The 62,249-nt window shown below is 36.6% G+C and overlaps 5 protein-coding genes across 6 annotated transcripts; 4 read left to right on the top strand and 1 right to left on the bottom strand.

Moving 5' to 3' along the window:
• The first annotated feature begins 12,094 nt into the window (after positions 1-12,094).
• On the top strand, positions 12,095-15,211 carry LOC133290660 (kinetochore-associated protein KNL-2 homolog). Of its 2 annotated transcripts, none has more exons than XM_061488779.1 (7): positions 12,095-12,214; positions 12,320-12,405; positions 12,585-12,729; positions 12,867-13,014; positions 13,102-14,442; positions 14,651-14,709; positions 14,930-15,211. In XM_061488779.1, the coding sequence occupies exons 1-7, from the start codon at positions 12,137-12,139 to the stop codon at positions 14,987-14,989; spliced, it is 1,917 nt and encodes a 638-aa protein (XP_061344763.1). In that variant the 5' UTR covers positions 12,095-12,136; the 3' UTR covers positions 14,990-15,211. The 2 variants fall into 2 exon arrangements, with proteins under 2 accessions (XP_061344763.1, XP_061344762.1); XM_061488778.1 differs by having other exon boundaries at positions 13,096-14,442.
• A 4,644-nt stretch (positions 15,212-19,855) lies between these two features.
• Positions 19,856-22,028, top strand: LOC133290664 (uncharacterized). The gene is made up of 4 exons (XM_061488784.1): positions 19,856-20,057; positions 20,441-20,583; positions 21,017-21,356; positions 21,439-22,028. Exons 1-4 carry the CDS (start codon positions 19,856-19,858, stop codon positions 22,026-22,028), a joined length of 1,275 nt encoding a protein of 424 aa, XP_061344768.1.
• A 3,578-nt stretch (positions 22,029-25,606) lies between these two features.
• LOC133290663 (serine/threonine-protein phosphatase 7 long form homolog) lies at positions 25,607-27,189 on the bottom strand. The gene is made up of 4 exons (XM_061488783.1): positions 26,642-27,189; positions 26,440-26,536; positions 25,976-26,368; positions 25,607-25,897 (listed from the first exon to the last, which is right to left on the bottom strand). The coding sequence occupies exons 1-4, from the start codon at positions 27,187-27,189 to the stop codon at positions 25,607-25,609; spliced, it is 1,329 nt and encodes a 442-aa protein (XP_061344767.1).
• Positions 27,190-35,001: 7,812 nt separating this feature from the next.
• On the top strand, positions 35,002-35,313 carry LOC133290659 (histone H4). The gene has a single exon (XM_061488777.1). The coding sequence runs from the start codon at positions 35,002-35,004 to the stop codon at positions 35,311-35,313; it is 312 nt and encodes a 103-aa protein (XP_061344761.1).
• Positions 35,314-52,684: 17,371 nt separating this feature from the next.
• Positions 52,685-56,865, top strand: LOC133290661 (cation/H(+) antiporter 20-like). The gene is made up of 3 exons (XM_061488780.1): positions 52,685-52,864; positions 53,643-54,659; positions 56,567-56,865. Exons 1-3 carry the CDS (start codon positions 52,685-52,687, stop codon positions 56,723-56,725), a joined length of 1,356 nt encoding a protein of 451 aa, XP_061344764.1. The 3' UTR covers positions 56,726-56,865.
• Positions 56,866-62,249: the final 5,384 nt, after the last annotated feature.

Below are 62,249 nucleotides of genomic sequence, written 5' to 3'. Positions count from 1 at the left end.
TTGCCATTAGTATCACAAATGTTGGCAAAGCTTTGTGTGATCTTGCGGCAAGTATAAATTTGATGCCCTTGTCCGTGTATAAATATTTGGGGATATCTGAGCTCAAACCTACTATGGTTTCCTTGCAACTTGCTGACAAATATTTAAGGAAACCCAGTGGTATAATTGAAAATGTACTTGTGAAAGTGGACAAGTTCATCTTCCCAGCAGATTTTGTGGTATTGGACATGGACTGGCCTCTTTTGGGCCTTTATTGGCTACTGCCCGGGCTATGATTGATGTTGAAAACGGGAAGCTTAAGTTAAGGATGAATGATGAGACCATTACCATCAACGTCTTTGACTCTATGAAACAATCTTCTGACAAAGGCGATTGTTTTAGTCTTGATGTTTTGAAGGAAGTGGGGAAAGCAGAAAAATCTTCTAGTCAAGAGCTTGGTGAAGAACTTGAGGCGCGTGATATTATTCCTTTTAAGGAAGAAAAGAATGTAGCATTTGAGGTTCTTGAAAAGAAGGATGATGACAAAGAAGATGGTGCCCCAAAAGTGGAGTTGAAGGAGCTTCCTGAAACTCTTAAATACATCTTCTTGGGTGATGAGGAGACTTACCCTGTTATCATTAATAAGGGGTTGTCTTCTCAGCAGGAAAAGAAGTTGACAGAAGTGCTTAAAGAACATTAGACTTCCATAGCGTGGTCAATTTCTGATTTAAAAGACATAAATCCTTCTTTCTATACCCACAAAATTCCCATGGAGGACGATGTCAAACATATGAGGAAGCCTCAAGGGAGGCGTAATCCTACAAAGAAGAAGGCAATGAGAAAGGAAGTGATGAAACTCTTTGATACTAGTTGGAAGATGTATGAGGATTACCAGAAGATGAAGGACGCCAAAAGGAGAATCTGTGAGAAGAGACACCAAGACTCTATCTTTCAGAGAAAACAATACTTGAAAGAGTTCCTTACATGGCTGCACGGTTGGAATCAAATCTGGGAATGATAGTCTCATACACTGATGCATCCAGTACCACCAGATCCTCCATTTGCTGAGTCGTCTCATGCTGCTGAGGGGGATGACATGGAAGATTGATTAAATCTCTTTGCTGTCGGAGATTTATTATATATTAGTTTATTTTTCTTTTAGTACTTTTGCTATTTTTTATGACCATAGGTTGATGTTAGGGTCATTTATCTGTTTTGAGTTGGTATATTTTCCAAACACTTTGATGCCTTATTGTGCGCATTATAGTTTATCCTATATGCTGCTGTTTGTTCCATGATGCAGATTTTTCATCCATCTTTTGATTTGTTCCATGATGCAGTTTAAGAAAGCATCTTGGAACTGCAATTCTTTTATCAGGGGAGATATTCTAAACTCTTTTATTTTCTTTATTTTATTTTAGTTAGTATTTTGTGTTTCTCTTTATCTTTAATTCTAAATAAAAAATAAAAATAAAAATAATAATATTGATATGTTTTTAAGCAATTCTCAGGTTTAAATGTGCTTATCTAGTTAATGTGCTTGACTGAATTCTTGGAAGTATATTGTATGACATTCTGGCATAACATTGCATAGGTATAATTGGATTACATGATTGCTCGTTTGTCTGAACTTATGTTGTGAAATTCTGATAATGTCTGAGGTCAATTTTCTTGAGTCTATATTGATACCATAGCTGTGAGGTTTGAGCTTAAACACTGTATTTTCTTGTTGAGAGACCTCACTGTTGTAACACTCTAGAACTTGATCTGTTTCTCTCTAATGCATGCATTGGTTGAAATGATAAAGGCATTTTGTTCTTGTTAGCTTATGGCCAAAATAGTCCACCTGTATAAATTTTTCCATTGCTAGCCCCTTGAGCCTGAAATGATTTTGTTGATAAATGACCTGTGCCTGATTGATGGCTTAGCCTATATCCATGTGACTTACATTGATTGAGATTGAATTACTGATGTGTTAAAAAAAACAAAGAAATTGAGGTAAGCTCCACAAAGGTCAAGTAATTAGGGGATGTAAATTTCATCTGTGCCCTTAAAAAAAAGCAAGAAAAATGAAAAGAATGAATGTGTATAAAAGGTGGCTGAAAGGAATTAATTTCCGAAATTCTGTGGGAATGTAGTGGAGCAAAACCATTAAGTTGAATGTGCTAAAGTGAAATAATATCAGTTTTTCAATCTCATGGTTGTTTGAGTTACTATCCATATATTCCTACCCCTTAACCCGGCCAAGTTATAACCTGTGAAGTCTTTTTGATCAACTGGTGCACGTGTTTGATTCTTCATTTTTAAGAATTTTTGAGAATATGATCAAGTCTATGGTAGTGTTATAGCTGTGATTGATTGAGTGATCATGACACCCTTAAAGTAGAAGTGTGAGTGACATTATTTATCTGTGTGAGGGGTAATCAATATAGACTTGCATCTTTAAGAAGTTGATGACATTGTTGGGAGTTTATGATATTGGGTCAGTCATGCATGGCATATTGTATCTGAAAGTGTCTATGTAATGTTATGTTATGCTGGATTAAATGATTGTTTTCTGGATTGAGTCTTGTACATTGCTGGGGACAACAACGTTTAAATCTGGGAATGATTTGATGTGCCTCTGGCAGATGTAGTTTTCTAAGTTGAAATTGATAAGAATTGAGTCATAAAAGAGCTATTTATATACATATTTGCTTACTATATTGATTCTTTCCATGTCAATGATATTTCTCACCTATTGGTTGTGTTTATATAGGTAGAAGAAGTGAAAACTACAAAATTGTAAAAAAGCTACTTGATGCGACTCCACACGGGTGCTCCTCGGTACAATTTCCAACAAGTTGGCGCGGACTGGTGCCACTACGGCGCAGACCCGCGCCGGTGTGCGAATGTCACAAGACCACGTTGGTACAAATGGCAGAGAGTTAGCGCAAGTTGGCGCCATACTGGCCCCAACCCGCGCCGATTTGTGAACTTTTCAGGACATGTTTTTTTTAAGTGACAGAACTATGGCGCAAGTTGGCGCCACACCGGCGCCAACCTGCACCGGTTTGCGAGAAAAAAATCACCGTGTCTTTTAAGGGCAATTTTGGAAGATGATAGGGGAGATATATAAAAAGGAGGTTTATGACAAAAAAGAGGCACTTTTCGACGTCAGAGAGGAAGGAAACAAGGATTGCAGAAGGAGGAGAGGAACAAAGGATTGTTCTTAGTCTTCTTTTTGTAATTACTCTCTTCATCTTTATCTTTTATAATTTTATGTCAGCCATGACAATGGTTGGCTAGTTCTTTTTATTGTAGTTAGGGTCACAAACCCAATGTGAACCCTTGTTACGACGGATTGGTTTACATTTACTCGTTTATATATTTATCTTTATTTCTACTCTGGCGTAATTTCTATCTTCTTTATTAGAACTGATCAATCTGATAGTTGATAATAGTTTGAGGGTTAGAACCCTAGATATGAATATTGAGGTTTTGATCTTGAAAGGGAGTAGGGTAACAATTGGTATGTGTGCTAGGATTAGACGTATATTTGATTGCAGATGCTTAATTTATCGTGTTCATTGCTTAAATCCATGAGGAACATTGCAAGGAATTGAGGTTCTAATTGGGGTTAAAGGGTTAATCTTGCAAGGAATTGAGGGTTAACTAATAATATTTTTAGATGATAATTTATCTGAATATTTATGTAAATGAGTATTGTAAATCAATCCAGAGTAGGAAGCCGGGATCATTTGGTGAGTGTACGCTAACTACGATGCCTTCTCATATTTTTACAAAACCACTCTCATAAACAAAAAGCCAAAAATAAGTCTTTACTTTTAGTTCTTATTTTTACTCAAATCAACAACAATTTTCACACACCTATTTGAACTTCTCCCATCTTAAAAGGACAATTATTTGATATTTGATCTCAATCCCTGTGGAGACGATACTTTTCTTATCATTGTATTACTTGTGCGATCGGTATACTTGTCGGTGAGCATCAAGTATCTATATGAGTACCAAGAAACCCTAGACCTAAGCTCTTTTGACTCTAGGCTTCTTGAACTCTTCTCATACTCTTAGCCCAATTTGGCTTAAGTAAAAAAACATAAACCCAACAATTCACACACACACACATCCCTTATTAGTTTACCCATCGGACTTTGGCTAGAAGTACTAGTCTCATCATTGCCGATTAACTTTTCCACTTACTCCGTAGATACAATTATTACCTTCCATGCTAGACATTGGTGTTCACCCTTAAATAGTTTCTTTTTTTAAGAGATTACCAAATAACTTTTGTTGTTATTCACAAAAATAACTATAGGTTGAAGTGGGAATGATACGAAAAATGGAATCTAATTTTTTTTTACGAAAGCGATGAAAATCAAAGTGATTATATTGCATATGGAAATTTTTTTCTTATAGTGATTTTTTTTTAAAAAAAAAGTCATTTTAAATATTTTTGTATTTGGATAGTAACTTTTGGAAAAAGCAAAATTAAAAAAAAAGTTAAAATAATATTTTCTTATAAGTTAGGTTCATTGCTTATAAAAAAAATTCAATTTTATTTCAATCTCACTCCAACCACTCCATTCCACTAACATAACATATCCAGTAATTTTATATATAAAAAATATTTATTAATTCTAACATTCAAATAATATTTTTATTTAAAAGTATTTTTTATGTGGTTCATCCAAACGTAAAACAACTTTAATTTTTAAAAGTATTCATTATGAAAAAAAACAAGCCATATATATTTTTTTTAAAAGTCCATCCAAATGAGTTTTGTGTCCTGTCTTTTGGTGTTGGCTCGTTATTCGGGGTATGCTCTAGCTCTTATTTATACTAGGGTTTAGGGTTTGAGCTCTTATTTATACTAGGGTTTTGTTATCATCAATTATTCCAATCAATAAACCTTCCACGACGCTCGTGAGATGTAGTTTTCTTGTTCATTTGCAATTGTGTTTTAGTCACTTTTCGAAAATTCTCTATGGTTCTTGATTTTCCCAATAAGATAACTAACTTGTGCAAGTTTTAAAATTTTTTCTAGTAACTTAATAGGACCAGAGTGGCCTCAAATTCTTAATTTGGGTGAGCATGACCTTAAACTTGAAACTCACCCTATTTCATTACCTGTTAAGTCTTATCTAAAAAAACTATAAAGATATATTTTCCATTTAAGACGCAACATGGTTGCATTATTATATGATAACATTTCATGTCGTATTGTAGTCTAACTAAGACATGAATACGGATACTCTTAATTTGAATACCACACACATAATTATTTGTGCCAAAACTTTAAACTTTAACAATTTTTTTTATATTAAGCATATGTTATAATATAACACAAATAATCCGGTAAATTAAAATCACATGAAAATGTGTAAAATTACTAGAATAACAATTCGGGTTGACAAGTCGTGTTCATGTCATCTTGAAATCTCTTACAAGAACATAAACACAAATACCCTCAAATTAAATACAACACAAATAATTATTTGTGTCAAAACTTTAACACTAACACAACTTGTGTTTTATGCATGTGATCTGATATGATACAAATAACCCATTAAATTTAAATCACATGAAAATGTGTAAAATTACAAGAATAACAATTTGAGTTGACAAGTCATGCTCATGTCATTTTAAACTCTAATACCCTCAATTCAAATACAACACAAATAATTATTTGTGTCAAAAGTACTTTAAATACTAACACAACTTGTCTTTTATGCACGTGACCTACTATGACACAAAATAACTCGTTAAATTAAAATCACATGAAAATGTGTAATATTACACGAATAACATCAAATTAATAAATAAAAGTGGGGATAAATATATAATCGTTTAATCCTAAAATTTCAAGTCATTTTTAAAATATATTTTAATTCTTTTAATTTTTTATTTTATTTATTATTATTTGTCCTTAGTAAGTTCACATTATTATAATAAATTAACATTATCAAATTTTTAATTTTTTATTAAATTGTTACCATAATTTATTAGATAATAAATATTATCGTCCTACTTATTTATTTCTTTTTTCCTTGATATATTTATATATATACGCTCTATTATTGTTTATTATTTTCATCACTAATTTTTATTTGAATATTACACTTAAACCTTACATTTATATTTTATATAAAAAAATAACTCTGACATTTTACTGTTTTAACTTCAATAAAAAATAAATGATAAAAACGAAAATATAAAAAATTATACTTAAAATAATTAAGGGTATGTTGATTATGTTTTATTTTTTTCTTAAAATTATTTTGTAGAATAGTCACTAAAATAAGTATTTTATGTGTTTTTTTATTTTGAAAGTTAAAACTAAAAGCATAAAATAAAAATAACTGAAATATTCTATTATCAAGATTCTACCATGGATGCGATGAGAGAGAAGAGAGGTGAGGGATAGAGAGAGATCAGAGAGATGAACATTGTGATTAATACTGAGAAGAAGTGAATGAGTTGATTGATTATACAGTACACACAGCTCTCTCTATATATAGAGAGAGTTGAGGTTAATACATTGTTGACTAAGCATCTAACAAACTAACACAGTAACAAACTAATCAGATACAGTAACAAACTAATCAGATACAGTTAATCAGTATCACCAATACAATTGTGTAATACAACTGTGCTAATATTCCCCCTCAAGGTCAGCAGGGTTGATGAGGCAGAGCTGAGTTCAAGACTCTGAGCTTGCTCTTGAAATCACAGAAGGAAACCAAAGGTAATGGTTTGGTGAAGGAATCGGCTATCTGATCCACAACAGGGATATGATGAACAAGTATGTCTTTGGCCACAACCTTTTCACGGAGGAAGTGTAGATCTAGTTCCAGGTGCTTTGTTTTTGCATGCAAGATGGGGTTATGTGCTATAGCAACAACACTCATGTTATCACAAAGTATATGTGGGACAGAAAGGGACAAATGTAGTTCATGAAAGAGGGATTTAATCCACAAGATTTCTGCACAAACAAGAGCCATGCTTCTGTATTCGGCTTCTGCAGAGGATCGAGCTACAATGGATTGCTTCTTGGACCACCTAGAAATCAGATTAGGACCAAGAAAGATGCAAGCACCGAAGGTGGATCTCCTATCATCAGGATCACCACCCCAATCAGCATCACAAAACGCTGTAAGTCCAAAGGAACCAGAGGCTGATTTGACCTTTTGAAAATGAAGGCCATGAGTGAGTGTTCCCTGTAGGTATCTCAAGATACGTTTAACCACTTTCCAATTCTCCAAACACGGTTGGCTCATAAATTGCAAACTTTATTCACAGCAAAGGATATTTCTGGCCTTGTTATTGTAGCATACTGTAAGGCTCCCACAACTAATCTGTATAGATGAGGATCTTCAAATAGGGTGCTGCCAATTTTGGATAATTTGCAGCTATAGGGCATAGGAGTTGAGATGGGCTTAGCTTCACACATATTGACCCGAGAAAGCAGATCCCTGATATACTTAGATTGATTGAGAGAAAGAGAACCAACAGAGTCCCTCTTAACTTCAATGCCAATGAAGTAGTCTAGTTCTCCTAGATCCTTTAGAGCAAAAGTGGAATTGTGCTGAGTTATGAGATGCTGAATAAAGGCAGAATTGTTCCCTGTGATAATTATATCATCCACATAGACAAGCATGTAAATTCGCATTGAACCAGTCTTGTAAATAAATAAAGAAGGATCACATTTACTTGCATGAAATCCAAGAGACACAACAGAGCCTTTGAGCTTATCAAACCAAGCTCTAGGGGCTTGTTTAAGACCATACAAGGACTTGTGAAGCCTACACACTAGTGACTTGTCTTCGGATTCAAACCCTGGAGGTTGAATCATATATACTTCTTCTGCAAGATCACCATTCAAAAACACATTGTTAACATCCAATTGTCTTAGAGACCAACCATATGTGAGAGCAATAGAGAGACCAACTCGAACTGTAACAGGTTTGATAACTGGGGAGAAGGTCTCATTGTAGTCAAAACCTGGTCTTTGATGGAACCCCTTTGCCACAAGTCTAGCCTTGTATTTGTTCACACTGCCATCAGGATTTTCTTTAATCTTGAACACCCATTTACACCCAATAGCCTTTCTACCAGGAGGTAAAGTAACCAGAGACCAAGTGTGATTATTTTGTAATGCAGAATACTCCAATTTCATTGCTTGGTGCCAGCATGAGCTAGCTAGGGCCTACTTAACAGACGTGGGTTCAAGGTAGGTAAGCAAAGCAATATTTCTTGCCAAAGTTTTTGATCTAGTGGTGATAGAGTGACCAGATGAAGAAGAGCTATGTGAACCAGATGGCACATATTCAGAATGAGATGAATAAGGAGTAGAAGAGAAGCTGGACTCAGCAACACTACTTTGAGACTGACTCGGAGAAGAAAAAATTGGACCGACAGGGATTGGACAATCAGTAAGGGAAGTCTCATTTGTAGGCAGAATAAGTGAATGAGATTCATGTGTAGGCAGAATAGGTGAAGAAGAAGGACGTGAGGTTGGTGTAACAGTGGGACACTTAGTAGGCAAATAGACCTGTGCTAAACTTGGACGGACAGATGCTGAATTGGCAGAAGTAGATGTTTTAGTGGGGTAAGTAGGATGAGAAGGGTAGGTATGAGGTGATGTGGGATGAGTAGGTTGAGGTAGGATGTGTAATGGAAAAGATGCAGGAGTAGGTAGTTGTTGACTGAGGGAAGGTTTGCTAGTGCTTTCCCATTCCTTATAAGGAAAACGAAATTCATGGAACAATACATCTTTGGAAATAAAAATTCTCTCTTCTGGACTTAAACAGACATATCCCTTGTGACTTGATGAATAACCAAGAAAGATGCACTCTTTTGATCTAAATACCAACTTGTGTTTGTTGTAGGGACGGAGGAAGGGAAAACATGCACACCCAAATTTTTTAAAAAACTTGTAATCAGGTTGTTGGTTTAATAATCTGGTGTATGGGATCTCAAAGTTGATGGCAGATGAGGGAAGTCTATTTATTAGGTAACTGGTTGTGGTGAAAGCATAGTCCCAATATTTCATTGGAAGGGAGGAGTGAGCTAGAAGGGCTAACCCAATTTCCACAATGTGACGATGTTTTCTCTCAACTATACCATTTTGATGAGAGGTGTGAGGGTAAGTAACTCTATGGGCTATTCCACTCATTTGAAGATATTGAGTAAATGCTCTAAACTCACCACCCCAGTCAGTTTGTAAGGCTTTTATAGGTAGTTGGAATTGGTTAGTTATCATGGCATGAAATTGTTTGAAGACTGTGATGGCATCTGATTTTTGCTTTAAAAGATAAAGCCGTGTGTATCTGGGATAGGCATCTACAAATGAGATGTAATAGTTATTACCAAGAGTTGATTTTAGGGGTGAGGGTCCCCATAGGTCACTATGTACAAGAGCAAATGGTTGCTTATATTCAGTAGTGGAAGGTGTGGAATGCAATCTATGAGCCTTGGCACAACAGCAAGAAGCACAAAATTCTGCCATTTTATTATTGAGATGTATATTACAAGACTTAAGTACACTCTTGAGAGAATCTAAGTGTGGATGCCCAAGACGGCAGTGCCACAAGGTGTACATAGAATTGTTTACAAAATCAGAAGATGTATGGCTACTATCAATTACATCAACAACAGATTTAGAATATTGAACACTTGTATTAACAGGTATACTAGCAAGGCTGACAGACTTTGAGCAAGGTTTATTTGCAACTGAAGTAGTGTCCTTAGCAAACTTGAGATCTGGAAAACGGTACAAACCATCTTCACCAACAGTACCTTGAAGTAGAATTTTATGGGAATCCTGACATTCACAAGACAAATATCAGAATGGAATTCAAAGAAAACTGAGTTATCTTTAGCAAATTTACTAACACTGATGAGATTTTCAGTGATTGATGGAACTAAAAGTAGGTGTTTAAGATGTAGACAGGTGCTATTATCGACAGGAGATAAGAAGGAAGAAGATCCAATTGCTGTTATAGGCAAACCTTGGCCATTGCCAATCAAAATGTGGTCAGTACCACTAAGCTGGTGTCCTTGTGTAACATTCTGAGGAACCCCGGTCACATGGTCCGAAGCACCTGAATCAGGCAGCCACTCAAGAAGTGGTGCTAAGTTAGAAGATGATGGTGCAGCCAAGTAAGCTTGTGCTTGTGTTTGAGTCTGTGGTCTATTGTACTGGAAGGACCTGACATTCTGAGGTTGTTGATGAGCAAAGAATTGTGGATAAGAGGTGTTTTGTGGTGAAGGCATGTTTGGAATGAAATTCTCTTCAAACTTGTGCCAGCAATCACGTACGTCATGACCAAATCTGTAACACAGTTGGCAATGAACGTTTGTTCTATTTCCACGTCCTCTTCCACGACCAAATTTCCCTCCAGATCTTGCTCTTCCCTTGTTTTCACCATTGGAAGTGTGATAGCGTTTAGCAATGAACGTTTGGTGATCTGTTCGATCCTGTTTTCTGTTCTCAGAGACATAGTCTTCTTCTTCTTCTGGTTCAGCATTCGGAGGAGCCTTACTGCGTTGTGTGAGATTCACAGATGCTTCCTCAGCTAGCAGTTGCTCATTCTGCTTAAGTAGGAGCTGTTCATGAGCCATGAGTTATACTCCAAGATCTGCTACTGAATAAGCTCTGTCTCGATCGTGTATCATCATTACAAAAGGATTATATTCAGAGGACAAACCTTCAAGTATAGTTCCAGTATGTTCCTCAACAGATACTGGACTTCCAATCGATTTGAGAGTGTCACAAATTGTTTTCATTCGAGTGAGATACTCTTTGGCTGTTTTCGTTCCTTTCTTCATTATTTTGAGTTCAGATCTGAGTTGTCTGGCTCGTGATTTCATAACTCCATGAAACACTTTGTGTATGTTCTCCCAAGCTTCGAATGAGTGCTTGACTGGAAGAATGTCATTGACTATTTGTTCAGAAATTGTTGATAATAACCAGGTCAGAAGCATTTGATCTTAAGTTAACCACTCTGTATATTCTGAAGTGGAGATGTTGTCTTCACGATCCTGTTTTGAATTGAACTTCAAGGGAATAGGGTTCACCAAAAAACACTGCAACTGGTGTGATGTTATAATCGGTTCGTTGATCTGGTTCCAGAAGAGATAGTTATCTTCTGTGAGTTTCACTGAGATCGTGAAATTGAAGAGTGTGGAAGGATCCTTAGTTTCCATTGTAGATCTGGAAGTTGATTTCTCTGGTTGAGTTGCGCTGTTGTCGTTGAGGTTGGTAGCGGAAGTCATGATTGAAGCTTGTTGAACGGATCAGGCCCTAGGTGAGGGCTCTGATACCATATCAAGATTCTACCATGGATGCGATGAGAGAAAAGAGAGGTGAGGGATAGAGAGATCAGAGAGATGAACATTGTGATTAATACTGAGAAGAAGTGAATGAGTTGATTGATTATACAGTACACACAACTCTCTCTATATATATATATAGAGTTGAGGTTAATACATTGCTGACTAAGCATCTAACAAACTAACACAGTAACAAACTAATCAGATACAGTAACAAACTAATCAGATAGAGTTAATCAGTATCACCAATACAACTGTGTAATACAACTGTGCTAATATCTATAAATGTGATTTTAAAAATTTAAAAATAATTATAATTTTTAAAATTATATTTATAAAAAAGATATTGTCAAACATTTTTTTCTTCTAAAAATTAAAAATTATTTTTGAAAACAGAATTTAAATATGAGTTTCTCTTTAATCATGTCATATGAGGTAGTATCTCTCATGCCATAGAATAATAAATGGTGGGACCCATCACTTGAAAAAAAAAGGAATAATACAAATTTCGATACCTCGTGATAAAGTAATCTCATGTTGAGAAAAATGATTTTCCTCAAACATACCCTAAATCATTTTGTTTTTGGTAGAGTGACCACATAAAAATAGTTGAGAAGACAAAAAAATAATTGAAGTACCGATTGTAAAAGACTAAAAGGAGTAAAAGCTACAACTAGATGTTTAACAAAAAAAGAAAAAAAGAGAAGAAGCTACAACCAGATAATACCAAAAAAAAAAAAAAACGAAAAATAGCTACAACTAGAGTTGTGAGCGGGAACCACAGAGAAGATATAGGACTGTGTTTTCCCGTTTCGCGTTAATGGCTGAGTCCACTCCAATTTCAACTCCTACTAACGACACCAACGCCGTCGCAGAGTCATCTTATTTCCGACGAACGGTTACTTTTTCTTCCTTAATTCTCACTACTTCTTTCGTTCTTCCCTTCTCTTATTTTATTTTATTTATTTTTTGGTTCTGATGCTTTGTTTTCTCGTTCGCGAAGGTTTGCTTGTACGATTGGTGGTTGGTTAGAGCCCAAAACGACTTCCAAGGAAAGCGTTTAGCCGTCGCAGGCGTGTCATCAAGAAAGTAAGACCCCTCCCCCTTTCATGTTAGGGTTTTGAGACCCTTGACGTTTCAACTTTTAAGTAGCGAATTTTTTTGGTGTAATGTTTATGTGGAATTTGAATTGCTTTGAACAGGGTCGCATTGGATTGGAATGATGAATGATAAAAATTGTGTGATTATTGTAACAATTTGTGTTTCAGGGAAGAAGCAATTCGGGTGTTTGTTTCTGCTCCTGTTATCAAAAGATATGATGTGTTTAACCTTGAGACTGCGGATGGGATATACGTTATCATCAATGGTTTCATTAACGAGCAACGCACACTCGAAAATGGTTTCTCCCCTGAGGTTTGTTCATAAGTTTCAATGTATATGCTGGGTCTTGGAAGATGTTGTTTATAATGTGGGAATTGTCCCAAGTTTGATGATATAAAATTTGTATGTTATACTGATTTGATTTTTGGGTTTGTTTTATTAATGGATAGGTTTTCAACCGTTTTATATTTGGCTTTCCTTCAAACTGGGAAAGCTATGTCATAGATTGTTTCAGAGAGGAATCAACCACAGACATTGATTTGGGTGGTGCTGTTTCTGATAATGTAATAGCAATTCGTCCTGAAATCTTATCAGATGGTAAGTAGTTGTTTGATGTTTTATCATTTCCTTTATATCTCTCTCTGGTCTATTATCTAGATATTTTAATTGTTGTTGTAGATGTAGAAAAATCTATTCCAACTCCTGTAGCTTCACCTGAAGAGGCCACGGTTGATCACGAGAAACCGTTTCCTGAAGGTGAATGCAATGCTTCGAAGGAGATGGGTGGGGTTAATGTTGCTTATGGTAGTTGCAGGAGTAAACGTAGTGCCAGGTTGCATAATATTGATGTCTGCCAGCAGAAGAAGCAGCCTGCTTCTGGAGGTCTTCCAAAGTATCCAGATGAAGAGAAGAGCTCTACCTCAGCGGCCTTGGAGAATTGTGATGGAGAACAACTCAAAAGTCCGGTGACACCCATTCAGTCACGATCACATGAGAAGCCATTCTCTGACAATGAATGCAATGCTTCGAAGGAGAAGGTTGGGGTTAATGTTGCCTGTGGTAGTAGCGGGAGTAGACATAGTGCCAGGTTGCGCAATATTACAGTCTGCCAGCAGAGGAAGCAGCCTGCTTCTGGAGGTCTTCCAAAGTATCCAGATGAAGAGAAGAGCTCTACCTCAGCGGCCTTGGAGAATTGTGATGGAGAACAACTCAAAAGTCCGGTGACACCCATTCTGTCACGATCACATGAGAAGCCATTCTCTGACAATGAATGCAATGCTTCGAAGGAGAAGGTTGGGGTTAATGTTGCCTATGGTAGTAGCGGGAGTAGACATAGTGCCAGCTTGCGCAATATTACAGTCTGCCAGCAGAGGAAGCAGCCTGCTTCTGGAGGTCTTCCAAAGTATCCAGATGAAGAGAAGAGCTCTACCTCAGCGGCCTTGGAGAATTGTGATGGAGAACGACTGAAAAGTCCCGTGACACCCATTCAGTCACAATCACATGAGAAACCATTCTCTGACGATGAATGCAATGCTTCAAAGGAGATGGGTGGGGTGAATGTTGCCTGTGGTGGTAGCAAGAGTAGACGTAGTGCCAGGTTGCGTAATATTAAAGTCTGCCAGCAGAATAATCAGCCTGCTTCTGGAGGTCCTCCAAAGTATCCAGATAAAGAGAAGCGCTCTAACTCAGTGGCCTTGGAGAATCATGATGGAGAGGGACTGAAAATTCCAGTGACACCCAGTGAGTCACAATCACAGGGACAAGTAAACACATCATCCCAGCAGCTAGCTAAAAAATCTGTATCCAGAATTTCTGGAACTTTGTCAGCAAAAACTGAAGGCTGTTATAAGAAAAAACCAGTGACAGTTAAAACAAAAGGGATCAGTCCTAAGAGAAAAATGACTAAATCTGCATCCGCTGTGAAATATCCTCGTGTAAAGGATGTAAGCCCCTTGATAAAGGGAGGCAAACGGAAAATATCCTCAGTTTCTCCAGAGTCATTGAGTTTCAGAAAATCCAGATCTGGTAAAATTTTCTATTGATGTCTATATGTAAAAATATTACATATTATTAGGCTTGCAGATAATACTTGTACTTTATGTGCTTTTCATGCACTCTTATGTTATCTAACACTCCTCACCCAACGCTATTGTTTTTTTATATTCTAATTTAAAAAGCATGATCCACTGCCATTTACTTCAGACAGATTTTTTATGCTTGGGTTATGTTGCAGGTAGGTTGCTTCTTCCTCCTTTAGAGTTTTGGCGCAATCAAATACCAGTTTATAATGCGGTATGTGATATCTTTGGGTAATTGAGCATCTTTTTCTCGGCTACTAATGGTACACATCCTGCACACCACATTATATCTCATGTACACTGAACATCCTCCCCCCCCCCAAAACAACAACAAAAAAGTTTCCTGTCCTTTTTTATGAAGTGGGATAAGATAAAGATCGAAGATTTACTACCTACTATCTTTTAACTGTTTCTTTTTTAATGTTATCGTCCAGGACCATGAGATTACAGAAATTCAGGAAGGTGCATCTGTGGTTTGGGAAAGAAAGGAGTAACTCGGGAAAGAAACAGTCGAGATATATCACAGTGCTCACCTTTTTTAATCCTTCATTTGTATTTTACTCATGCTTTTTGTTTCGGTTGCCATGTATCTATTAGTTGTAACTAATTGCCCATATTAGTAGCTGAAGCATCTTCCTTATTTTACCCCCCACATGTAAATGGACCTTGTCCTCAACGTTAAATGTAACTTATCGGACCAACAGAATTTATAAATCACTTCCTCCTTGGGTTGATTGTGGTTCATAGAAATAGCAACTTCAGATGATAGAAAGATAACTATTTTCCATTTTAATTTCTACATAAATTTCTACTGCACTTATTGCTGCTATTGTCTTATTTGAATTATGAAGGCTCTTGCCATTAAGCTTCCTGATAAGGACCAACCAATTAACAAGCTAAAACAGAATTACTCAAGAAACCAAGATCTGAATATTCATCATTCATGTATTTCACAATGACCATTACAAACAGAAACACCTTATACTAGGGAAAATTGCAGAACGTAAAAGAAATTACAAGGCTCCAAAATGAGAATAACAAAGCAATAAAGGTAATGATAATGTGGAACACATATGAGAGGTTCCACTCTCTCCCAATCTCCAAAGGTCCCAAGTTACTTCAGACTTTTCCAGATGTCCCCCTTTCCTTGCGTCCTCCCCTATATATAACCAACTCCATGACACTCATGCTCTATTCTGTTGGAGGGCATTCCAGTCAATATCTCCACTTGTTAACAGCATTACCAATTTGGGTCAATTATTGCATCTGAGGCCCAAACCAAAGTGGGTTCCTATCAATACTACCCCCCTAACAATCACCTTGTCCTCAAGGTGATGTTAATTTTTCCGGGATCCCATTGCTTGAATTGTTGGGACCCATATATGCTTGAAGCATGATAACTCCCACCAGGATCCCATTTTGTTACTGCCCTTGAACCCTTAACTACAAATTTGCAACTGAGTGTCTCTGCCTTTGTTTTCATACAGCAAGTAACACGAGCTCTGATTATAAGATTTTCATTAGTAGCCACAACAGCCTTATCATGTTGATCAAAAACATTAATGACAATGGAAAAATGCTCTTTTCCAAATATACCTTTCCATTGGTTTACATAGCTAGGCACAGGTTGTTCTTGTGTTCCATCCAGTCCCAAAAAATCAACAATTTCATCCCATAAAATTCCCTGTTTATCTTCATTAACTATGTGAAACCTATTAACTACTTTGGTTACCTTAGAGTTTCCCAAATCTCGCCACGCTTCAAGACAGCCCCAAGGTCTCCACGTTCCGTTTATATTATTTCTGACTATCATCCATGATCCCAGACGGTATAAAGCAAGCTAGTGGATTCCTTGATCCTGATACCCACCATCGCAGAGTGACAGGAGGAGATACAGTCAGAAACATTGGCAAAACTGACTTGGTTATTGACAAACTCCTCCAGCGAAGGATTTGGGCCAATTTCTGATACGCCAACGATTGGTGCCACTGCTGCTCCGTCTTCTTTCCTATCACCCTCTTCCTCGTCTTCGTCTGCCAGTTGCAGATGGAGCTGACGGGCTTCACCTATGTGGCTTGGGTTCCAACGCTTGTCGCGTATGAAGTCGCAATGTTGTTGCTCGCGGAGTTCAGCCTGAGACAGCAGCCGTCGCTCTTGTCTCACGAAGCTCCTCGTCGTTTGGTTTCCAGTGACGGAAACCGACCTTTTTGCCGCTGACCCTTCTCCTTCGTCGTTCCCTTCTCTCTCTTCCTCGTCGTCCATGTCCACCACCAAAGGATGCAGTTGACGGACCTGGTGGTTGGGACTCCAGCACTCATAGCCCTTAGAACAGAGGTCGTGTTGTTGACGTTCGTGTAGCTCCGCTTGTGACAGTCGTCGTCCATGGCTGACGTTATCTCCCTGCATACGGTTACTGGTGGCCGATGACGAACCCCTCATCGCTGGTCCACCCCTCTTGTCGTTCGTCTGAGCATTGTGGGCATTAGGGTTATACATGTTAGAGCTTCTGGAATGTGCTGAAAACGGGTTAGTATTATCTGGGTTATTAGCATTGTTTGGGCCCAAATACATTGCAGCACCCTTCTTTGTTTCGTTTGGGCCAATTTCTGTACGCTGGCCCAAAACCATACCAACTGAATCCAGAGCCCCATTTTTACCAACCTGTCCAGAACCTTCCTCCCTCTCAGCAACGTTTCTCTTCTCGATTTTCAAGGAAAACTTCATCATCTCCGATAAGCTAAGCGTCGGAAACCTCAGCAACTCTTCCCGGATAATGTCCCACACGCCGGTCCGCCATGCTTCCATGAGTAAGTCTTCGTCTTCTAACTGCAAGGCACCCACCCTCTTGTTAAATTCCGTGCGAAACTCTGCTATGCTCCCACTCTGTTTCAGTGTGCACAATGCCCTGTAAGGGTTGTCAAACACCTTCGGCCGGAATCGTCTGGTCACCGGAGCATCCAAGTTAAACCTCATGTCTATCCTTCCTCCATTAATGCCTGAAACTCGATCGTCAGAGTCATCTTTCTCATCGCGAGAACGTCTCCTCCTCCTTCCAGCCATCTCATCCAACCTCTTGATGATTTCCGTCATCGCCACTTCATTCGCTTCCATCCTTCGAATCACCTCATCATGTATTGCATCGTTCTTACGCAGCTCCTCCTCCACAACATCCATTCGTTTCTCCAGGTTTTGTGTAGTGCCCATACCACAGAGCTCCTAGATCGGAGCTCTGATACCAATTGATAAGGACCAACCAATTAACAAGCTAAAACAGAATTACTCAAGAAACCAAGATCTGAATATTCATCATTCATGTATTTCACAATGACCATTACAAACAGAAACACCTTATACTAGGGAAAATTGCAGAACGTAAAAGAAATTACAAGGCTCCAAAATGAGAATAACAAAGCAATAAAGGTAATGATAATGTGGACACATATGAGAGGTTCCACTCTCTCCCAATCCCCAAAGGGCCCAAGTTACTTCAGACTTTTCCAGATGTCCCTCTTTCCTTGCGTCCTCCCCTATATATAACCAACTCCATGACACTCATGCTCTATTCTGTTGAAGGGCATTCCAGTCAATATCTCCACTTGTTAACAGCATTACCAATTTGGGTCAATTATTGCATTTGAGGTCCAAACCAAAGTGGGTTCCTATCACTTCCCTTTCTCATTCATAACAGAAAATGCCAATTATCAGTGATATTTGTTAGTCAAACCTATGTTGTACCGATATGAAAACGGGACACACGACATCTTAATTCTAAAAAATGTTGAATTTTGATATATTAAGACATATTTTGATATTAAATAATATTTTTAATTTATATAGTGTATATTATATTTAATATTTAATAATTTAACAAAAAATGAAACTAAATTCATTATATCCATCAATTTTGCAAAGAAACATAAGATGTACATATTTACTATTATATTTTCAAATTAAAATTCTCTCATACACTTCAGTGAGATTTATTCGTTATTCATTTTTAATTTTTATTATATTAATTTGATAAAACATTGATATTTTTTCATGATATGTATTGAAATTTCAAATATTATAGATGTTTGAGCATATCAGAGTGTCGGAGTGTGTCAGATACAATATTTCAGATTTTTTAAAGTGTTGGTGCAACGTAGAGTCGAACTCTCATCAAAAGAAATTACCTTTAGGCTTTGGATATTCGTTAGCAGTCAACTGATACTTTTCATCAAATGCTTCAGCTTTGTACAAGGCATGTCTTCTTGTTGACAGCTTTAACCACCTTAGGTTTTCTCTCCAAACATGTCCTCCAAGTAAGCCTCATGAAATTGCTTATTTTTCTGTATAATTCCTGTGGTCATTGTTGTGCTAATATCACTACAAATACAATCTCAAGACCTTGTTGTATAGAGGGCTTTTTTTTCTCATCTGGAAAGATACACCACTCCTTTCCAGTCATTCTATCGACTTCTTCCTCTGTTAGCTTCACAAGATAGCCATTGAAACTCTGTTTTCTGTCTGAAACTTCTTATAGTATATGCTTGATTGCTTATGTCATGAAGCAATGTGGTGCCGGTCGAGGTTTTATACATAACTGAAGTTGGCAAAAAAAATTAAAATAATGCTTTTTAATTAAATAATTACGCATTTATTGCAGTTTTGGAAATATTCACGGATGTATTGCACAATGTGACGCCCCATTGAGGCGTCTCACCCTAAGGGGAGACGCCCTAATGGGGCGTCACATGTGACGCCCAAAAGGGGCATCACATGTGTGCCCTATATATACCTCTACCCCTTCATTCACTCTTCACACCTCTTCTCTCACTTTTCATATCTCTCTTCTCTACCAAAATTTCTATAATCCTTTATCTTTAATTTAGTATTTGAATTTTATTTCTTATTCTTTTTAAGAATGAGTTCACATCCTGATTCTGTTCGTGTTGTGTTATATTACAATGATAGGAAGGTAGAAGGTCGACGAGGTGTCATGTTTGAAGGTGAAAAAAGGCCGACACGTATCCAACGCAATGCAACCATTCGAACTGCATCAGAGAATTCGACAGAAGTTAAGTCTTCAAGGCAACCAATGTATCACTCAGATCACGACAAGGTTATGGCAATGTGATAAATACATTAGTTTGCAAGTGGTTGACGATGAAGACGTGAAGATGACAATGGAAGAATTTTTCAACTAGTTAAGGACAGATTTTCTGGAGTTGTATGTCGACATCGCCGCAACGGATGAAGTTCCATTACTGGTGAGGTCAGTTGATTTAAATTCTCGTCGTCTTCCATCTTCGTCTGTCGGTCATGCGTCTCCAGTTGGTAACTTTTCTGAGGGAGATGAAAATGATCCGACTTGGGAAATGCACGACGAAGCCGACGACAACGATGATGAAAATATCGAATTGGAAGAACGTCTTTTGGCGGAGGATGCTAGTGCTTCAAAAGGAGATGAAGGTGGTGAGATGGGTGCGTCTCAAATCCCAATATTCCATAAACCAGTGGTTGCGCAAATGCCGCAATTGCATGACGTTGCGTCAGCCCCATTAGGTAATCATCATGAAGGTAATTGATATAATTTGTATATACCTGGATAGATACCTAATTTAATACATGATGTAGGAAGTTTGTATTAAAAAAGTTATAATCCGCAGTTGCAGGTGACGAGGCTGTTATTCCTTTTTGGCATGGAATTCCGCATTATTCGTACATTGATTGGAGTTATCGGAGCGAACAAGAATCATGCACTGATGGTACGGTTTCAGGATCGGGTTCAATACAAGGTCCGTGGCAACTGGGTGACAAGTTATTTGTGAATCAAGAATTTGCAACAAAAAAAGATGTCCAAATGGCACTTAAGCACAACCTGATTAGGGAGCATCAAGAAGCAATTGTAATTGAGAGCACGCCTGCAAAGTTATCCATGAAATGTTGTGCGTATGATAAAGGTTGCCTGTGGCGTGTCAGGGCGATCAAACCAGTGTTTGGTGAAAATTGGAAGATTACGAGATTGGGTGAAGATCACAATTGTTTGAATGAGCATATTTCCCAGGGACATAGACAGCTCGATGCAGATGTTATTGCAGATCTCGTTCTAGGTCCATATTTATTTTTGATAAATTGTCAACGTTTACATACTGCTGTTTAATTAAATTCGTTCTATTTTATCGAGTGTGTGACCTATTCGATGCAGGGATGATAAGGGAAGAACCATCTGTCTCAATTTCTTTGGTTCACGAAAGGATAACCTCTAAATATGGCTTTAAAGTTTCCTACAGAAAGGCATGGTATGCGAAGCAGAAAGCGATGGCTATTATGTACAGTGATTGAGAGGAATCTTATGCTTTTTTGCCAAGGTGGTGCGAATACATGCTTCGCTTTTCTCCAGTTCATTTTATCATATCCAAACAAATGATTTTTATGCGGAGCATGGGTTAGTTACTGGAAAAAAGGTCTTTCGTCGCATTTTTTGGACGTTTAGACAGTGTTGTGAGGCGTTCAAATTTGCCAAACCCGTCATACAGATTGATGGAACGCATTTATATGGGAAGTACAAAGGGAAATTGTTGGTGGCCACAGCCCAAGATGGTAATGATGAATGTTTACCGATCGCTTTTGCCATCGTTGAAGGTGAAACCTTGGAAGCATGGGACTATTTTCTTGTTAATATCCGTGCTCATGTTACAGACATGTCAAACATATGTCTGATCTCAGATCGTCATCGTAGCATAATATCTTCTGTGGAGAATAACCCTACTTGGCTGCCACCAAAAGCGTATCACGTCTTTTGTATTCGTCATATTGCAAGCAACTTCAATCAAAAGTTTCGGAATGAGGGTTTGAAGCGGATGTTAAAGAATTTAGGTAAACTCATTCACAAATCCTTATTTATTTATTTCCACAATGTTTCACAATTTATGTTTACGGTGATGTCCAATTTGTGCAGGCTATACTCCGACCATGGTTGATTTTGAAAGGAATCTTGCGAGCTTTCGTGAAAGTAGTCCTCAAATTACTGAGTGGATTGATGCCATCCCTAAGGAAAAGTGGTCGCGTGCCTATGATATTGAAGGACAAAGGTACGGGCATATGACAACAAATTTGGCAGAATTTGTGAACAGGGTTTTGAAGGGGGCCAGAAATATGCCGATAATTGCATTGGTTAAGCACACATATAGCAAATTGGTTCATTATTTTGTTGAGAGGGGTACATCTGCTGTTGTGCAACTTGAATCAGCTCATCGTCATGGCAAAAATGTTGTTGAATTGGTCAAGAAGAATCAGGTACATGCAACAGGCCACCATGTTCGTGCATACAACGTGGATCATACTGTCTTCGAGGTTGACGCAGGTTGGGAGCGTTCATATTATGTCAATCTTCCACAGAGATTTTGTCAATGTGGAAAGTTTAAGGCCTTTAAGTACCCGTGTAGTCACGCCGCTGCTGCTGCTTTAAGTGTTAGGCAGAGTCCTTTCACGTACGTAGACGATGTCTTCTTGACATCTAACTTGGTCGAGGCATATTCTTTTCCGTGAGAGCCAATTGGAAAAGAGGAAGCAATACCAACAAGTACAGGCCCAAAGATTATTCCTGATACCACTATGTTGCGTGCAAAAGGTCGTCCAAAGTCAACTCGCATACGCAATGAGATGGACGAAGTTGAGACAAGTCAAAGCCGTATCAGTGTGGACTTTGCAAGGAACGCGGCCATAATCGCAGAGCATGACCAAATCGTGGGAGAAACAACTGATTCACTTAGTACTAAATCTACATGGTTTATTTAATTTGTTGAATTGTAATTTGCGTTATGTTGGACTATTTCCTTTATGTATGTTTTTAATTCATAGTAGTATTCGTGTTTATCAGTTCCCGTATCAGGTGAAAAATTATCTTGACGTTCAAAGCATTAATACTAAAGACAATTAATCCAAATAAAATATAGGGACAATTAATCCAAATAAAACATAAATGTACAGTCCACAATACAACAAACTGATAATGTCATAACTAATACATAAAATCCCTATATAAAATAGAAACTACGACCACAGATGCCATTGCCTATGACGTGCATCCCTATCTGGCAGGATACGTCTGTCCCATGTTGGGTCTCCCTGAGGTGTCGGTGTATGTGGAGTCTAGAAATCATCCATAGCCGCCCGCATAAAATCATCTGTCGATGCGCTCCCTCCAATATCCGAAGACTGCCCTGGATAATGTGCATAAACATGGCCTGAAGTACTACCCTGCATGTGGGATGGCGTGAATCCCTGACTGTGGGTGTCCGTGGCTAGAGTCTCCTCACTGTCATGGCTATCTGGGAAACGGCCTAGCTCTCTCCACACGTTCTGGGTATCTTTAGCAGACCAACTGTAACACCCCCGTGTATACCCGGAATATTAACATTACATCGTATGAAGCGATGCTTAATTAAAAATTGCAGAATATTCTTTTTCTTTTCAATTATGACGTCATTAATCTTAGCCAAGTCGATTACTTAATCAATTTCATAAAATATCGCCTGTATGTAAATTGCAATAAGACATCTACTGAACTACCTTAATATATAAATAAAGTGTGTATCTAAATCACGGCATTACATCTCGTAATCCGGACAATATCCTGATACATTATTACAACTCCCAAAAGACTCGAGATAAAACAATACTACGTGTCATGGACAATCCCCATGCTCACCAAATAAACAGCGTAAACAACAAGTCTTAACATAAAACTCCATAACATGAACTGAAGCTATAAGCATTAAGCAGCATGCAAATCCAGCATCCAACATGTCAGCATAAATAACAGCAAATCTAACTCAGCTCCGGCCTCCTGTCGCCTGAGGTCTCAAGATTACCTGACCCTGAAATAAGCATTCCCCAAACGTGGGGTGAGATCTCTAAACCAGAAATCTCAGTAAGACAAGGAGTCCTCAATGATCTTCCACCCCAAGCTCACTTACATGTGCAATATAAGTTCTAAAAGCATTTATATCATTATCAGTTCCAAAACTATATAGTGCGACAGATGTCTATAGCATGTGTGTAATCACTATTCTACTGGCCAGAGAAATGTAGGAATACGTCTATACCTACATGTAGTACAAGGAACACCGCTTGCACCTCACCCACAGCCTCACCCTATTGTATGTTCTACATACTCAGGCTTACCGTATAGGTGAACACCTCCATGCATATCAACAAGGCACTAATATATAACAGCTCAACAGCATTTCCAAAACATCAAAAGTATGTAACACAACATGCATATAACCATACCCCCATGGGACATGGTGGAACCACAACATGGCTAAACCGAGGACACGAAAGTTTACCTTGCAAGCTCACTATCCAATGCCAAGAGTCCTCACAGCTCAAGTCCAACACACAGCAGATCGCAATCTGATTTAGGACCAGCAAGTGTATCAACATACATAACTCAAAAGCATTAACATAAAGACTACGTTCTCCTTTAACGATTTACGTCTTAAGGCTTCCAACAAAGCCACAAGCCCTTAATCACACGATTCTGACTTAGTTTATTAATTACAGAAGTTCAACTTCATCAATCTAGGGTCCACAAACCCCCAATAGCCTACTGTTCTACGAAATCCCAGAATATACGGATATTCCTCGGGTACATATCCGGATATGCAATATCCGGATATCTCACTGACCATGTCCGGATATACAATATCCGGATATCCAGATTCCCATATTCGGATATCCAATATCCGGATATCCAAATCCCATATCCGGATATCACATATCCGGATATTTCTCGGGCAGATATCCGGATATTTCATGACAGAATGCAGAAACTGCATTTCGTGAAGATATCCTTCCAAGGTTGGGTTTTTACCGATTAAAGACACTTAAACATGCATTTCTAGGTGTGTTTGACCAACCCCAACATTAAGTTATCATCTTTTAGCCTTAACATGCATCAAGCTTCCATTTTTAAGCATAAAACTCACGAACAAAGGGTGGTACAACATACCAAGGCTCAAAACTCAGAACCAAGAGGCTCTTGGAGCTCACCAACAGTGCCTCAACCTCTGACTAGGACAGAACACGAAAATGCTAGCACAAGATGGTTCCTTTCTTCACAAAGGTAGCTTCATGAAGCAACACAAACCAAGAAGAAAGTGGCTCTCATCCCATATCCCAACTCAGCACACTCCCTGACCAGAAACAGTGACTAAAACCCCTAGCAAGGCACCCTTACACCCTCACAAAGATGATTCCCAAGTGTTTACAAGAAGAAAAGAGAAGGATCAATGCCAAAGGACCCAACTTGGCTCAAGAGAAGGTGAAGGAGACCAATGGAACAGTGCTCAAGTAGCTGGTCATCCTCTCTCACGAAGGAAAATCTGGTATCTAGGGCAATGTGCCCTTAGTAAGTGTATAAATAGTCAACTCACACTTAAACGCGCAGTATTAGCTTTAGTTGCTCCGCTTAGAATTTTAATCCCAAACTTTGGATTCTTAACCTACTCAATTTTACAAGAATTATCAAATTTTTATAATATTTTTCTGCTTACCTTTCCGGTACGCACTTTTCATAGCCAGTATCAATTTCTGGCACCAGTTCTCATTATTTGGACTTGAAACTCATTTTACGAGTCCTAAATATTATTCTAGTTATTATCATGCACTTACATTAATTTTTCGGGATACTTTTTCGGTACATATTTATACCGACTAGCAGAACCGGTATCTGCACTTTTCTTCCGAAAAGTGACTTTCAGCATTCGAAACCACTTACTACATTTATTAAGCCTCATAAATAATTATTAGGGTCAATTATGGAGTCATTTCCTATTTTTGCATATTTAATTAATTAAATTCCTTAATTAACGGTGCGGGTTCTTACACCAACCCTCCATGTCAGCATCAAGCCCTTATGAAAAAGGTTGTGAGTAAGGCTGTGAGAATGCCTGCTCGGCCCCAGTCATAGCCATGGGACTGGCCTGGAAAACTGGCTCCTATGAATCCACGTATGGGTGCTGAGACTCCGGCTGGCTAGGACCACCTGCATCCTGCGATCTATGATGATACATCGGCTGTGACCCGTAAGTAGTCCCAATGACTGGAGGTCTGAACCATCCCTAACTCTCGACCACTGGCATCGGTGCAATGATCGGAACAGGGACAACTGCTACTCGCTCACGCGTACGTCTTAATCCGCGTCCCTTCTGTCTATTACGGGGAACATCCACGGACAACAGCAGATCAGGCTGTGTCTGCACTGGGGGTGCCTCAGGTCCTGGCTCATCGACTCGTGAATTCTCACGAAACATCCCAATAATCCTGCCAATCTCCTCACGGATATAGTCTAAGTCGAAGCGAGGAAACTCCTCCGCGGTTGTTGCATGATACAACATCTCTAGACCGTCAATCTGTAGCATAAAAAGTTTTAACAATGTCAAAGGAATGTCAAATACGTAACAACAAGCTAAAATTTGTCATAAACTCACCATTCGTCCAATCTTTGCTGCCCTGCGAGAAATGTATCTCTTTCCCCTCGCTTTGTACCACTCCATGTACGCATGGTTGGGTGACATCAACCCTAGTAATTGAGGGGGCAGAACGATATTCTGCTCCCTGACCTGCCATCTCTGTATCCATGGACGAAGCTTACGCCTCCAGTTCTCGTCAACCTTCCCCCGCAGTGTATGATCATGGATCCCTCTCAACTTCCTGCTCACATCCGGGGTGGGCTGTTCCAGACCAAACTGTCGCATGCACCTACCCGATTGACATACCTCTACGGTGTGGAAGTAAATAAGGGGTGCGCCAACAAGCCAAAGGTATTGCTGCTCTGGAGTCACGTCCAACCACTGATAATCGATATATGGTTGCCAAACAACCTACACACAAAATGGTAAAGAATATATGGTGACATGTCAAAAAGATACATGCATTATAAATAACAACATACTAAGTATCCAAAACCGTACCTCATCTCTACATAGTGTATCCAAGGTTGCCCGATAATGGGTGACTTATGAGGTTTAAACTTTGCCACTGTATTAAGCCTGTCATCAGAAACATACATCATCAATCAATCATAATCAAGCAAGTATACAATTAGTATATATGATAACTCAGTAGCGAAATTGAATGAAATTAATAAAGCATACCGACATCCATAATGCAAGCCCGACTCTGCATGAGGAGGAAGGGGTGGAGCAATGGGTGGAAATCGTATCCATGCCCAAATCTGAAGAAGAATATGACAACCACCCATGTCTGATCGACCGACATCTGTTACTTCGCACAAGTTCCTGAACAAGTGTGCCAGAACCGCAGATCCCCAACTGAAACGACCAATCTCATCAAATCCTCCCCCCAGCAACGGGACTAGCTGACAACCGATATTGCTACCTCCAGACTTGTCCGCCAGCAACCAACACCCCAGCATGCGAGCAATATGCGCCTTTGTGAAAAATATCTCGCGATCATGATCCCCAGCATGATCAGTCCACCGGGTATATAACCGATCTAAAAATGAGATGCGGAGGTCACCTGAATGAAGGAACTTATTGGTCTGTGAAGCCGCGCCAAAAACAGCAGCACAAACAGCGGGCCAATCCTCATTTGTAGATCCGGTAACGACTTGCCCGCTAGTAGGCAATCCCAATATGCCGGCCATATCCTGTAAGGTGATAGTCATCTCACCTTGCGTCATGTGGAAGGTATGTGTCTCTGGTCTCCACCTCTCGACCAGAACACTAATTAACGGGGCATCGATCTGAAATTAATTATACAATTATCACGTGTTAACGATGATATTAAATAATTACATAAATACAAAATGACCGTAAATTGCATACCTGGAGATGTCGCATCCGGGCAACGTGGATAAAGCCTGCCTGTGTAAGGTAGTGTGTGACCACCTCTGGAATAGCCCCGGTAGGTGGCCCACCCTGTGGTTTCCCACGCCGGGTCTTGAGTCTCCTCACATGCTCCGTATTCCACACTCGTTGTGAAATATGGGCACGCTACGTCCTCTTACGAAGGACGTCCCATTTATAAGGGCCAAGGATGATATACATGCTGGGATCGGTAGGCTCTGCATCCGATGCACCACCCGAAGATGATGATGATTCAGCCATGACCCTAAATTATATAATATTAATAATCAATAATTAAATTAATCACATGACACAACATTTTTATGTACAAATTAATTAAGCAATGTCGTAATTTATTATAAAAAAAATTAAGCATAAACCTTACGTTTTTACTAGAATCGAAATTAATGAATTAATATTAATACGTAGTACAGATTTATTTGTAATTAAATAATAATAAAACATCGGACACAAATTAAATCATACTGACATAATACTTAACCCTAAGTCACTCATAACTTCATAAATATGTACTAATCATCACACCTAACTGACTACATAATTATCAATACACTCCCGCATTAATAACATTATACAAAATTTACGAAGTCACTATCACTATTTTCTAAATCACTAATTCATACGCTAAACCCCAATGCATAATTAAATATTAATAATCATAACAATGTAACAAAAAAATTACTATAGCATTACAATATTCTAAAGCATGGTAAAAAATTTCTAAGTGACTATCCTAATGTTCTAAGTCTCTAATATACGATAAATCCTAACATGTTCGCAAGGTAGCACTGTAATTTAAACGTATACATAGCAGGTATTACGAACTTACCTAAGTTGGCAGAGCTTCGCAATCAAAAATTTCGCGTTCGGTCGGTAGCACAATCCAAGGTTAGAGAGAGGTGAAAAGTGAGGAGTGAAATGGTAAAAAAAGGGGTATTTATAGGACACACATGAGACACCCCTTTTGGACGTCACATGTGATGCCCCATTGAATGGAGCGTCACAGTGTGCAATAAATCTGTAATTATTGCCAAAACTGCAATAAATGCATAATTATTTAATTAAAAAGCATTATTTTTTAATTTTTTTGCCCACTGAAGTTGGAAGAAAATGATGGTCCTAGCCAAGGTAGTAAAAAACAAGATTTTATGTAGGATAAAAAATCGTAATACTTAAAATTATAACGTAAATAAAAATGGTAAAAAATCATAAAAAACGTAAAAGTACTTAGAATATTGATAAAAATATTCTGATTAAAAAAAATTGTAAAAACATAAAAACGCAGCAGTAAATCAAAATTTTAATTACCATGATCTTCTATGTACTACCTAAATCTTCTTCATTTGGTTCAGGCTCACTCGCTTCCTCGTCCTACTCTTTTTGTTTTGCACATAACCAATCTGTAAGGAAGCTAAAACCACAGTATCCGTCATTTATATCTGTGATTGCACTAGAATTGATTGTAGAAGGCTTATTACAATTTGTTAAAAGTGGTACAGGCAAGTAGAGGTGGCAAAGTAGGCAGCCCGCCCCGTCCCGCCGTCAACTCGTCAAAAAATGAGTCAACCCATCCCGCCCCGCTTTTGAAAGTGGGCTGAAAAACTCAGCCCGCCCCGCTCAGTTTGGCGGGTTAGCCTGCCAGTCCGAGCCTATTTTACACTGACCTGCCTCGACCTGCCGTCAACTTGCCAAAAATGAGCTCGTCCCGCCCCGTTTGGCGGGTTGGCCCTCCGAGCCGAGCCCGTTTTGCCGGCTCTATAGACAAGCCATTGTTATTCCCAAAACTATGAGAGGAAGCCGACATCTGTGGCGGCGGTGAAGCTGGCTTGGTTTTGGTTGAAGGAGATTCAGAGGACCTGTGGGGAGAGAAAACAGGTTTTGATTTGAATGTTAAGAATAGATAAATAATTTCTAATATTTTCTCTCTCGAATCTCCCAATTGGAGTGACTTTGATTTTAAAGGTGTGAATAATTCCAAAGAATTTTACAAAAATCATCAATTCCTATTCTTCGTTAGGAGCAAGAATAAATAAAACATTTTTATTTCTTCCTTTTCTTTCCTAAAAGTGACTCTCAAAACAAGCCCTTACAAAATATACAACTTTAAGTCTTGATTCTTCGGAGAAAGGCAAGTATTGTAATTTTTTTATTTTCAAGTTATATTCAATTAAATCAGATGTGTGATGGTTAAATCATAAGATGATTAACCTGAGGGGAGGCACGGTTGGTAAGTGAATTGTGCTCCAAGAATAGGATATGTGTTCGATTTTTGACAGACTCTCTTTGGGCCAGAGGTAAATATCCTTATATTCTAGCCTCAAGAGGTTGAGTGAGAATACCTCTATAGAAACTAAAAATAAAATAAAATCATAAAGATACTTAGGCTGAATGCATTTTGTATATTTCTTAAGGGGGTGTTTGGTATGAGAGAAATTTTTTTATTATTAGGGTAAATAAATTCTCGGAATATGATGAGAAATTTTTGTGTCCGGGTAAGTTACAAAAAAGCGTTTGGTAGGCAAAAAATTTACCAGAAAAGTTGGGTTATTTTTACTAATGCTTTGTTTGGTTGATGGTGAAATATTGATGGGAATGTGTATTGAAATTACGAAATTACCCATTATAGACTTTTTCAAACAAGTTGTACTTAATATAGACTTTTTGAGGGCATTTTTGTCTACAAATAATAAAAGGTGTTTCTCCATTCTTGGATTTAAAAAATACCACAGTTCAAACTACTATTTTATTTTCCATTGCCTAGTTCAAAACAAAAGTCATGGAAAAAATAATATACTGGTTTTTTATAACTTACATACCAAATATGGATAATATATTTTGCCTATCTTACTTTCCCAACATTCTTATTAAATTCTCCATACCAAACACCTCCTAAGCTGCAAATTAAGGTAGCCTCTCAACTTTGATATTTTATCCACTTTTATTGACCTCACCAAAATTAGTAGGGACAACGTAGGAATTGTTATTTATTTCTCAACATTAATTTTTATAGCTTAAGTTCTTATGGTTATCCTGCTCAGACACTAAATTTAACCCAGAAAAAGATGGAAATATTTAGAAATTGAAAAATAATGCTACTTAGACACACTTCGTCCTCACAAATTGCTCATCGAATGTTAACTGTTATGGGAATGGTTAAGATGAGCCTAAATTGAAGTTTGTAGGAGGAGGTTTAATAAGCAAACCATAAATAATATTGTAGTAGATTTTTTTGTTCCGGTGCATCTTTAAACTTTTGATGGTAAGCATTGTCAGTCTTTGAAAAGCCAGTTCTAATCATTTATAAGAAATTATCAAATCATACCATTGGAATAATTTATTTTTTTGCTAAAGGAATAATTGTTATTTGATATGTATATATCTGATTTATTAACCTGTCACACTGAACTATCTCTTATTTTAGAGGGGTCCCAAAATTGTATTCGTTCTTGATTCTTGAGGGTATATCATGCAGTTTCAATGATAACAAGATTCGATAATAGAGTTTAACTTCCCTAGCAGTACGATGTAAAAGTGTGAGTAACCTATTATTAGTCTATCAAAAAAAAAAAGTGTGAGTAACCAATTAAACTGCTCCTATTCAACTGCACCGCTTTATGGGTACCATATTGTTGTCTCTCGTTATGTAACAGGATTAAGGGTTTTATAAGAGTTATGTTGTAGGAAAAGTAATTGTGTTATGTTATAGAGATTCGTTTTGCGTGCCAGAATTTTTATTTTTATTTTTGCTGCGGGCCCCACAAAATGTTGTGTGTAAGAAAATTTTTGTGGTCATGTTAAATGATAGATGATAAACCCATTGATTAATGAGTGGGGTTCTTACTGAAAGTCAAAAATCAATGCCAGATAATGTCCACACTTGTTTTATCGGAAATTTCAATACAATATGCCCTACATTTTAAACTGGGGGTTCACATTACTGTCTCAAAAAAAGATAATAGTTACAAAACAGTTACATGGTATATTAAAAATTTACAAACATATTTTGTAATTTCTTAATTATAAGTGCATAATTTTTAAATTAGTCTCAACTTTTTTTTTATATAACTTTGTAATTTTAGGATAAAATCTTTAATGTAATACCATCTTACTTTTTTTTCTTATTGAAATGATATATGAACCTATTGGGCCAAATGGGCCCAATTGTCCTGTAACTAACTTTTAGTTATTCACTTTTAGTATTTATACAAATAATACAACATAGTATATAATGTAATCCATCCATTTTTTATATCAATCACATAATATTCAATATACAGAAATCATTCAGTATTCAAGATTCTCTTCTTTTTACATCAAGAATTTGATATCTTTTATGGTATCGGAGCTCTTGATCCATGGAGACCGAAAAGCGTAACTTTGTCCAAACTTTCACTAACCCAGTATCACTTAAGTTGGATGAAGACAACTTTTTGCCATGGAAACAACAAGCCTTGCCAACAATCAAAGGATAAAACCTGACCATAATTTATCACTCATGAAATTCAAGGCTCTACTGAAAAGACTTCAAACGAAGCACGACAAGATTCACAAGAAGATGCAGAAAAAGCAAGCACAGCTGAAAAGACAAGCACAACTGAAAAGACAAGCACAACCAACACAAAGACTACAGCTGAAAAAGATTTTGTTGATGTTCAGTAAGATTAACTTCTCCTATCATGGCTTCTTTCATCTATGTCAGAAACCATTTATACTCGTATGGTAGGTTGCTTGAGTTCTTTCAAAGTTTGAAAAAGCTTGAAGAGTTCTCTGCCTCATAAACAAGAGCAAGAATTAAACAACTAAAGATACAACTAAAGAATATAAAGAAAGAAACAAGTGTCTCACAGTATGCACCAAGTGACTATTTCTCCACCACAGATTCAAGTTGGTACCCATACTCGGGAGCTACACACCACTTTACTCCTGACTCGAGCAACCTGATAAACAAAACACCATATTATGGACACGGAGCTGTTCAAGTTGGTAATGGTACTAATCTCAAAATTAAAAATATAGGATATTCTATCTTACATTCACTTTTTCTAATCTTTTACATGTTCTAGGTCTATCTAAGAATTTATCGAGTGTCTCACAATTTGCTAAAGAACATAATGTCATTTTTGAATTTGATGCTAATGCTTGTTATGTGAAATATCAGGTTACCAAGGAGATCCTTCTCCAAGGGACACTGAAGAATGATTTGTATGTCTTTGATGGAGCACCAAGATTACAAAGAAGCACTCAAATTGCCTTCAGCACTAAAATTGCTCCATTACACACTATACTAATATTGTATTTCTAAATTCTAGTAATTCCATTTTGTGTAATAATGTCTCTATTAATAATGCCTTACATCTTTGGCATTCTAGACTTGTTCATGCTTCATTTTGAACCGTCAAAAAGGTACTTAGACAATGCAATATTCATTTTATCAATTAAGATTATCAAAGTTTATGTTGTGCTTATTGTATGCCAAAAATGCACTAGCTACACTTACCTGCATCTGACACCACCTACACTGCTTCTCTTGAACTTATTCTAACTGATATTTGGGGACCAACACCCATAGATAGTAGAACTGGAGCTAAATACTATATTATCTTTGTAGATGCCTTCTCTAATTTTACTTGGTTTTATCCTATGCCAGCTAAGTCACAAGCTTTTGATATATTCCTTACCTTTAAATTTATGGCAGAATTGCAATTAAACACTAAAATTAAGGCTTTACAAACTGATAATGCAAAAGAATATCTTAAATTTGTTGGTTATGACTTATACTTCGCATGCTGATGAGGGTCCTTGTTGTCGGGGTTAGCAGAAAGGCAACTGGGGTCTCGCTCCCAGGTGAGCGGCCGGGAGGCTAGGCACTGTTGTGGACCTCTGATTTATTGTAATTTTCTTAGTAGTCTGGGCTTGGGCCCATGAATAGTTGTTGTTAGGGTTTTCTAATTCTATTTATATTTTCCTTGTAAATTGAGTGACTTGTTACAAGTGGCAGTGAGGTGAATATAGTACAGACAAGCTGGACGTAGCCTAAATTGGGTGAATCAGGATAAATCACAATGTCAATCTCTCTTCTCTTTTCTCTTTTCTGTTTTGTCGATTTTGTGTGATTGTCAATTTCCAACAAAATTCACTACCTATATGCAAGAACAAGGCATAATTCATAGACTCACATATCCTTACTCACATCAACAAAATGAAAAACCTGAGAGAAAATATAGACATATTGTAGAATGTGGATTAGCTCTCTTAGCTACCTCTCACCTACTAACCAAATTCTGGGATAATGCTTTCCATATAGTTACCTTTGTCATTAACCAACTGCCTAATTAGTTTTAAAATATTATTATAAAGAATTTGGATTCTCTTGTTATAAAAAACTATAGGAGGTTTAAACCAAGAAAACATGCTTTATTCAATAACGAAATTAGAATTATAAGCTTAATCAACTAATATAAACAATGGACCCTTAGCTATATGTATATTTTTTTAAAGGAAAAACATTTTCTTCTTTTAAATTTTTTTTCCTACTAATGACTTATGACATAAGTGGAGTCTACAAAATAATGAAGAATTTTTTTTTTCAAAATGAGACCCACTTATGTCATAGTTACTAATAGAATAAAAAGTTTTTCCTTTAAGAGAAGAAAATATTTTTTCATTTTTCAAAATTAGCAAACATATAAAAATGAGTTCGATATATATATATATATATATGTCAGGATTATTTTACACCAGTATAAGTTACACTCTTAATCTTATCCGTTAATCTCACGTATATCTAAGAACTCAATTTTTTTTAATAGTGTGAGCCATTGGATATAAGTGGATCAATGGTCCAGATTGAGTGTAAGACTTCTAACTCTTACACCGATGTAAGAATATTCTGCTCCTATATATATATATATGGGTTAGGATCATTTTACACCAGTGTAAGTTACACTCTTAATCTTGTCCACTGATCTCATTTATATCTAAGGGCTCAAATTTTTTAGTAATGTGAGCCATTTGATACAAGTGTATCAATGGTCAAGATTGAGTGTAAGACTTCTAACTCTTACACCAGTGTAAGAATATCCTGCCCCTATATATATATATATATATATATATATATTTTAATTTAATTGGATCCTACATATTTTTCACTAAGTCACGTGACACAAAATTCTTCGTGCAACATGAGGCTCCATTTCCCCATTATGATACTATATTATGAAGTTCGTGCCACGTCACCGATACAGGACACTTCCAAAAAATTTAGGTGAACCGTCGATTAGGAACCATCAACGGTCAACCATCATTAAGCTAGTGGCAACAGATTAACTGCAACGATCTAAGGAAAATAGCCACGTCACTGATCCGCGAAAAAAGAAAAAGCACCGTCGATCTATAATAATCAACGGTCAATCCCTTCCGAAACCATATGACGAGGATCCCGATCTGAATCCGTCCATTATAACATAATCAACGGCTCGAAATCGCATTTACCATTTCAAAACAAAATCAACCTCACTCTCTCTATAAAACCAAGAAAACAACCGCGTTTTTTCAAAATTCAAATCGGATTGAAACGCTAGAATCTTAGTGGGTGCTAGCTCTCACAATATCTGTCAAGTGTGAAAATGTCGGGTCGTGGAAAAGGGGGGAAGGGTTTGGGAAAAGGAGGTGCTAAGAGGCACAGAAAGGTTCTTCGCGATAACATTCAGGGCATTACCAAACCTGCGATTCGGCGTTTGGCTCGACGTGGAGGTGTTAAGAGGATTAGCGGTCTCATCTACGAAGAGACTCGCGGTGTCTTGAAGATTTTTCTCGAGAATGTGATCCGTGATGCTGTTACTTACACGGAACACGCTAGGAGGAAGACCGTGACCGCCATGGATGTCGTTTATGCCCTCAAGAGACAAGGCAGGACCCTCTACGGTTTCGGTGGTTGATTCCACGACCTAAATTTTAGGGTTTTTTGTGGTTGTAAATTTTTGTTTAATTGGGTGTCGTTTTAATGCTTCTTGTCACTTTACCCAATTGTAATCTTAGTTCTGTTTGAAATGCTAATTATTAGTACTGTTTACTTCTCGGAAATTTTTACTGAGCTTCAGTTCCTTTATACAATCTGTGGCTTTTCCTCTCTGAATATCCGTTTTGTTTGCCTTAAAATGAAACATTTAAGTATGTAAAATAAGGGGAAATAATTTCTGGAGTTGTGTCAGAAATTATTTGTTTGACAAGCAGAGAAAAAAACGGTGGGCTACCTATTATGTTATTCTCTTTCGTTCCTTTATGTTTCTCTTTTTCTCATTTTATCTGTGTGGCATGCTCATGATCATGCCCACGTGAAAAAAAACCTTAGGAAGCGAATTATTTTGACCCGTTGTGGCTTGTAAGAGTATATGGGTGTAAATATTAATTCATGTCTGTTTTGGCTAAATATTATGTTCCAACTTTCATTTGTACTAGGTTACAAGACTTGTATTTATTTGTGTTACACTGCATACAATTGTTGCATGATTATGTCGTTTAATCTCTTACTGTGAATACAAGTTTTTTTTTTTTTCAAAAAAAGAAGATTGGTATTCATGGTAAGAGATTAAACGACAAAATCATGCAACAATTGTATGCATTATTATCTTTTGTTGGTTCCACAAAACAATGAAGATGACAACGTCTAAATAGGTGAACACGTTATTCTATAATTTTTACTTTTTTTAAGTTTGGAAAAGTAAAGGTAAAATTGAGATTGAGTGTGTTGAAATGTTTCTGTCATCTTAAATTGATAAATCGCAAGGATTTATTACTTGGAAATTGTTAGTCCCTTAAATTGAAAATTACGTTTCCTTTAAAAACCATGTAAGAAACTAATGTATTTTAATGTGTTGTGACTTGTAAGCTATGAAGAACCTATTCAGACATGATGTTTTTGATACATTCCCGACTCCAGACGTGGATATGTTATTTCAAAATTATTAATATTTTGATACGTTTTAGTATTTAAATAATATTTTTAATATAAAGAGTGTATTTCACAATAACAAAATATTATAAAAGGAATATCATAAGGACACACCTTAAACAACGAGTTACACTCGATCCACACACCTCTGCTACCACCACTATGATCGATAAAAAGAACAACGGAGGTGGAGAAAGCAGACGAGACAAGCGAATGGTGTTGAGTCTGTTGACTAATCCGATACTGCAACATCTGTATCGAAAGAATATCAGAACAAGATGTGTGTCCGATACGTTGGAATTTTTTTTTTGAAACGTATCAGTGCTTTTTTTTTTGGATATTAGGGAAATTAAACAAGCAACACAAACTACCTAAGGATCATTCTGGGTATAAACAACCCCCACTAGATCCTTTTATAGAAACCTATTACAACTCAAAGGAGCATTAGGCAAAACAACTAACTCCCAAGAACCATGATCTACTAGCCCAGCCAAACAGTCAGCAACTGTATTTCCAATCCTGCTAATATGGCTAAACATCACCTTCCATTCCTTGTTCTTCATTCTCTGTATGCGATTCACTACTTGAAACAAAGGGTGATCAGAGGAACAACCATTTTGAATTAAGTACAAGGCTTCAAGAGAGTCTCCTTCCCATTGGACTTGTCTAAATCCATGATCCCAAGCCACCTGAAGACCCAAAAAAGCACCCCATAATTCAGCCTTCAAAGCATTGCCTTGGCCAACCTTCTTCAAAAAACCAACAATCCATCTACCATGACTATTGCGCAGGACCCCACCACATCCACTTCTCATACCATCAAGGGAGCATGCCCCATCTGAATTTATTTTAATCCAACCCTCATGAGGAGGCTGCCATTTTTCAATACAATCCTCCATTTTTTTAAAACTATCATCAATTACTCCTAAGGTTTTTTCAGCCTGGATAATATTATTCACATAAGTTCTAACCTTAAAACAGAAGCTTTCTGGAGAACAATCTTCATTTCTAAAAACTAGGTTATTTCTAGCTTGCCATAGCATCCAACGGGTGGTTCCAAACATGAGGCTCTATCTTTGCTCAAGCATCTGGCCCTTTTTGTTCTTCAGGTTGCTACTGAGCCAATCTGGAAAGCTGTTATCAGAAAACATGATACCATTAGACTTAAGTTTCAGAATACCCCAGATCTGCTTAGCCCAAGCACATTCCCTCATTATATGATTGCAATCTTCACAAGGGTGAAAACATCTGGGACAGTGAGCCTCTCCTCCCATATGTCTTCTACTCCTTTGCTCATTAGTCAGGAGACTATTCCCTAGAAGGAGCCACAAAAAATGCTTTATCCTTTCAGGACCCTGCCACTTCTAAGCACACTCCCACAATTTATTCTGACTTGGCAAGCTAACTGCCTTATCCCTGATGAACTGGTATGCAGACCTGACAGAAAAAGAACCACTGCTAGAAGGCCTCCTTATAACTTTATCAATGCCATCCTCCATCTTAGGGACCTCAATATCAGCAATAACAGCACACACTTCTTAGGGATCCTCCATACTCTTTTTTTATTTAAATAATTTTTATTTTTATTTTGTTAACTAAATATAAAAGAAATAATTTATAAATTAATTTTTTCTGATATGAAATTTGACATGAAAAATTAATAAAGTACGAAAATTTATTTATATTTATGTTATGAAATTTAAATATTTGATTGGTTATATGACTTATTATAGACTCTTATATGTATTAAATATAAATTATATTATATATATTAAAAATTTTATTTAATATCAAAACGTGTCCCAACGTGTCCAAATATGACATTTTTTAGAATTTACGTTTCGACGTGTCGTGTCGTGTCATGTCCCGTGTCCCGTGTTCGTTGCCGTGCATCATAGGTCTCATCAATGGAAACATTATATGTCGGTCAAAATTATTTTTTTCTGCCAAATTTTTCTCTTTTTTCTGATGTATAATACTCTTATTGATGAGATACACTGCATCGAGATGTAACTAAGATTTATTCCTTCTTAACATAGTTTTATTTTATGAATTTCGTTCCACGTCACCGATCCGGGACTTCCACAAAACATTCACCTGGACCGTCGATTAGGAACCATCAACGGTCAGCCATCTGTTAAGCTAGTGGCAACAGATTAACTGCAACGATCTCAAGAAAAAAAGGACAACCACCGTCGAACTATAAGAATCAACGGTCAAAGACTTCAGAAACCATATGACGAGGATCCCGATCTGAATCCGTCCATTATAACATAATCAACGGCTCGAAATCGCATTTACCATTTCAAAACCAAATCAAGCTCACTCTCTCTCGCTCTCTCTATAAAACCAAGCAAACGACCGCGTTTTCCAAAATTCAAATTGGATTGAAACGCTAGAATCAACGTGGGTGCTAGCTCTCACAAGATCTGTCAGTGTGAAAATGTCGGGTCGTGGAAAAGGGGGGAAGGGTTTGGGAAAAGGAGGTGCTAAGAGGCATAGAAAGGTGCTTCGCGACAACATTCAGGGCATTACCAAATTTTAGGGATTTTTGTGGTTGTAAATTTTTGTTTAATTGGGTGTCGTTTTAATGCTTCTTGTTAAGTTACCCAATTGTAATCTTAGATCTGTTTGAAGTGGAAATTACTGGCAGTGTTGTTAGAGAATTATAAAATAATTAATTAAGTTTTATCTAATGTCTTGAGTTTTTGAATTAAAATCATACTTAGCAAAGTAAATTTTGATGACTTGAGATGCATGGCCAAACTCTTTCTTCCCTTACTCAACTTTTGTGCTGCTTTGTTGGTAATATTTATTTTCCGAGTCATGAATACAAAGCAAATAGAGCAACACAAGAGTTGAGGAAGGGAAGCAGGGGTTTTTGTCATGTTGCATGGGTCTTGATTTTCTTGGAATCTTTCATTCTGAAAATTTGAATGTACAAGAGGTGCTCTCACCATATATATTGAGGTGATAAGCAAGTAGAAATTGATAAGGATGAAGCAAAGCATAAAGGAGCGAAATGTAAAGGCTAACAAACTTGCTAATTGACCAACTGACTATAACTTATAACAGAAAGTAGTTACTCCTTCGTAAATGTGTTCACTCATTTTATTCACATTAGTTTTATCTCAAGAGCTCAAAGTAGCATCCACATTAGCTTTAGTATCCGCGTCAACTTTAGGGTATATTGACTCCCCCGCAAGTTGGATTGTATATATTTAAATGTCCCAGCTTGGAAGTAACATTCTGAAATGCAGTGACAAAAAATGCCTTTGTGAAGACATCTACTATATGTATTAGAGTAGATACATAGGGATATATTTGTAATATCTGATAAGGGTACTTTTGTAATACACCAAGTGTAATTAGTTACACTAACCAATTCTGTTCAACAGAACGAGTGACGTGGCTCTTACCCTTAGCACTATAAGGGGGTCATGTGTGCTGATTTATACATAATGAAAACATGAGATATTTTTCACTTTTCTCTCTTCTCTCTCTCTCTCTCTCTTTCTTCTTCATCTCTCTTCTGGTTTCTGATGGTATCAGAGCCTTCTTCGAGGGCCTGATACAAGCTACTCTCTCACCATGTCTTCCGCGTCACCTTCTCAGTCGACGAGTTCGGCAGTAAACGCAGCAACGGAGAATCGCTCATCGTCTCCGTCACTGTTCAACCATGCGATCTCTGTTAAGTTGATCGAAAGCAACTTTCTCTTATGGAATCAAGTTGTAGAGACAGTAATCACCTCACATCAACTCTAACACTTCCTTGTTAACCCTAAAATTCCACTTCAGTACCAGCCAGAGGAAGATCGTGCTACTGGAGTCACAAATCCACTATACACTGAGTGGCTGCGTCAAGATAAAATGCTTCTTTCGTGGCTTCTTTCGACGATTTCAGAAGATCTGCTGAACGAGATTTTAGGAGTGAGTCATGCATATGAAGCATGGGATCAGATCCACAAATTTTTTCAAGGAATGATGAGATCCAAAGCTCATCAACTCAGATATGAGCTTTGCACTATCAAAAAAGGTGGTAGATCCATTGCAGAATATCTCAGACGCTTCAAGTTGTTGTGTGATGAGTTAAAGGCTATCAAAAGTCCTATTTCTACTGAAGAACAAACGGAAATAATCCTAGCTGGACTTCCTGCAGAGTTCAACGCCTTTGTTACAGCTGTTAGAGCTCGTGAAAATCCCTATTCACTCAATGATCTACGTGTTGAATTAATGTCTCATGAGATGATGCTTGCAAAGCAAAATGAGACACTTCTGGCAGAGTCAATGTCTGTGAATGTTGTACAGGCACAACCTACTGATCAGAAAACTGATTCCACGTCTAGCAGAGCTCCTTTTCGTACTATTCAACAAAGTCATGATCACAGTCTGCCAAACCAGAGGTCTTATGGCACTGGTAAAGGAAGAGGAAGATCTTTCATGCGTTATAACAGAAGTGGCAGAAGCTATGGACGCAACAACCTGCAATGTCAATTATGCTATAAGTTTGGACATAGTGTCTAGAGCTGTTGGTACCGTTTTGATGAAAATTTTGTACCTGATCACTCTCTATCTACAGCTTCATAGCACTTTCCAGCTGCTCAGTCCTACTCTCAAAGGTCACACCAGTATATTCGACCTTCCCCACATTCTCCTCACTACGAATCAGAACCAACACATGCCTCCACAACAATGCAATACTGCTTCAAGGGCAAGGTTTATTGCCAACTCCTCCAAGTGTTCAAGCCATTGAGTGGTTTCCAGACTCAGGGGCTTCTCATCATGTCACGACTCATCCTCAAAACCTCCTGCAAAGTACTCAGCTGACATGTGCAGATCAGGTTTACATAGGAAATGGACAAGGTCTGAAAGTTCATGCCACTGGTTTATCCTCTTTTCCCTCTCCTATTAACCCATACACTCACTTGCACTTTCACAACTTATTGCTTGTACTTTCCATCACTAAAAACCTTATCAGTGTGAGTAAATTTGCCAGGGACAATAGAGTTTATTTTGAATTTCACCCCTTTACTTGCTGTGTCAAATCACAGGAATCTCATGAAGTGCTGCTGGAGGGTGACTTGGGATCAAATGGTCTATATCGTTTCAATGGAGTACATCGTGCTCCAGACTCAAGTCAGACTTGTGTCTCCAACTCAGTGTCTCTTTGTAATAAGTCTTTAGGTTCTAGGCCTTCTTTTTCAAGTGTCAATTCCCCATGTACAATAAATGTTGCTTCTGGTCATCAGAAAGCTGTAGGCTCATCATACATGTACTCTTTATGGCATTGTCGTTTGGGTCATCCTCACACTGAGGCTTTCAATTCTGTTTTGATGTCTTGTAATGTCCCTATTCCAAATAAAAGTGACATTGATTTTTGTTCAGCTTGTTGTATGGGTAAAATTCACCGATTGCATTCACCTCCTTCAACCTCAGTCTATGAAAAACCTTTTGATTTGGTCTTCAGTGACTTATGGGGTCCTGCCCCAGTAAAATCAACCTTGGGATTTGTGTAACATCCCGTATATATCCGGCAATGTTATCATACTATCGTATTAAGCAGCGCTTAATAAAAATGCGAAATATCTTTTTCTTTTCAATTATGATGTCATTATCATTACCAACTTGCTTATTTATCAATTAATAAAACAACGCCTGTATGTCATTGCAATAAAACAACTATCTGAATATACCTCATAACATAGATAATAAAAGTGTGGCTCTAGTCACGGAACTACAACAACGTAGACCAGACCATCTAACAGTTTATACAACTCCAATCTAAAGCACTAACATAAAGTGTCATGGACAATCCCTATGCTCACTCAAATAAGGCAACACGCCCAACATCAGTCTCAACAACAACGTAAACATAAATAACGAAAAACATAAACAACATACATAACCAGTCATGGCAGCAAACAACATAATATCATCAACTAAGCTCTGGCCTCCTGCCGCCAGAGGCATCAGTCACCAAACTACCGGAACCTAAAATAAGCATTCCCCAAATGTGGGGTGAGATCTCTAAACAAGAAATCTCAGTAAGACAAGGGGTCCTCAAGGATCTTCCACCCCAAGCTCACATACATGTGCAATATAAGTTTAAAAGCAGATATCATCATCAGTTCTAAAATAGTGCAATGCAGCAGATAATCATGTCATGTGTGTCAATTCTATTCTACTGGCCAGAGAAATGCAGGATTTATATACGTCTAATACCCACAAATAGTGCAAGACGCTACTTGCATTCACCCCGGATCACCATCTCGTATGACGCCACATACTCAAGTTTACCGTCAAGATGAAACAACACATGCATATTAAAAGCCATTACACATAAAGCTCAATCAGCATTTCAAATATTCAAAGCATGTAACACAGCATGCATATAACCACACCCCCATGGGACATGGTGGAACCACAACATGGCTAAACCGAGGACACGAAAGCTTACCTTGCAAGCTAACACCCAAGGCCAAGAGTCCACAGCTCAAAGTCCAAACACAGCAGATTCACAATCTGTTATGGACCAATATTATATCAATAATAATGCAACACAAGCATATAAATTAAAGACAACGCCTTTCCTTACGTTTTACATCTTAAGGCTCCATACCAAGCCATAAGCCCTTAATCACAACGATTCTGACTTAGTTCATTAGTTACAGAAGTTCAACTTCATTAATCTAGGGTCCACAAACCCCCAATAGCCTACTGTACGCACAGCACAGCTACTGTTCTACGAAATCCCAGAATATCTGGATATTCCTCGGGACCATATTCAGATATGCAATATCCGGATATCTCACTGGACACATCCGGATATGCAATATTCAGATATCCAGAATCCCATATCCGGATATCTAGTATCCGGATACTCAAAACCCATATCCGGATATTACATATCCGGATATTCCTCGGGCACATATCCGGATATTTCACGACATAATGCAGAAGATGCATTTCGTGAAGATATCCTTCCAAGCTTCCATTTTTAACACTTAATTACGTTAAAGCATGCATCTTTATACTGATTAAGGTCCACACCCTAGTTGGTTACTTGATTAACCCATTAAACATGCAAAGATCACACCTTTAACCCATTAAAACACAAGCTCAAGGTAGGTACAACTCACCAAAGCTCAAAACAGAGGCAAAAGGTTGCTCTTGGAGCTCACAACCAGCTCCCAAACTCTGACTTGGAAGAGTGCACGAAAATGCACAACAAGGTGGTTCCTTTATTCACCAAGATGACCACTTGGAGCTTTAACAACAAAGAACAAAACCTCTACACTCCAACCTACTAACACAGCCCCCTCACAAGCTCCACACTGCCACCAACACTCAGAAAGAGACCAACAAAGCAGTCCCAAAGCTAGCTCTCACCCTCACCAAGTGTTTAGGAAGAAGGAACAAGCATCAAAGGTGATAATTTGGCCAAGAAATGAAGGAAAGAGCAATGGAACACTATTCTGGTCAGCCTCCACCAACAACTCACGCTGGAATTCTGTTTTCTAGGGCATTGTGCCCTTATAAAGGGTATTTATAGCTCAAACGTACTTAAACACACAGTATTAACTTTATTTGCTACGCTTATCATTTTAATCCCAAACTTTGGAATCTGAAACTACACATTTTTCCAAGAATTAACATATTTTTCTTATAATTTTCTGAGCACCTTCCCGGTACGCGCTTTTCCAAGCCAGTACCGGTTTCTAGCACCAGTTCTCATTATTTGGACTTGAAACTCGTTTTACAAGTCCTATATATCATTCTAGTAATTACATGTCCAAACTGACTGGGGAGAAGAATTTCGTTCTTTTCATCAACTTTTGAAACAACATGGTATCATTCACAGAATTACATGTCCTCACACTCACCATCAAAATGGAGTGGTTGAGAGGAAACATCGTCACATAGTAGAAACTGGTCTTACCTTACTTGCACATGCATCTCTACCCATCAAATTTTGGGATCATGCATTTATCTCAGCTGTCCACCTTATCAACTGCCTTCCTACAACATCATTGAACTTTGAGGTCCCTTTCACTAAACTTTTTAAATCTGTCCCTGACTATAAGAGTCTTAAAGTCTTTGGCTGTGCATCTTTTCCCTTCTTAAGACCATATAATAATCATAAGTTGGACTTTAGAAGCAGTGAATGCTTATTTCTTGGCTACTCTCCCAATCACAAAGGCTACAAATGTCTCAACTCCTCTGGTCGTCTGTTCATTTCCAAGGATGTCCTTTTTAATGAAACAAAATTTCCATATACCTCTTGGACACATGTGACATCCTCTCTTCCTGCCAGTACTACCTCACAACCCATTTCCAACTTAATTCCATTCGTACCTTCTTCTGTACCATGTTCCCAAACACCAATCTCTAGTCAACAGAGTGACTCTCCTCTACAGCAGTATACCTCTCCTCTCCCAGCATCCAGGACAGTATCCTCTTATGGTTCAACCTCAGTCAGTCCAGCTGATCCTTCATCCTCATCCTCCCAAGCAGCAAGCACTTAATATTCTAACAGTGATGTATCACCTTCTGGTTCAGGTATCAGTTTATCCTCTCCAATTTCAGCTAACTCTAGCCCTTTTTCTTCTTCCAGCACCAGTTCTGGTTCAGAGTATGTACCTTCTGGTTCCCTTCGTTCTTCTCCTTCTCATACTATCCTCACTCGATCTAAGTCTGCCCAACTACCTCAATACTACTGACTTCCCTTGAACCTACCTCACTCAAACAGGCTCTTGTCAATCCCAATTGGCTTACTGCTATGCAATCGGAAATCAATGCTCTTCAAGCTAATTCTACCTGGACCTTAGTTCCCCTTCCCGAAAACAAAAAGGCCATTGGCTGCAAATGGGTCTTTCGGATTAAGGAGAACCCAGATGGCTCTATCAGCAGGTACAAAGCCAGATTAGTGGCTAAAGGCTTCCACCAGCAAGCTGGTTTTGACTTCACTGAGACATTTTCCCCAGTTGTGAAGCCCATTACCATTCGGGTCATTCTTACTATTGCCATTTCTTTTGGTTGGCAGCTAAGACAATTGGATGTCAATAATGCCTTTCTCAATGGCATTTTAGAGGAAGAAGTCTACATGACACAACCCCCTGGTTTTGAATTTTCTGATAAGTCTCTTGTTTGCAGGTTACATAAAGCTTTATATGGTTTAAAGCAGGCACCAAGGGCCTGGTTTGACAAACTCAAGGCATCTCTGTTTCAGCTTGGATTTTTGGCAAGAAAATGTGATCCTTCCTTTTTTATTTATAGGAAGTCCAATCACTGTGTGTTCCTCCTAGTTTATGTAGATGATATAATCATCACTGGAAGTGATGCTAGCTTGCTTCACTCTTTTGTTCAGAATCTGAATGCTGCTTTTGCTCTAAAAGATCTTGGAGATCTTAATTTTATCCTTGGTATTGAAGTCAAGAAGTCAGCTTCTGGTGGCCTCTTTCTATCACAGTCCAAATACATCAGAGACCTGCTTACCAGAGCCAATATGGCCGAAGCAAAAGGAATTTGTACTCCCCTCCCTTCTGGCTGCAAGTTGTCCAAATATGGTTCCAATTATTACTCAGACCCCTCATTTTATCGCTCCATTGTTGTAGCTTTGCAGTATGCAACTCTCACACGACCAGAAATTAGCTATACAGTGAACAAAGCTTGTCAGTTTATGTCTCAGCCTCTTGAAGAACACTGGTCAGCTGTCAAACGCATTTTAAGGTACCTTCGGGGTACACTCAAGCATGGGATGTTGTTGCAACCTTGTCATCCCAGCCATCTCTTTTCTATCACTGCCTTTTGTGATGCTGATTGGGCAGAGGATCCAGATGATCGAAGTTCAACATCAGGTGCCTGTGTGTTTTTTGGATCTAACTTGGTCTCTTGGTGGTCCAAGAAACAACCATTGATTGCACGGTCCAGCATTGAGGCTGAATACCGTAGCCTTGCACTTGCCACTTCTGAGGTTCTTTGGCTCAAGTCTCTATTACATGAACTTCATATTCAGTTCTCCACTCCCCTAATTTTCTGTGATAATCTAAGCACAGTTTCACTGTCCCACAATCCTGTTCTTCATGCTCGTACCAAGCACATGGAACTTGACTTATTTTTTGTTCGTGAGAGGGTTCTAGCTAAAGACATTCGTGTCTGTCACGTTCCTGCTATAGATCAAATTGCTGACACTCTCACCAAAAGCCTCTCTGCCTCTCGTTTTGCTGCTCTGCGTGACAAACTCAGTGTGGTTGACTATCACTCTTTGTTTCATCCACCCTGAGTTTGAGGGGGGCTATTAGAGTAGATACATAGGGATATATTTGTAATATCTGATAAGGGTACTTTTGTAATACACCAAGTGTAATTAGTTACACTAACCAATTCTGTTCAACAGAACCAGTGACATGGCTCTTACCCTTAGCACTATAAGGGGGTCACGTGTGCTGATTTACACATAATGAAAACATGAGATATTTTTCACTTTTCTCTCTTCTCTCTCTCTCTCTTTCTTCTTCATCTCTCTTCTGGTTTCTCTGAATATGTGCTGAACTGGCAACAAATGAATGAGACTTTGAGTCACCTTTTCTGGAATAATGTGACAATCCAATTCCACATGTTTAGTATGCTCCCGAGGGCGGCTGTTTGGTAAGAGGTATTCTTCAGGATTTTTTAAAAATTGAATTTTTTTAAATTTTAAATTTTCTGATATTATTGTAAACTGAATGTTTTCATCATATTTTTAAAAATTGAGATTTCCAAATAAAAAAAATTTCTTCTCTATCAAACGCCCCTTGATTGCTTGGATTATGGGCAAGATATATAGTTGATGTATTGTCGCAATACACAGAGATGGGCTGTGATAGTAGAACACCAAGATCATTGAAAAGGTATGAAAGTCATTGGAGCTCACAGTTTAAAGCTCGATACTCAGCCTCACAAGATGATTGAGAAACTATTGTTTGTTTTTTTGACTTCCATAAAATAAGTGTTGAAACAAGGAAAACACAATTGCCAGTGATAGAGCATTGTGTATATAGGCAACAAGCTTAATCTGAATAAGAAAATCCTGACAGCCTCAAATTATTATTGGAAGGAAAGAAGAGTCCAGGGCCAGAAGAGCTCTTGATATAGCGAAGTACTCGAAATGTTGTTGTTTGATGCACATCTTTGGGGGCATAAATGTACTAGTATAGTTGCTGGACAGGAAACACCATGTCTAGTCTTGTAGTAGTCAGATATAAGAGTCTCCCCATAAGATAATGGCAGGAGGAAGGATCATGGAGTAGAACACCTATAGAAGTGCAAGTTTTAAAGAGGCATCCATGGAAGTGGAAATGGGTTTTGCAGCAAGCAAACCACTACCAGATAGAAGCTCCAATGCATACTTTCGTTGATTAACCACCCTTTATTGGAATGGGAAATCTCAAGCCCGAGAAAAAATCATAAGGCACTTAGGGAGAGTTTGGTACAGAAGAAGAAAAAATTTACAAGAGAAAAAATATTACAAAAAAATTGGTAGGAACTAATTTTTTTTAGGTAAGTTACAAAAAAATGTTTGGTTGACCAATTTTTTTTCAAAATAAGTTGATTAAGTTTTATGAGTTGTTGTTTGATTGATTGTAAAAAAGTAATAAGAAAGTGGGGTTATTTTATAAGAATACCTCCACATTTACTTTTTCATTCATACATAGTACAATGACATAAGGTTATTTTAGTCTATATTTTTGCTATTCTTTTTCATATCCCGGGCTACACACTATTCCATATATTGAATGAACTTCCATTTGCTCTTCCCTCAAGTAGATTTACAAGCAAAAGCAAAAACCAGGTAATATTTTTACCCAAAAAACTCTCCCTTAATTTGGTACCAAAATACTGTAAACAACTATTCCCAAATTAACTTTCCTGAATTACAAAATATAATCCGCATAACAAACGCCCTTAAGGGGGCGTTTGGTAGAGGAGAAATTTTTTTTTGTCCGAAAATCTCGATTTTCAAAAATATGATTTTTATATCCTGTTTATGATAATATCCGAAAATTTAATTTTTACATCCCGTTTATGATAATATCCGAAAATTTAAAATTTAAAAAAATTCAGTTTCCTAAAAATCTTAAAAAATACATCGTACTAAATTGCCCCTTAAGTCATTTATATGAAACATGTGGTCAAGGAATTGTTTACCACGTTGAATTTCCTTCATGTCATTTATTGTTAATACAACATCATCGACGTACACTAAAAGGGCAGTGAATTGGGCATCATTTTTCAAAATAAAAAGGGAGTTATCAGCCGATGATTGGACGACATAGCCCAAAGAAGTCAGAGCTCAAGTAAACTTATAAGCATTTTTTGGACCGTTCGATAGAGAGCTGAAAGGGAAAGGCAGCAATGATCCGAGCCTTGGAATTAGACTTTTTAGTTTTTAGCTTTAACCAATTTTATGAGTTTTTCAGTTTAGTTTTCTACGTTATTTTGTAAGCAACACGTGAGGAGGAGACTTCTTGGAGGAGTTCAAGAATCTTCAAAGTTTCAAATTCTAATCTATATTTCTTTTAAACTTTTACAATTATGAACATTTGTATTCAAGTTCCTTATATGTTCTCAACCTTTTCAGACTTGAATTTAGTTTGATGCAATGTTAATGCAATTTCTATGTTTTTCTTTAGTGTTTATTGTTAAAATGAATTTATGATTCTCTTTATTGGAATTCTAAATTAAGTGAAGAGTACCCATTATATTAAAACACATGTTGAGCATGATTCTTGCATTTCGTTTATCAAAATTCTTAGTTTCAAGAAGCCATTAGAATGGATCTTGAACCATCTTTTTCATGATTCTTTAATTGGAAAATTAAAGGGTTGTGATATTTTGCTAATTGAAAGCTTCAAAGGTTAGGGATAATCTGAAGTGGAAATTAATAATTTGTCAAAATCTAAGATGGTATTAACACCTAAATTTGGTTACTTAAGGTTTGGACGTCTAAATTTAATTTTAAGGTTTGGACACATGAATTTGGAAAAATTCATATTGGTGCTTGAGACGTTGATTTTCTGCAAGAAAGGTGCTATAACACATGTAAATACAGGGATGCAAATTAAAGAGGGGAAATTCATGATTTTAGGATTGCAAGATGTTGTCACCTTTGTTATTCATTAAATTCACATTATAGTTGTTTAGATAAACCTTATTGCAACTCTAGTTTATTGAATTTCCATTTTAAAAGTTGATTCCTTGTAATTCAAGAAAATTAGGATACAATAATAGAGAAGAAATTGAACCACTGAGGAATGATTATAATCAATTTTTTATTCCTATACTACTAAGGTGTTTTTTCGCATTAGACTTGCATAACTTTAATTTCTCTGTATATACAATAATTTATATCCTAATACAAATATACGAGAATTAACGGTTAAGATATATGTATATATATATATAGAGGAATTTTATTTTATATTTGATGTATTTTAAAAATAAAACAAAGAAATGAGATTAGAAAGGAATATATTTCCTATTCAATAAAAAAAATAAAACTAATGATAAACACAATAATTTGAGTACTCTTCCTTGTATGGATAAAAGAGCTATTTGTTTTCACAATTAAGGCAAAAACTAATATTATATTTATTTAAATTTAGCTAACTATATATTATTAGGGATAAGATATTTTACCTACATTTTTTTTGCCTACTTTACCTATTCATCTTCAATATTATTATATCAGAATCTCATTCTTTCTCTCTTTTGTTAGATTCAGATCCAATGGTATTGAAAATGAATATGTAGACTGGGCAAGAAAAAAGTAGATAGAATAACTTATCACATACTATTATTAGGTTTTAAACTTTATGCAATACTATTTATTAATCATTAAAAATTAAATTCTTAAATATCTATTATTATAAAAAAAAATGTGTTAATATGCACATAGATGCCACTAATTAAAATAAATTTTAGAGTAAACTTACGATAGTCTCTCAAAAACATTTTAAGAAAAAATTATATATAAATTTAATTAAATTCCATATGGCAAAATATTTTAATTCGAGGTAAGCACAAATATGCTTTTGGCGTCATCCATGAATTTTCCCATATTCATCACTTGACTAGCTAGCAGCAATTAACATGATTAACACAAGTCCCACGATGGCTCCATAAATTGATGGATGTAGCACCTCCTCATTACATCTAGTCATCTATCCTACTAATTAGATATTATATTTTTAATGAATGGTTGATATTTATCATCTACAAAACACCTGGCTATTTATTAAGATTTTAATATTACAAAATTCTCTGTAAAAAAGAGATTTTTTTTGTATCAAATTTTCTTAAAATAAAAAAAAGTTACAATTGCTACATTCGTTGCCTAATTTGTATTAGAAATTTTCGGCTATATGGATTGATTTCAGACTCCAAAATGGGAACTGGGTCCCGATCCTCACTCACCTTCCTATTCTTCTTTCCCTTGATCTGATTTTGGGTTCCTAGCTAGAATGATTGCAATACTTCGTGTCAGTTTTCATCTTATTCTTTCTGTCTGATTAATGCGCTTTTATGATTTCATCTTAAATGTGATTTCGTGATGGATTCATTTAATATGCATGAATCATGCCGGTGATTTTGAGTGGAAGAGTATAATAGGTTCATGATTTGAGTGGAAGATGGCGCCAAAAGTCCTTTACAAATTCCAAGAGCTGTTGTTATTTATTTATTTATTTATTTTTAAATCTCTGAGTACAAGTATACTGCTTTTAATTTAGTATCTCCAACTTCCCAAAAATAAAATTAATCTTCTGCCGTCGGATATTTTGAGGAAACACAAAAGAAATAAAAATAAAAAATAAAAATAGCATTTTCATTGGATTATTTTTTTTTTTTGTAAAGCGTTGGGCTTCTCGAGACCTAATCCTAAGGTTTCGAAATAAGAAAAATCTTTTGTCATATTAATGATATAATTTTATATAATTTTAAGTAAAATGACCAACGCAACTCTTATATTTTTTCTCACCCACAAAATTAAAAAGAGGGAAATGTAACAAAATTAACAAATATGCATCAAAATACAGTCATTTTACTTAGAATGATACAAGATCATGTCCTTAAAAAATAATAAGCATTTTTTCCTTAAAAATATTAAGACGTTTGGCAATATTATATTTTCTTTGAAAAAAGTGAAAAGGATGAGCAATAAAAGACCAAAGTTCTTCGCATATGAAATTCCCTTCCACCCCTTCTATTTTAGCAGAGGGATTCTGAGCAGCTCTCAAGCAATGGAGTTTCATGTAAATTAATTAGCAAAATTTAATTTATCTGGATGCTTATAACTTATAAGCTTGAACAGCTTTGGGGTTTTTATGTAAAACTTTCCATATATCTTGGTAACGCTAATTCTCTGCATCACTCATGACTAAAATTAAAAAAAAAAAAAAAAAAAAAACTTACATTAAGTGTATTTATTCCTTACACTTAATCCTACCCGCATATAGTAAATTTCAGAGTTATAGGGGCCCTACCATTTTAGAAGCCAAATCCGTAAACTGTTTTTTCATTAGGGTTCTAAACGATCCAAGAAGTTTAGAGAATCTTCAGTATATATTATCTCTGTCATGGTCAGCAGGTGCAACTATTTTATACAAAAAAAGTTTGTTTTACATTACATTTTAAAATCCACAAATACTAAGATGTAAAGGGATGTTTGGTAGAGAGTTTTTGTTTCAAGAAACTGAAGGTGATAATTTTATTTCTTCAGGTTAATTTTATTTATTCACGTTTGATATAAACGATTGCAAGAAATTTCTTGAAAAAATTGAATTAGGGGAATTCAATTTTATGAAAAAAAATTCCAACTTAAAATATAATAAAAAAGGTGGTATTTTGTTATCTTATACCATGAGAATATCTTGTAATTTTTTATGTACAAAATTAACCTCCATCTTCTTGATTCTAGTTCTTCGTTCTTCGTCTTCATCATTTAGGCAATTTTTTCCTCTAACAAACATTGCCTAAATGACAAAAAATTAATGTGGATATTTTCTATACCAAGTTAGTCATTTTCAGTAGTCCACATCACTTTTTAAAAGGTCCACCTTAAAATTCACGCCCGTTGACTTTTCGTCTATATCATGTCACTCATTTTATGTGGTCCACACTTCTTGGAAACAAATCAACACGAATGCATCAACATCATCTCATTTTAAATCATTACGGGTTTTCTCAAAATCACATGAAATTTAATATTTTCTTCTTATAAATATGCAACTGAAAATAATCTTATGCAATCCAAACCTCCGTAAGTCCATATCGTTACGGTTTTTGACAAAAAGGTCCATATTTACACTTAAACAGCAACAATGCCGTTGAACATAACTTCCATTAAGACATCATCGAATGGTGCTTGGGAAGGAGACAATCCATTGGAATATGCCTTTCCATTGTTAATAGTTCAAATCACCTTGATCCTCATCGTGACTCGCTTACTCGCTTTCCTCTTCAAACCTTTGCGACAACCTAAAGTCATAGCTGAGATTATCGTAAGTTTCTTTATCTATGCTAATCACAGTGCACATACACACACTTAAATTTCGTTGTATAAGATTTCTAGCTCCACTTATGAATATAAGGGTCAGAGTCAAGTATACACAACCTTATTTTTGTAAGCTTTCGATCATAAGGGATGTCCCGTTATTGTTCCTATAAGGCTTGCCCACATACACACTATAAAAAATAAATTTTAATATACAATACTCTCTGACTTGCAAAAATAAAGATAAGAGTAAAGTATACATAATCTTGCCCTTGTAATCTTCCGATCACAATAGCCAACCTAACTATTGCTGTATAAGGCAAGTCAATAGAATTATAATTGGCCTAGTAGTGAAATGTTTGAATAATTTACATAATGTTATAGATTCAAACCCATGTGTCATCATTATATATATATATATATATATATATATATATATATATATATATATATATATATATGAGGCAATATCCTTTGACATCAGTGTCAAATTTGAAGTTTGACACCTCATTTGAGAGCCGTTGGATCAAAAAAGATCAATGACTCTGATTTGTAAGCATGTGACACGATTGATCTTTTTTGATCTGACTACTCTCAGATGAAGTGTCAACCTTCAAATTTGATACCGGTGTCAAAAGATCCTGTCTATATATATATATATATATATATAACTATTGTTATAAGACCCGACTTTCGCACACTATATTTAAAGAACTAAAATATTGAATTTTAAAAATTTAATTCGTTGCAATTGCTTATGCTTTGTGATTTTTTTCTACGTGCAGGGTGGAGTTCTGTTAGGTCCTTCAGCTTTAGGAAGGAACGAAACCTACATGCACCATATATTCCCATCATGGAGCATGCCAATACTCGAAACCGTGGCAAGCATAGGCCTTCTTTACTTCTTGTTCCTCGTGGGTCTTGAACTCGATTTGAACTCTATTCGCCAGAGTGGCAAAAGAGCCTTAACCATAGCATTCGCCGGAATTTCCCTTCCCTTCGCCTTCGGCATCGGCGTCGCCGTCGTCCTCCGCAAAACCGTCCACGGCGCCAACGAGGTCGGTTTTGCGCAGTTCCTCATCTTCATGGGCGTTGCGCTTTCCATAACAGCGTTTGCTGTGCTCGCCCGCATCCTATCCGAGCTCGATCTCCTCAACACTGAAGTCGGGGGAACCGCCGTGGCCGCCGCCGCGTTCAACGACGTCGCCGCGTGGATCCTTCTAGCCCTAGCGATCGCACTCGCCGGCAACGGGAACCGCCACAAGAGCCCCCTGGTGTCCGTCTGGGTTATGCTCTCCGGCGTCGCGTTTGTGATCTTCATGGCTGTTGTGATCAGACCGGCGATGAAATTCGTCGGAAAAAAATGCTCGCCGGATAACGGCGCCGCCGATGAAGGTTATATCTGTTTAACCATAGCCGGTGTGATGGTGTTCGGGTTCGTGACGGATCTGATCGGGATCCATTCGGTATTCGGGGCGTTTGCGTTCGGGTTAACGATTCCGAAGGGTCCTTTCGCGGATTTGTTGATAGAGAGAATCGAGAGCTTTGTGTTGGGTTTGTTGCTACCACTTTACTTCGCTTCTAGTGGGTTGAAAACGAACGTGGCTAAGATCAGTGGCGCGAAGGGGTGGGGGCTTCTGGTTTTGGTGATATCAACCGCGTGCGGAGGGAAGATTCTTGGAACCTTTGTTGTGGCGTTGATGTGCATGATTCCGGTGAGGGAATCGTTGACGGTCGCCGTGCTGATGAACACTAAGGGACTTGTGGAACTCATCGTGCTTAACATTGGCAAAGAGAAAAAGGTTAGAGCACATTTTCAACACTTTCTCATTCTCAATACAGGGAAAATATATATGCAGTTAGGAAAAATATAAAATAATATTGTTTTGAGATTGAAAAATTAAAAAATTAAAATTATAAATATTATAATAGTTCTGAAATAAATTAAAATTATAAAAATATAATAATTTCTGTATAAAACGAGGTTGTATTAAGCTTATTGCAAAAAAAATAAATCCTTCTCAACAACGTGCTTAATTGATTATTTAATTAACAGATAATATAAATAAAAAATCATAATTTTTTAAAGAAAAAATATTTATCTATTTAAATAACAGTTATTTCAGTTAAAATTATTATTATTTATTTATTATTTAAATTGATAAAAACCTCTCACTTTTTTCTACTATTATTTATGTTTCTCTCACTGTGAAACAATGTAGTTATGCTTAAAATGATATAATTCTGCATCTTTAAAAAGAACAAATACACCTAAGTTTTGTGGCTCAGTTGGTAGCATGGGGACTGAGTGGTGGGAGATGATCAGAGGACCTCGGTTCGAATCCTGCCAACATCATCATATGGGGAGGGGCATAAATACCGTGATCCTTGGGCTCGCACCCAAACTCTGAATTAGTCTCATAGGCGGCTCAAAGAGTCGAACCCGTGGGGATACCGGGAGTTCTAATTCACCTCAAAGAGGTAATTAGGATTAGTTTCAAAAAAAAAAATAACAAATACTAAACTTTTTTTCAAATAGCTTTTTATTTATTATTATATTTTTTTTTTTGAAAATATTTCATCGGTTCATCACTTCGCGACTAGTCCGATTCGGAGCGGGTCCAGCTCTCATGCGCCAACTGAGCTACCACCATTTGATTTATTATTATATGGTTTATAAATAATAATATGTTAGTGAAACATGGTTTATGTTAGTCTGCTGGTCAAAGAACATGTATTAGCTGATTAATGGAGAGGAATATTTACTAGGACACTTATTCGCGGTGAATAATAAAGTAATAGTTTTCAACTTTCTTATTTTATGAACTTTGTAATTAGATGGCTGAGATTTTCACATTAACATGTTATGTGAAACAAAATATGATAATTTTCACTTGGCCATCTTATATTAAATTAGCTATAGCTATCTTTTGAATGCAAACTAATATCACCTCCATTTACTAGCAACTTATTTGAAGTATAACTTTATTTATTTTTAATTATGTCTATGTACGTATTTTGTGAATTATTATAATTGACTTATTATTTATCCTTTTTATTATTTTTTTTAAAAAAATTAGGACGTATATAATATTGCCTAATTTATTAATATATTATATAGTATTATAAATATATTTATTTTATAATCAGTTTAATTAGTATGGTTCAACCACAATTGGACCATTGAACCATAAAGAAGCACATTCGCCGGATTAATGACTAATTTTGTTTTAAAAGAAAAATTATTAGATGTGCGTTTTTCTTATTTTCTTATTTTAAAAAATGAAAGGAATGTGTGTAAATAACTAAATATCACAATTGTACTGTTGAAAAGGACCCCTTTTACTTTGCTAAAGTAGTATCAAAACTTCAAACGTATAAAATACGATCCATAGATTGTTTGGCATTTGGCAACACATCTTTCATTATCTTCGAGCAAAGATTTATTCTCAGGAGAATAAGCACTAAGGGCATTGACAAATTACTAATATAGGATAGAAACATAAAGTGATTTGCATTTAAAGTTACATATATGTAAACTTGTTTCTCCAATTAAGTTAAAAATGAAACAATATAACTATCGTGTCCATTGTCCAATTAATCCTATTGATGTTCTAACACCTTTGACAAAGAATTACGATTATTAATGAACACGGTTTGGTTTTCTTCTATTTCAGTTACAATTCATTTGCTTGTTGTTATCTTTCAGGTTCTGAACGACGAAATGTTTACCATTTTGGTGCTTATGGCTTTGTTTACCACCTTTATCACAACCCCGTTGGTGATGTCCATCTATAAACCCACTCATGGCAAATCGTTTCAGACTAATGGCGAACTAGGTGGCGTCAACTCTAATGCCAAAGTGTGACAACATGTGCAGTTGGCGTCCTTCAAGATTGAATAGAATAAACACCAATATTATTTAAAATTAGGAATTTTTTTCTAATTTAAATATTTATATTAGATTCGAGAGTGTTATTATATACAGGGGATGGCTAAATTGTACTCATGATATATATATCGAAGTTGTTTAAGGACTATGGTTGGTATGTATTATGTGTAAAGAATCATTTCAACCCTGGTAGCAGAGTTCCAATGATTATAAGGTGACAAGTTCGATCATCACAATCCTCACTTGTGGAATTAAATAAACATAAGGTAAAAAATAAAATAAAATAAGGTCTATACAATATCACGTTTCAAGTTCAAAGAGCTTTTACATGAGGGAGTATGTTAAAGAATAATATAAATCATTAAAAAGATATTCACTTAATACCTTAAGATTTTGGATTAAAATAATTTTTTACCTGCGCCTTCATTACCATGGCTATAAATGGTATCATGGTATGCTCATACACTAACTAGGCTGCTTTTTTTTTATATATACATACTTGGCTGCTTTTTTATTTGCTCACGAGTGCTCTTTTTTTATTATTTCATACAAAAAATTATTGGGAGTGGAAAGAGTTAATTAACAATATTTTTGATAACAAGAAATGGAAGGGACAAAGCACACAAACAACATCTCTAATGCAAATAAGCTTTAATGTGACAGTGGATATCAATCTGTTGGATAAATTAAAACAATTAAGTCAATCATGGTCACATGAAAATTGAGATCTTTTTATCAAGAAATACAAAGCAATAACAGACCTAGTGTTTACACAAAATATATAAAGTCTTTGTGTTTTGGCATAATATTGGGACTAATTATTGAGATGTTTTGAGTTTCTACATTTGATTATCACACCAATTATTGAGGTGCACGCTTACATGTAGGGTTACCCATGAAAAAAAATACCACTATATGCTTTCACTCAGAACATCATCTCTTTGAAACAAAGGTGGTTGAACAATTTGGAGCGCCATATGAGGGTCACCGACCAATCAAATTAACTAATAGGGCTGCGGGTTTGCAAAAGTTGATTAGAGCATTTTTGGAACACTACTTGAGGGAATTGAAACAACAACATGAGTGGGTAAACCTTTTCAAGGGTGTTAACACTTTTACAATTTATGAGTCGCTGCTATTCCCATTGGACATTGACAAGACAGATTAAACTACAATCAATGTGTTCTTCATAATAGACACTAAAAAAGAAATCTCATACCATATTGTTTTAGTTGAAACATTCTTAATAAAATAATTTTTTCAAGCAAAAACAAAAAGGGTAAAGTATGATGTAGTGCACGGTTTCTAAATGCGTGCATTGTTATATATATCCACACTAGTAAAAACATTAATAATTCATTAAATCCATTGAGAAGATTCTATAGAATTCATGTAAAGCAGCATATTAAGGAAAGTGAACGGAAGATTGAGTTCGACAATATAGAAGAAAAGTTATTCAAGTTGGCATGTTTGTGATATCCCTGACAATAATTGGTTTTCTCACAAATTATTTATGGCGTCATGGGTTACTATAATGTAACTTTCCCGTCTTTAGGGCTATGCCATAGAACCAGGGTGGTACTAGGGAGAAAGTAGTATGGACGGCAGTCTCTCCTTAAATTTTATTTTTTATTATTTTATATGTAAAATAATTATATTAAATAATAATAAATTATTAATACTAATTATCAGTCCCTTCCTCAAAAATATTTATAATAGTTATATTTTCTATTAGTCTTAATAATGTTTATAATTTTAAAATTTTATTTTTATTCATAATTATAAAAAAAATTGAATCCACCGCTGCATGAAACTAGACCTTATCTTTTAGATAGGGGAATCATTGATGTGCCTCTAACAAGTGTAGTTTTCTGTGTTAAAATTGATAATAATTGAATTATAAAAGAGCAATTTAAATATATATTTGCTAATTAGATTGATTCTTTCTAATCCAATAATATTTCTCACCTATTGGTTGTGTTTATACAGGAAAAAAGAGTAAAAATTACAAATTATAAAAAGCTTGTAGACGTGACTCCACACAGATGTATCACAGTACAATGGACAGCAGCATGGCGCCAACTGGCGCCACTATGGAGCCAACCGGCGCCGGATTCTGGAAAAAAACTAAAAACATGTTAGTAGCATGGCGCCACTTGGCGCCCAAAATCAAACAACCAATGGCGCCAAGTAGCGCCCAAGGTCAAAGCAAATGGCGCCAAAGGGCGCCCAAGAAGAGGAAGGTGGCGCCACCCTTGAAGCCACTCAGCGCCAAGTTGCATCACTTTTGTGTTAGTGATGTGGCGCCAAGTAGCGCCACTATGGCGCCTACTGGCGCCACTTTACGAATAATGGGTTCCGACTTTTTCAATGGGACAGAAGCGCGGCGCAAACTTGCGCCAAACCGGCGCCAACTGGCGCCGGTTTACGGGAAATTGTACCGTGCTGTTGCGAGGGTATTTTTGGAAGAAGGAAAAGAGGATTATAAATAAGATCCTTTTGACAGAATTAGGGATTCAAACCTATTTTTCTGAAGAGAGATGACGTCAGAGCTCTGAGGGGATTCCTGGAGTCAAGTTCTTCTTCTCTTTTCTCCTTAATTTTATGCTTTTGAATATTGGATTATTTTTAGCCATGATTATGCTTGGCTAGTTTTCTTTTATTGTAGTTAGGGTCACGAGCCCTATGTGAACCCTTGTTAGTTGTTACAATGGATTGATTTATGGTTTTTCGTTATATAATTATCTTTATCTTTACCTTGTGCGTATTTTATATCTTCTTTGTTAGACTTGATCAATCTAATAGTTGAAGATAGTTTGAGGGTTAGAACCCTAGATAGGAATATCGGGGTTTTCATCTTGAAAGGGGGAAAGATAACAATTACTATGCATGCTAGGAATAGATGTATATTTAATTACAGATGCTTAAATTATTGAGTTCATTGCTTAATTCTTATGAGGGATTACTAAGGGATTAGGATTCCAATTGAGGTTAAAGGGTTAAATTACCAAGGGATTGGGATTTAACTAATTAATTCTAGATGATAATTTATCTGAGTAATTATATAATTGAATATTGTAAATCAATCCAAAGTAAGAAGTGGGGATCATAAGGTGAGTGCGCTCTAGCTACAATGTTTTTCTCATATTTTAAAAATCAACTCTAATCGTTATTGTTTTATTTCTCTTAAATAAAAATTAAAAAACAAGTCTTTACTTTTATTTCTTGTTGTTACTAAAAATCAATTTGCAATTTTTCCAAACAACAAACCGAGTTTTCCAACTTAAGAGGACTGGTTATTGTAGTACTTGGTTTACAATCCCTGTGGAGACGATACTCTACTTACTTTCTATATTACTTGTGCGATCGGTATACTTGCCGGAGAGCATCAATCATATCCACCATTGGTCTAGATTTCTCCTTAAAATTGTACACATAATAAAATGATAAAAGATGCCATTCGAATAAGGTTTTTAATTTGGGGCGTTTGGTAGAGAGGATAAATTTTTTTTTATCCAGAAATCAATGTTACCAAAAAGTTTTTTAGTAGGCTAAAATATTCTTGATACTATGTTTGATTGATTGTAAATTATTGCTCGGATGTGGATTGGGATTAATTATATCCCAAAAAAATTATCAAATATTTTCATCAAATGAGATTTTCAAAATACCACCCATTTGGTGGTATTTTAAGATAGAATTTTTCTTTATAAACATAAATACCGGGAATCCGACTTTTTCAGAAAACTTTTTACAATCCTCGTGCCAAACGTGGGTAAATCGAATTTCAAATCTCACATTTTGAGGATTTTAAAATTTTTCCTTCTACCAAACACCCTCGTAGAGAATACTAACCCCTGAGTTTCACCCTTAGGACAAAAGGAAGCATATCATTTCCTTCTTTTCGTTGCAAGATTCCTATAATATCATTTATTATCAGTGGGGGAGCCACGTTGGCTTCAGCTAGTGCCTTGTTCCAGGCTCTAGTTTTTAAAAATTAGTCATGTTTTAAATGTGGGTAAATAACTATAGCTAGGTTGTAATACCTGAAAGGAATAGAATTTAGTATTTGGTATTGATTAATTTTTTTTGACACAAGCTGAATAATTTTGCTGGCTCTGCCACTGTTCATTACCTTCCATTTTCATGCACCTCCAATATCATGATGTAATTTTTTCTCCCTTACCTCCACCATGCCCATATGTTGTAGTAGACATTGTCCATGTCAAGTATGCATGTCATGCATCTAGTATGTTTCAATGATGTATGTCATTTAGTTCGCTTTAGGATATGATGAGCTATTGTTGTCTTTGATTTGAACAACTCACTAACTTATGCATTAGATATCTTATCCTTTGGGTCTACAACCCATTAATATTCATGTATTTTTTTTTTTGATAACAATATTCATGTATTAAAGTAAGTCTGAAAGGATATATGAACCTATTGGGCCAAGTGGGCCCAACTGTACTGTAACTAACTTTTAGTTATTCAATTTTAGTAGTTATCCAAATAACTTTTAGTCATGCATCTAGTATGTTTCAATGATGTATGTCATTTAGTTCGCTTTAGGATATGATGAGCTATTGTTGTCTTTGATTTGAACAACTCACTAACTTATGCATTAGATATCTTATCCTTTGGGTCTACAACCCATTAATATTCATGTATTAAAGTAAGTCTGAAAGGATATATGAACCTATTGGGCCAACTGGGCCCAACTGTACTGTAACTAACTTTTAGTTATTCAGTTTTAGTAGTTATCCAAATAATACAACATAGTATATAATGTAATCCATCCATCTGTTTTGATATCGTTCACATAATATTCAATATACAGAAATCATTCAGTATTCAAGATTCTCTTCTTTTTACATCAAGATTCTGATATCTTTCATGGTATCAGAGCTCTTGATCCATGGAGATCGAAAAGTGCAACTTTGTTCAAACTTTCACCAACCCAGTATCATTTAAGTTGGATGAAGATAACTTCTTGCCATGGAAACAACAAGCCTTGGCAACAATCAAGGGATACAACCTGGCCAAATTTATCACTCGTGAAATTCAAGGCTCTGTTGAAAAGACTTCAAACAAAGCATAACAAGATTCACAAGAAGATGCAGGAAAAGCAAGCACAGCCAGCACAAAGACTACATCTGAAAAAGATTATGTTGATGTTCAGCAAGATCAACTTATCCTGTCATGGTTTCTTTCATCTATGTCAGAAACCATTTATACTTGCATGTTAGGTTGCTTGAGTTCTTTCCAAGTTTGGAAGAAGCTTGAAGAGTTCTTTGCCTCCCAAACAAGAGCAAGAATTAAACAATTGAAGATACAACTCAAGATATAAAGAAAGAAACAAGTGTCTCACAGAACCTGCTACAGATCAAGAAGATAGTTGATGCATTGGCTGCATCAGGTTTCCTTGTCAACTCAGAAGACCACATTGATGCAATATTAAATGGCTTAAGAGGATTATGATTCTTTTGTTACCTCAGTC

The sequence above is a fragment of the Gastrolobium bilobum genome, unplaced genomic scaffold, assembly GCF_033153095.1.
Source record: "Gastrolobium bilobum isolate Gb01-03AN ecotype WA unplaced genomic scaffold, APGP_CSIRO_Gbil_v1 utg82661, whole genome shotgun sequence".
In the NCBI taxonomy this organism is placed as follows: Eukaryota; Viridiplantae; Streptophyta; class Magnoliopsida; order Fabales; family Fabaceae; genus Gastrolobium; species Gastrolobium bilobum.
The sequence above is the reverse complement of the archived record's forward strand: the minus strand, read 5'-3'. Positions and strand labels throughout refer to the sequence as shown.

Coding starts and splice junctions, on each gene's coding strand:
- LOC133290661 (XM_061488780.1), top strand. CDS start 52,685: ATGCCGTTGAACATAACTTCCATTAAGACATCATCGAATGGTGCTTGG. Junction 52,865..53,642: donor AAGTCATAGCTGAGATTATC/GTAAGTTTCTTT, acceptor TTCTACGTGCAG/GGTGGAGTTCTGTTAGGTCC. Junction 54,660..56,566: donor ACATTGGCAAAGAGAAAAAG/GTTAGAGCACAT, acceptor GTTATCTTTCAG/GTTCTGAACGACGAAATGTT.
- LOC133290664 (XM_061488784.1), top strand. CDS start 19,856: ATGCACGACGAAGCCGACGACAACGATGATGAAAATATCGAATTGGAA. Junction 20,058..20,440: donor ATTAGGTAATCATCATGAAG/GTAATTGATATA, acceptor CGTATGATAAAG/GTTGCCTGTGGCGTGTCAGG. Junction 21,357..21,438: donor GCGGATGTTAAAGAATTTAG/GTAAACTCATTC, acceptor CAATTTGTGCAG/GCTATACTCCGACCATGGTT.
- LOC133290663 (XM_061488783.1), bottom strand. CDS start 27,189: ATGACGCAAGGTGAGATGACTATCACCTTACAGGATATGGCCGGCATA. Junction 26,537..26,641: donor GGCTTGCATTATGGATGTCG/GTATGCTTTATT, acceptor TTCTGATGACAG/GCTTAATACAGTGGCAAAGT. Junction 26,369..26,439: donor GGTACGGTTTTGGATACTTA/GTATGTTGTTAT, acceptor TTTTGTGTGTAG/GTTGTTTGGCAACCATATAT.
- LOC133290659 (XM_061488777.1), top strand. CDS start 35,002: ATGTCGGGTCGTGGAAAAGGGGGGAAGGGTTTGGGAAAAGGAGGTGCT.
- LOC133290660 (XM_061488778.1), top strand. CDS start 12,137: ATGGCTGAGTCCACTCCAATTTCAACTCCTACTAACGACACCAACGCC. Junction 13,015..13,095: donor TCCTGAAATCTTATCAGATG/GTAAGTAGTTGT, acceptor TTGTTGTTGTAG/ATGTAGAAAAATCTATTCCA. Junction 14,710..14,929: donor AAATACCAGTTTATAATGCG/GTATGTGATATC, acceptor GTTATCGTCCAG/GACCATGAGATTACAGAAAT.